General features: G+C 52.4%; 5 protein-coding genes and 1 pseudogene across 6 annotated transcripts; 1 reads left to right on the top strand and 5 right to left on the bottom strand.

The window, feature by feature from the left end:
* Positions 1 to 2,256: 2,256 nt before the first annotated feature.
* On the bottom strand, positions 2,257 to 10,368 carry TRIM11 (tripartite motif containing 11). Of its 2 annotated transcripts, XM_047082313.1 has the most exons (6): positions 9,857 to 10,368; positions 7,146 to 7,241; positions 6,709 to 6,939; positions 4,361 to 4,383; positions 4,172 to 4,272; positions 2,257 to 3,672 (listed from the first exon to the last, which is right to left on the bottom strand). In XM_047082313.1, the coding sequence occupies exons 1-6, from the start codon at positions 10,262 to 10,264 to the stop codon at positions 3,125 to 3,127; spliced, it is 1,407 nt and encodes a 468-aa protein (XP_046938269.1). In that variant the 5' UTR covers positions 10,265 to 10,368; the 3' UTR covers positions 2,257 to 3,124. The 2 variants fall into 2 exon arrangements, with proteins under 2 accessions (XP_046938269.1, XP_046938273.1); XM_047082317.1 differs by lacking the exon at positions 7,146 to 7,241.
* A 1,087-nt stretch (positions 10,369 to 11,455) lies between these two features.
* On the bottom strand, positions 11,456 to 18,221 carry TRIM17 (tripartite motif containing 17). Its single transcript, XM_047090693.1, has 7 exons — positions 18,197 to 18,221; positions 15,818 to 16,251; positions 15,019 to 15,114; positions 14,406 to 14,636; positions 12,434 to 12,460; positions 12,248 to 12,344; positions 11,456 to 12,003 (listed from the first exon to the last, which is right to left on the bottom strand). Exons 1-7 carry the CDS (start codon positions 18,219 to 18,221, stop codon positions 11,456 to 11,458), a joined length of 1,458 nt encoding a protein of 485 aa, XP_046946649.1.
* A 12,352-nt stretch (positions 18,222 to 30,573) lies between these two features.
* H3-4 (H3.4 histone, cluster member) lies at positions 30,574 to 30,971 on the bottom strand. Its single transcript, XM_053722162.1, is given in 2 exon segments — positions 30,574 to 30,830; positions 30,833 to 30,971. Coding segments are annotated over 2 exon segments (396 nt in total).
* A 21,849-nt stretch (positions 30,972 to 52,820) lies between these two features.
* Positions 52,821 to 53,213, bottom strand: LOC124519941 (histone H2A type 3). The gene has a single exon (XM_047090443.1). It carries the CDS (start codon positions 53,211 to 53,213, stop codon positions 52,821 to 52,823), a length of 393 nt encoding a protein of 130 aa, XP_046946399.1.
* Positions 53,214 to 53,519: 306 nt separating this feature from the next.
* On the top strand, positions 53,520 to 54,134 carry LOC124519855 (histone H2B type 3-B). The gene has a single exon (XM_047090346.1). The coding sequence runs from the start codon at positions 53,526 to 53,528 to the stop codon at positions 53,904 to 53,906; it is 381 nt and encodes a 126-aa protein (XP_046946302.1). The 5' UTR covers positions 53,520 to 53,525; the 3' UTR covers positions 53,907 to 54,134.
* A 4,501-nt stretch (positions 54,135 to 58,635) lies between these two features.
* The window catches only part of LOC124509271 (histone H2B type 1-F/J/L-like), a 3,702-nt pseudogene continuing 252 nt past the window's right edge, over positions 58,636 to 62,085 (bottom strand).

Here is a 62,085-nt window from a genome sequence, read left to right as displayed (position 1 = left end):
CAGGAATGTGTCCCGCAGGTGCAGGGAACAAGACGCTTGTCTGTTAAGACAGTCTTGTGGAGGCTTTCCTGACCAGGAGAGGTGCAGGAGGGGAAGGGCTTGCAGGGAATGACCAGCAGCCAGCACCAGCAGGGATGGTTTTAGTTCTTAATGTTCTTTTTACCTCCACGGAGCCATGCCCTGAGATTAGACCAGGCGCTCCCTTCCTGAATATTTTCTTCATTCCACGAATTACAACCCACAATGCCTGTTTCTCTTCTCTATCTGCTTTCTCTGCTGTCTCCCCGTTGGACGGCTGAGTCACCAGGGAGCAAGGCGTCTGGGAACTTTAGGAAGTGGTAGGCTCTGTGCTGGGTTATTGTGGAAGCCTCTGGATTGGCTGAGCACACGGGGTGCGCATCCTGGTTCTCTGCTCCCAGCCTTGAGTTATCCGCCTCCAGAGCACTCATCACTCTGAGGGGATGAGGGGGCTGAGAAAACCAGAGGAGGGGCTCACACCCGCTGCTGCCAGTGTAGGACATCATGCACTGGTCATCACCCCCCCCCCCACACACCCGCACAAGGGCATCAGCCCCACAGGCAGGAGCTGGCATGTTGCTGTGGTCTGTCCACCATCTAGAACAGTGAATGGCGCCCTCAGGCCGCTGGAGTCAAGCAGGGAGACCAGGTGGAAAGGTGAGTGTGTGAATTTAGGGTGTGTGCTTGTGAATGGGCATCACTGAAGCTTGCTCTCTTTTCGCCTGAAGGGTACCAGAATACACCACCTGAAAATATCCCACTTTGGCATTAGGATTATTTTGAGATGGAGGCAGATGAGAAGAGCTCTGTACCCTTCCTTTATGTCCCTAAAAGCGGGACTCAAATGTAGGTGTCCATCTGTCCTCCATGCCAGGAAGGACTACCGGTCACAGGAGAGAGCTCTAGACAGTCAGCCTGAATGTGGCAAGGCGGGAGAGCGATCCACATGATCCCACTAACTAGCCTTTTCAGTTTACCTTCCCGTGGCACCTTGAAGCTTGATGCCACTTCCTGTGTCCTGTGACGTCTGCACGAAGTCATACTTTCAAACTGTTTTTTTTTTTAAATGTTTATTATTTTTTAGATGTAGAGAGACTCAAGAGTGTGAGCAGGGGAGGGACAGAGAGAGAGGGAGACACAGAATCTGAAGCAGGGTCTAGGCTCTGAGCTGTCAGCACAGAACCCGATGCGGGGCTCGGACTCATGGATTGAGAGATCATGACCTGAGGTGAAGTGGGACGCTTAATCGACTGAGCCACCAGCCACCCCTAAACTACCTTTCTAAGCTGCTGGTCTGAGTTACTCATTTTCCATAGTATCTCCTATCAGTCTCTGTGTCGAAAACACAGTGAAGCCGTCAGAGGGGCAGAGGAAAAATGAGGTCTCCACCCTTACACCAGCACCCAGTGCCCTCCTAAAGCCATGGCCAGAGCATCTGTCCTGGTGTCCTGGGTGTGGCTTGGTGCTTGTCCACTCTCCTGCCCATGAGGCTGTCCTGCTGCCGGCTGCATTCCCGACGGCCACTGTTCCAAGTCCCAAACCATAGGGCCAATCTTGCTGCAGGTGGGAGCACCCAGTATTCCCTGATCCTCAAGCAGGAGTGACGCAACAGGAAGTCACTTGGGAAGAGGTAGGAAACACTGCCAGACCCCCGCTATACTGAGAAAATACTCGCCCATTGGTATGTAATGTGAGGGAGCTGTCCAGGATGTTCAAAGTGGTATAAATTTATAACAATAGCCAAGGAGCACCTGGTGGGGGGGGGGGGGCTTAGGCCGCTAAGCACACGACTCTTGATGGTGGCTCAGGTCATGATCTCGTGGTTTGTGGGATCGAGCCCATATAAGGCTCTGTGCTCACAGCGTGGGCCTCCTTGGGATTCTCTCGCTCTGCCCTTCCCCCACTTGTGCACGCACACTTGCTCTCAAAATAAACATAAAAAGAAAAGTAACAATAGCAAAAAGTCAAAAAATGGGAGAATGCATAACCAAATAAATGGAGCACTTAGCTACTGTGCACTTTCTGGGTATCTGGAAAAACAAAACAAAACAAGAAAAATGTTCCTGAGGCAGGTGCATGAGATGAACGCACAGGAGAACGCGGCTGGAAGTCTGCTGTGCCCATGGGGGTGACTTGTGCCCCTGACTTCGCCCTTGGGGGTCCCGCCTATGTGTCACCCTCCCGGGGCCATCCCCCTCACTGGTGCATTTCCTCACCTCCACAACTGCAGACAGCAGATTACAGACAACAGTTAATTTATTTGCTGACACATCGGTCCTTACAATAAATAAAATCTAGGGTACAAAGAATTTGCAGCACACCTTTAAGCAGGGTGACCAAGAGTCTGAACAAAGCAAAGACAAATCCCAGACTGTTAGCAGGAAAGGGAGGGGGCTCTCTGAGCCTAGCCTTCCCCAGGCAGGGCAGGGATGCCTATGGACCGGGTACACAGAGTTCTGGGATCAGCGAGAGGGTGACTGTCTAGCTGGTGGTTCTCAGCCCAGGGGAGACCATGGGCTCCTATGCCTGCTCACCTCGGGGGCCCTAACCTCTGCTGCACCTGACCGGGAGCCAGGGAAGGGCATTTTCCGGAAGACCCAAGTGGTCTGCATTTGGGGGAGGGGCATGGTCACTCGGCCCCCTGACCTGCACTCCCAGCTTCCTCTGGCCACCTCCGCATACCACCCAGTACCTGGCTGTTCCGAAGCCCATTCTGCCCTGCCCTGTAGTGGATGGGACCTGGACACAGGGTGGCAGGCTTGGAGTGCCCTCCTGCCGGCAGCTCCGGGGCCGTCGGGGGCTCAGGCTTCAGCCGGAGAATGTCTCACAGGCTGTGGTGCCTCTCCCCAGACCTCTGTAGGGCTCCGAAACCAGAGACTGGGGATGTCTCAGCGCCCTGTGGCCCCCAGGAAAGAACGCAGCTGGCCCCGCACATGCCAGCGCACGCTTGCAGGAGCGAGCGCACTTCAGTTCCGCTGTGCGCACATCTGTGCACGGCACCGTGTGCATCTCCCTGGCTCAGAGGACAGCACTACCCACCCAGGGTCCTGTGTAGCCAGAAGTCCCCAATCCCGGAGCCAGGGTGAGGAGCCACGAGGCTCCCCCGTCACTGGGGAGCCAGCACGTCCCCGGGCCCACCTTTCAGCCTGCAGATGGTCATGGGCGTGGGGCTGCTGGACAGAGGTGAGAAAAGGGCCCGCAGGGTCCCCGAGAAGGGGGTCTCAGGGAAGGCATACAAGAGGGAGCCATCAGTGGCGCTGTAGAAGGACAGGTGCCCGGCCTCATAGTCCAGAAAGATGCCCACGCGCCGCGGCGGGTTGCGCAGTGGGGCGAAGGCACGCTCAGATGAGTTGTAGTAGCTGCCCAGGAACACCAGGATCCAGAAGCCATTGCCGGCAAACAGCTCACCCTTCTCCTTGCGGTTGGCTGTCTCCCTGCAGACGCCCAGCGCCCAGCTGGCCCGCTCCCCCACCTCCACCTCCCAGTAATGACGACCCGACGTGAGGGCCTCCCGGCCCAGCACGCAGGGCCCGGGGTCGAAGCGCTCAGGACTGTCGGGCAGCGCCTGCCGCAGGTCCCCCCGCCGCACGCTCCTCCTGTCCTCTGACAGGACCAGCTCAGGGTTGGCAGTGTCAGGATCCAGGGTCACATCCCCTGCAGATGGAGTGGAGGTCACTGGAGGAGCAAGTGGGCAGCCCTGCCTGTGCGCCCCTGTGGACCTCTGTGGGGGCTGGCTGTGCACTGGCCACGCCCCATGTTGCCTCTCTCCCTGAAAGCTATCACCTAACCACCTGCCATTGCAATTCGGAATGTTCCAGAAGGAGGTCCAGGCTCCCTCACGATGCACCCTCCTTCAGAGGACCTGTGAAACCCCAAGGGTTTCCTGCAGCAAGGGAGGAGTGTCCAGCCTACTCGCGTCCTGGACTCCCCACAGCTGGGGTCCGTGCGGGTGGACCTGTCCACCCCGGCGGTGGTCTGACCTCTGCTCTTCCTACACGCCCAGGCCAGCAGCCAGACCGGCCCTCCCTTAGCTGCTGTCTGGTGCCTGAACCTTCCAGGTCTCTGTGAACTGGTCCGCCACAGGAACAGACCCACCCTGCATGCCTGCAGGAGCTCAGGACCAGTGCGTCCTCTGGGCCACAAGGGTACCCACCTCGGAACTTCCGCAGGGCCTCCACCAGCCCCGGGACCCTGCACACCGTCCTCATCTCCATGGGCACCACCTCAGGCGGCTGCAGCTTCACGTCCTGGACCCTGGAGGGGGCAGAGCATGCGTCACCCCCCATGGCAGCCCTGCCCTGCACCCTGCCCACCTTCCCCGGGGAGAGGCCGGGGCTCCTACCTGCGCAAGGTGTCCCTGATGTCCTGTGGGAGAGACACACGCCAGTCAGCGCCTGTCCCCTGACCCTGGGCCCCCCCACGCCCCGGCCACCAGTGTCCCCCAAGACCCAGCTCTGCCCCCCGTCTCACACTCACTCACACACTCATACACCAGTGATCAGGAACCAGTGGTGGGCTGTCCCAAGTGCAGCTTGGACATGGGGAGCCTGGAAAGACCCTGGGCTCAGCCACCATGCAGACCTGGCCTCACACCCCCCATGTGCTTAGAGGATGCAGGGCACTGGCTACTTCCTTGCCCACCCAGAGCCCCCAGCACCCCTGGGTGGCGGGACACGTGGGCGGGGTCCTGGCCTCCAGGGCTCAAGGGTACCTGGCTGTCTGCTGCCTGCCCTCCCACAGGTCCCAGACTCACACCCACCTTCCAGGTGAGGCCTCTCCACTTGGACATTCCTCTCTCCCATAATGACACACACAAGCATTGTACTCAGCATGAGGGATTGACTGTGTCCCTTGAATCCAAATGTTGGAGGCCTAACCCCCAGGGCCTCAGAACGGGGCTGGATTTGGAGATGGGGACTTTACAGAGGTGGTTTGAGTAAAAGGAGGTCACTAGGGTGGACCCTGATCCCACATGACTGGGGTCTTTATCAGAAGAGGGGACTGGGGCACAGACAAGGGACAACCATGTGAAGATACAGGGAGGAGACAAGGAACCTGGTGTGGGTAGCATGCAAAGCAGAAACAGCCTGTCCTTGGTAGTTTTGCTGGGTGGGCAGCCCACCCAGGGGGCATTGGGGAATGACGGGGGCAGTTGTGGTTGTCACAAGGCCTGAGGCGAGAGCAAGGCCCTACCTACCCTGAGGGTCATGTGGAGGGCCCTGAGCTCCAGGAAAGGGGCTGGCCTCCATGCAGACCACATGGCCCCTTGGAGACACATATATCCCTTTAGGAAAAGGCTCTGAGCGGACCGAGGATGGCTACAGGGTGAGCCTGGCGGGGGAAGCTGGGACCCCCAGACTCTGTCACACAGCTGGGACTCATAGGTGTGGGTTCCTGGAAGTCACCCAAACCCTCACTTCCTCTGTCCATGAGGGTGCACATCCCCACCCACCCAGGTGCCAGAACCCATGCAGCAGTCCTCCGCCTAACACTGAGGTCCGAGGGTGCAGGTGCACCTGACCTCGCTCCCTCACACCAGTACACAGGGTACTGCTGGGGTCTGCTCTCCTGCCCCTCCACAAGGCAGACCCCACCCTACCCCTAGCACAGGCAAGGGGGGCTCTGGGGCTGGGGGGTGATAGGAGAAGGGACAGGGGTCTTCCCTCTAGCTAGCCAGCCAGCTAAAGATCCAGGCCAGGAGATGTGAGCAGGCTGGGGGAGGCAGTGGAGGGCAGGTGGGGGAACAGGCAGGGGGCACTGGGGGGCAGGTGGCCACTTTCAGGAGTGCAGCAGGCCAGTCAAGACCACCCACCCACCCACAGCCTCCAGTGAACCCAGTGCCCGCGCCACTAGAGCCTCCAGTGAACCCACTGGGACATCTCACATTGTCCCAAATCACGTTTCATACAGACCTGGGGTTATCATCTCATGTCTGGGGCTGACCCCTCCTCTTTCCAGAACTTGGGGTGTCCCTGCCTTCTCCACCCTGGTTCACTTCCCCTGACCTCCTTGGCTGGCGGCTCAGACTCTGCCTCACTGACCACAGCCTACTTCTGCCTGAAACCCCGCGAGATACTTGGTCTTGGGTTCTTCCTCTTTCCCAGGCTTGAAACTGCCTGGTGTCTCAGCAGGGTGGAAGGACCAAGTTCAGACCCCAGGAGGGCAGCCAGGAGCCTCTGCCTGGTCAGTGAGACGCAGGAGGGTCACCACCCGTGGGAGACGCCCAGGGCTACACACACAGCGTCCTCACTCCCACCCTCTGCTAAGAGCCAGGCAGAGTCTCAGGGCCCCACAGGGCTGGCGCAGGAATCCTATAGGACTCCTGCCGGCACTTCGCAGTCCAGGGGACCAGAACCTCTGGAGCTAGCCTGGTGACCCACAGACCCCAGATGCCACCTGTCACACGGTCCAATAGGGCTACAGGACAGGCACTGGAGCAGTTCCGGGAGAAGTTCCAGATCCGCACCCACTCCGCAGGACCCGCAGCCACAAGTGGATCGCCGGTCCCAGCTACCCCCCCACCCCACCCTCACCTCTCACAGGTGGGTGACACCTGGGTGAGCTGAGCGCGCAGACTGCCCCATGAGCCCATCCCTGCCCAGAGCCCCCACACAGGCACCCCCAGGGCACAGCGCTGCCCATCCCTTCTCAGAGCCAGCACGCGCACACCTGGAGCGCAGCGTGCCTCACCTGCAGCAGCCCCAGCGCAGGCAGCTGGCAGCGCCCCTCCAGCTCCGCGATGAGCTCGGCCAGCTGCGCGCTCTGCTGACCCAGGCGGGCAGCGCTCTCCCGCAGCGGGGGCAGGACCTCCAGCTCCTCCTCCTCCAGCCTCTGCAGCAGCCGCTGCTCCTCCTCTGCCAGCAGCCGGCGCAGCCTCTCGAACTCTGCCAGCACGTTCTGCCGCTGGCTCTCCACCATCTTCTGCAGGGTGAACAGGGCAGCTGAGGGCCCAGGGACCTCATCCATCCCCCACCTGGGGCCCCCACGTCCTGTCCAGTCCCCAGCCTCACCCTCCTGGGTGGGTTACATGCAGGGAGCCTTCCTCATACACAGCACGAGGCAGGCGCCGGCTTGCCTGCCGCCCCCACCCCCCGACCTTGGGCACCTCAGGGCACCGCGCCACCTGCCTGCCACAAGGCACAGGTCTCCTCGGCCTGGGCCTGGAACAGCAGCGCGTCCTCCATTTGCTTCCGCAGATGCTCTAGGGACTTCTCCAGCTTACCCTACGGGAAGGTAAGGCCAGTGTGACCCTGGCTGGGTGGGCCCCATCCCCGTTCCAGTCAACCCGGCCAGGCATGACACATGGGACAGCCTCAAATTAACCTACGAGTCCCCTCCCCCCCAGCACCGAGGCCCCTTGCCCTCCCCTCAGTCCCCTTTCCTTCTCCAGGCCTGCTCTGGGCTCCCTGCAGGCCCCACACCTCTCCACCTGACTGCGCTCTCCCTCCAACTTTTAGATGGACTGAGGCCCGGGGAGGTGGCACTTTGGGGGACCCAGCACCCCAGGGTGTGCAAATGCCAGGCACAGCCCTTTGGGGGCAGGTAAAGATGGTGTGTTGCGCACCCCTAGCACGAAGGGTAGCTACCTGCTAGTACAGGGAAGGAGGTCAGAAGGTGCCAGCCCAGAGGGAGCCACTTTGGCACAAGGACTCTCTGGAGATGTAGGAAGAGCCCTCTGCCCTCCTCCTTTCTGCCTCAAGGCAGAGCAGAAATTTCCCACAAGGGTGCCCTCCCTGTCTGTACCCAGAAGGGGACGGCACTCATCACAATGTCTGTCAGACAGGACTGTGCCTGAAGGGACTTTATGACTCAGATAACCCTGACCTATCACTTGTTCCCCCCATATATTCCCTAGTTCCTTTCCCACAACTTACTGACCCTACAAGCCCTAATTCCCTTTCTTTTGCCTAGCCACTTCTCCCCAGTTTATCAACACCCTTTGTTAAAATAGAACATAATCCCATATCTAAAAGGGTTTTTCATTTTGCCTCTGTGAAGCTCTTGTGCCATAGAACATTTAAAAGACTGATAAAATTATGGGGCCCCTGGGTGGCTCAGTCAGTTAAGCGTCACACTTCAGCTCAGGTCATGATCTCAAGGTTCACGAGTTTGAGCCCTGCATTGGGCTCCATGCTGACAGCTCAGAGCCTGGAGCCTGCTTTGGAATCTGTGTCTCCCTCTCTCTCTCCCCCTCCCTTGCTCACCCTCTGTCTCTTTCTCAAAAATAAATAAAACATTAAAAAAAATTTTTTAGACAGAGAGAGACAGAGCATGAGCAGGGGAGAGTCAGAGAGAGAGGGAGACACAGAATCCGAAGCAGGCTCCAGGCTCTGAGCAGTCAGCACAGAGCCCAACGTGGGGCTTGAACTCACCAACTGTGAGATCATGACCTGAGCTGAAGTTGGATGCTTAACCGACTGAGCCACCCAGGCGCCCCTAAAAAAAATTTTTCTTTAAAGACTAATAAAATTATGTTTTTTTTCACTTGTTACTCTGCCTTTGTTAGCTTAATTTGCAAGCCTCAGTCACTGAACCTAACAAGTTGGACATAAAGCTTTGCCCTCCCCTACGATAGGAAGGGGTTTAAGTGCTGCCCCAACAGGCGTTATCAGGCCAACCGAGAGGGGCCTCTGGAGAGCGGCATGGTCACTTTCTGCTCAGTGACAGAGCACATTTGCTGGACAGACAAAAGGGGTGGGGCATCCGCGTGTTGTGCCTCAAAGTGGAAGGCAAGACTTCAGGGGTTTCCGTCAGGACGAGCCCACAGATGCAGATCAGGATCCAAGTTTGTCCTGTTGGTTCTAGAACAGTGACAAACTGGCCAAGTACTGGTTCACGTGGCTACGCCACGTCCTTGGAGCAAGCCAGCAGACGCTCTGGGCCATGAAGCACAACGCACACCAATCCAAACGTTGGCAAGGTATCAGCTGTGTAGTCAATACCTGGGGCTCCAGGAGCAAACACTCCTGAGGCCCAGTGAGGACCGCACATGGGTGTCTGCCCCGAGCTCTCAGCAGTCGGGCGAGGGCTGGCCTGGATTTTGAGGAAATGCGTTTCCAGAACAAAGCGGGTGGATCTTGCCATGTCAGGTGGCACAAGTGGCTCCAAGCATCCCACTCAGAAAGCTTGACGGGCTGCGGGCACCCTGGCACCTGCCTCCCAGGGCAACGGCTGTGTCCCCACCCATCCCAACCCAGTGATTCCTCAAATCTCGTCTCCACCCCACAGCCCTGCCTCGCCCATGGCCCTCTGAGGGCTGAGCCCACTTCTGTCTACGCAGAGAACCTAAGGTTCTCTTCCTGCTTTCTCCTTCTCTGGGCTCCATTCCTGATTTTCAGGCCGGTGCCCCACTGGTGAATGCTGTCCTAGCCAGTAGGTCTGGGACAGGCTGCACACACACCCTGTGCCTCGTCCTTAGACCCTGGCCAGGAAGGTGCCAGCCTAGACCGGCTGTACAGGTACCCTGTGTCCCCTACTCGCTGGCCAGAAGGGTGCTGGTGTAGGCTTGCTGCACTCAGACCCTGTTTCCCCTAAACCCCAGCCAGGATGGTACCGGTCTGGGACTGGCTGCACACACACCCCCCCAAGAGGGTACCAGTCTCCATTGTTGCACGCGCACCCCTACAACGCGGCCAGGGTGCACCCCCAGCCAGGAGGATGCTGGTGTGGGCTTGCTGCACTCACATCCCGTGCTCCTTAGAACCCGGGCCAGGGTAACTGTGTGAAGCCGGCTGCGTGCACTCCCTGCACCCGAGCCAGGAGCACACCACCCCCGGGATCCCGCCCGGGCCGAGCCACCACCCCCGGGCCCCGACTCCAGCCGGGCCCCGCCGCGCACCTTGAGGTCGTCGGCCGCGTCCTGCAGTGGGCGCACGCGGTGCGTCCAGTGCTCCCCCGAGCGCTCGCAGGCGGCGCACAGCAGGCGCAGCTCTTCGCCGCAGAAGGCAGCCAGAGGCTCGCGGTGCGCGGCGCACACGCCCTGCGGGACGGGCGACGGCGGGTGCAGGCGCCGCGCCATCTCGGCCATCTTGGCGAGCGGGCGGTTGGGCCGCAGGTTCCTCTGCGGGGACAGCTCGCGGCACTCGGGGCAGGCGTACGGGCCTTCGGGCTGGCCCCAGCAGCGCCGGATGCACTCGCGGCAGAAGTTGTGGCCACAGTCGGTCATCACGGGGTCGGTGAAGTAGTCAAGGCAGATGGCGCAGGTGGCCTCCTCCTGGAGGTTGGTGGACAGGTCGGGGGCGGCCATGGCGCCGGTCGGGCGGAGATGGGCGGCGCTTTCCGCCGGCTCGGGCGGTGTGGGCTCCGTCACCGAGACTCCGGGTAGCACTCGGAGACGCGGGGGCTCCAGGGACGCGCGGAGGAAGAGGCGCCGCGGCGGAAGCAGGAAGCAGCTGGGTTTTTTTTTTTTTTTTTTTTTTTTGGAACAACCCGCTTTAGCTCCGGATTGGCTGAGGCCGGCCACGCGGCCCGCGGGCCCAACCGAATTGGAGGCTGCATGCCAGCTGACCTTGTGGCGTAGCCTCCGCTGTCTGCGCGCGCGCGCGTGCGCTCCAGGCTGTGGGTCACCTCTCCCTGGCGTCCCGGGAAGGACCGGTTGCAGGACCCGGGCCGGCGGGCGCCTCACACGTTCACTGGGTTCCCCGCACAGCACAGCTACTTCGAGGACAAGAGGAACCTGAGGCCGCGGCGGCGAGCCCCAAGCCGTCTCCCGTGCGCCCCTGCGCCGGGCACGATCAGGATCAGTGCAGGAAGGGGCTCGGCCTGTAGGCACTCTGGCCTTAAGGTAGACATACACCGACTGGGATTCTGGGTGCTCGGCCTGGCGTAGGGCGGTTAATGCGCCTGAAACTGCGGGGGCGGGGCCAGAAAGGACTCTCCTCCCACCACCACCACCACCGCCCCCCCCCCCCCCCGTGACCCGTGATCCCTGCAGGTACACCTTCAAGGCTGGACTGCTCTGAGGGTTTCAGCGATGCAGTTTGAAAAGTGTCATCTTCCCATGGTCCCCCCCTTCCCCATGACACCCGCGAAAGGTGCGTGCAAACGTGGAAGTTTTGGAAGACAAGGTGGGCCCTGCTCTGCGAGTCACAAGCAGCCCATGCGCAGGCAATATCCCTGCTTGGGCGTGTGTCGAAGTGGGGGCTAAACACCAGCATCCCACGCTGCACCGGGCACGGGAGGTCCCCACTTAGAATCGGCCCACTGTGAAACCCAGCGGTTTTCAAAGCCTCCTTTATGACGCATGTGTGAATACAGTCTCTTGATATTTAAAGGCTTTAATCGCGATTACACTTCAGCTTTGAGAGCAGCCAGCCAGTGGCTCACAAGCGCTCCACCACCTTAGATATGTCTGGCAGGTGGCCTGCACTGAGTGGAGCCACCTCACCTTCTGGAGAAACCAGGGATGCCCGCGCCCCCCTTCCCCCGGCCTGTGCCCCTATCCCTTCACCCACAGCGTCACTGTAGAGATGACCATCTGGCCTGATTTGGGGGCCCCCAGGCAGAAGAAGGGCTTCAGGGGGCCGGAGAATTGCAGCTGGGCGTAGGTGTGCATGTGGGACCCGTCCTTCAGGTTGTAGAAGGACACCTCCCCCGCCTCGAAGTCCAGGAAGACCCCCATGTGGCTGGGGGGCTCGGCCAGCGTGACAGGGGTTGGGGCAAATGTGCCGGGTGTGTACTTCTTCCCTTTGCACAGCTGCACCACCCAGAACCCATTTTTGGGGCACTTGGGGACCCTGTCCCTCCGGCTCACATTGTCCCTGCACACGCCCAGGGCCCAGAGAGCGTCACCGGTGAGGTTCATGCCCACCTCCCAATAGTGCCTGCCCGAGGAGAAGGTCTCCCATCCCACGACGCAGGGGTAGGCCAGGAACCGGTCCTTGCTGTGGAGCGCGCCCACCAGTGGCGTGCTCAGGTAGCGCCTCTGGCGGCTCTCATACAAGAGGAGGTAGGGGTAGGCGGTGGCGGGGTCCGGCACCACATCCTCTGCAGATGGAGGGAAGGGGGCAGCGAATCATCCGTGCTCTCCCTAACCAGGCTCCAGGGCTGAGTCCAGCTGTACACCTGGGCCACTGGGGTCCCTCCCCCAACTGTCCATATTGGTGGTGCTAAGGACCTGGGAGCTGGGGGGCCATTTGGGCACCTCACCGTGTGTCCCCATAGGAACAGAAAGGGCACAGAGTGTGAATGTCCCATAAAGGACAGTCCCCCCGGCTGGGCTCCTGCTTACCTTGGAAACTCTTCAGCACCTCTATCTGCCCAGGGACCCTGCAGACTGTCCTCAGCACAGTTGGGGTGGCCTCTGGGTACTGTACACTCAGGCTGTTCTCCTCCAGTGGACACAGGGTCATTGTCCCCTCTGACCCCACGCGGAGCCCTCCCTGCGCCCATCAGTGCCTCCCCTGCAGCTGGCCACGTACCTGCTCAGGAGCTCCTTCATGTCCTGCAAGACACAGAAGGAGGGAGATTGGCAAAGCTTCGTGAGGAATCTGGGGCGTTGTGCCTGCATTTCTGGTCTGTAGTGCTAGAAAGGCTAAGATGTTTTCCCACAGCCCTGTGCCCACTTTCCAGAGCGTAACCCGGTCTTGGCTGCACACAGGAATCCTACGCGCTGGCCTGGCCAGGCCTCCGGTTCTCCCCACATAATGCCTGAGGACATGGAAGCTGTGCCAGTGAACCCATGGGTGGAATTGGGGGCACAGGGCAGGTGACCATCAATGTGCCTTTTGTAGTTCAGCATCACTGTGAGTGACAAAAAGGTCCACATGTTAGTTTGTAGATAGGTTGCTTTTTAATAGAAGACAAAACGTTCCTCTGAGCTACGTAGCCTGAGCTACCATATAACCTGTCATCTAGAACAGGCCCCTTCCTGGGGACAAAACCCACAGAGGTCAGGACAACAGACAAAAACCTGGGCCTGAGCCAGGCAAACGGGATGGATGCATGGATTCCCTGCATGTGGCATTTGCTTCTCTTGTGGAAACATGCACACAGGAGTGTGTGCAATCTTATCTGTCGCCGTGGATTCCGTCCCTCCACATAGTTGGTGAATCACCCACTTGTTGGCCAACATAACCCCCTGCTTTCAGGGCCTCGGTGGACCGGTCTGTCCTTGGAAGGCCAGCTGTGGCCTCTCGTGACTGCCATCCTGGGGTGCAATCACATGACTCCCTCCTGCCTGTGAAGTCGTGGGTGTCTATCTGGGCCAGTGTGTCTGTGCCCCACATCACCTCACTAATGACAGCCGCCCCCAGGCCACCTCCCTGGGCTAGGAAGGGAGGGGACACACATCTGCAGGACGAGAGCCTGTTATGGGCTGACTGGGCTTCAGATTCACACACTGGAGCCCCAGCCTGCAGGACCTCAGAGGGGGACTGTATTGGTGATTGGGTCTTTAAAGAGCCGATTTACGGTAAAGTGAGGTCACTAGGGTTGGACCCTAATTCCCTAACACTGGTGTCCTTGCAAGAAAAGGAGTTTAGGACACAGACAGGCAGAGAGGGACGACCCTGCGAGGACTCAGGGAGAAGATGGCCACGTATACGTCAGGGAGAGAGGCCTGGGGAGTAACCAGCCCTGCCTGTGCCTGGATCCCAGACTTCCTGCCTCCAGGACCAGGAGACACAGTCCACTGTGTGAACCACCTCCTGTGGTCTTTGTGAGGCAGCCTGAGCTGAGACAGAGCCTTCCCCTGTGTGTACTAGTTACTGCAGTCACCACCTGACCACACCTGGGCATGAGTCCCCCCCCACCTGGGCATGAGTCCCCCCAACCCAGATAGGTGAGCAGGGGTGCTGAGGTCTCACCTACCCCCCAGGTGAGCAGGTCTACTGAGGTCTCCCCTCCCCCAGGTGAGCAGGGGTGCTAGGTCTCCCCTCCCCCCCAGATGAGCAGCTGTATTGAGGTCTCCCCACCCCGCAATATGAGCAGTGGTGCTGAGGTCTCCCCTCCCCCAGGATCAGGTATCCTGGGGACTCCCCTCCCCCAAGGAGCAGGGGTGCTGAAGTCTCCACTCCCCCAGGTGAGCAGGGTTGCTGAGGTCTCCCCTCCTCCCCAGGTGAGCAGGGGTCCTGAGGTCTCCCCCCCAAGTGAGCAGGGGTCCTGGGGTCTCCCCTCCCCCAGGTGAGCAGGTGTACTGAGGACTCTCCCCCATCCCCCAGGGAGCAGGTATACTGAGGACTCCCTCCCAGGGAGCAGGTGCACTGAGGACTCGCCACACCCCCAGGTGAGCAGGTGTACTGAGGACTCTCCCCCACCCCCACCCCCCAGGGAGCAGGTGTATTGAGGACTCCTTCCCAGGGAGCAGGTGCACTGAGGACTCGCTACACCCCTAGGGAGCAGGTGTACTGAGGACTCTCCTCCCCCCAGAGAGCAGGGCGCCCCCTCACCTGCAACATCTGCAGTGGGCTGTGCTGGTTCTTGTCCTCCAGCTGGAGCAGCAGCATCTCCAGGGAGAGGCCCTGCCGCTCCAGGGTGGCAGAGCTCTCCCGCAGCCTGGCTCCCACCTCCTCGTCCTCAGTCTTCAGGGCCTGGAGCAGGCGCTGTTCCTCCTCCAGGAGGAAGAGGCCCATCTTCTCAAACTCCACCAGGATGTGCCGCCTCTGCTCCTTCACCTTCTCCTGCAGGAGCCAGCGGTGGGGGAGGGGGGATTGCGGGTGTGAGGGACCCCGGACCCGTGTCCACTCCCTTTCCCCGCCAGCCAGATGGGAGGGCAGCTCCCAGGACGCTGTAACCCCCCAGGGTCCTGGTGACCCACAGAGAAGAAGCTAGCCTAGCAGGGGAGGGAGCCCCTCTGTGGGGGTCACCTGCTGAGCCCCAAGCAGCGGCACCCAAGCGTCCCTGCATCTCCAAGGCGGCCGGCCTGGGCTGGGCGTGTGTTCTGGATCCTGATTCTAGCGGGAATCCTGAGCTCCAGGTATGTGTTCGCATCCACACAGCTCTTGTGTGGCCTGTCCGAACCCACTGGGCTCCTGTGTGTGCACCCCGTCCCCGGGCACCTGCCTGCCACTCAGCCAAGGTCTGTCTCTCCCTGGCCTGCAGCCTCCCAGTCTTCATCATCTCCTCCCGAAGGTGCCCCATGTCGGCCTGCAGCTTCAGCTGTGAGACACATGGACCGCAGAGTGTGGGGTCAGAGGCCCTTATGCCCTGGCATCTGCCCAGTGCCCCCACTCCAGAGAAGGACGTGAGGGGGTCCTGGGGAAGAACACATGGCACCCGAGACATGTGCCTTGGGCAGGAGGGTTATTATGAGCTGGAGCCAATCAAGGATCAGCACTGCAGAAATAGACCTTCCCGGGGCTCCCCTTAACTGAGTAAAGGCCAGAGGAAGAGGAAGGCCAGGGGTCTCATCCCAGGAAGGTTTATGGCCCTACAGGAAGGTGGCGAGCTGGTGCCCCGATGCATGTGCACTAACAACCCTTCTCTTCCGTGAGTTTCCCTATATTTGCTTTCTGCTGTGCTTGGCACATGTCTCCAAGCCCACATGCTGAATATGAACCCCCAGCGCGGAGTGAGGAGGTGGGGCTCCTGGGGGGCAATCAGGTCACGAGGGTGGCGCCCCCAGGAATGGGATTAGTGTGATCATACAACAGACCCCACAGAGCTCCCCACCCAGCGAGGACAGGGAACCAGGATGAGGGCTTATCAGCCCATGGTGCTGGAGCCCTAACTGCACGGACCTGGGGCAGGGCCTCCAACAGTGTGGACTCCAGGCCACCAGCTTTGTGGACGTTTGGGCTGTGCATTATGGGGGCTCTTGTCCTGCCTACTACATGTGCACCAGGACGTCCCTGTGACCCACCTTGTACTCTTGCACGGCCTCCTCGACCAGGACCACCCTGTGGGTCCTGTGTTCCCGGGCCTCCTTGCAGACGACACAGATGGGGATCTGGTCGTCCTCACAGAAGAGCTTCAGCAACTCCTGGTGCTCTGCACACAGGTCCCTGCTCTGGAAGCCCGGGTGCTGCCGCGCCATCTCAGCCACTTTGGTCAGCAGGCGGTTGGGCCGCAAGTTCCTTTGGGGGGATAGCTCCCGGCACTCGGGACATGGGAAGGAGCCCTTCCGCTTCCTCCCCCCTTTCCTGCCTTTGGCCTTCTCCCAGGCCAGCCGGATGCACTCGCGGCAGAAGTTGTGGCCGCAGGAGGTCATCACCGGGTCCGTGAAGTAGTCAAGGCAGATGGAGCACGTGGCCTCCTCCTGCAGCTTTCTGGCAAGTTCCAAGGCATCCATGCTTCCTGGGCAGGGAGTGGAGTGTCCCTCACATGCTCCTTGATCCTCTCCACACCAAACCCTTGTCTGTGGCCAGCCCCACCCACTGTAGGGAGAATCTTGCTAGGTTGCATTAGAGCGTCCCCCCAACCCCCCACCCCCCACATGATGTCTGATCTGGCTCCTCACCTCCCACTGACCTGTCTACAGCAAGAATCCTGTTCGGCCAGTTTGGCAAGAATCTCCCTCTCAGAGATTTTTCATCACTAACCCTCACTTCCCCTGAACCGCCATAAATCCCCACTGGTCCACCCTATACTGAGTTGAGCCAGTTCTTTGCTGGGATCTCTCATCCCCTGTTACAGTAATCCTGAACAAAGTCTGTTTTTACTGTCCTGACTACGCGTCAGCTCTGGTGTTCTGCCACATGGTGCAGTGCAGAAAAGACACCTGGTGTGCGTGAGTGCATGCACAGACATGCACACACACAAGAGCAAACACACACACGTGCACATATGCACACACACGAGAGCGCACCCATGCACACACGCGCACATATACACACATACACATGCACAGAACATACACACACGCACACATGTATACACATACACACAAATACACATGCATGTTTGCACACATACGTGCACAAATGAACACAAAAACATACACATGTGCACACACATACACACATGCACATGTGCACACAAGCAGACATGCACATACACACGCAATGCAAACACATGCACACACATGTACATACATGAGAGCACACACGCACATGCGCACATATGCACACATACACGAGAGCACACATGTTCAGAGAACATATATGCACACACGTGTGCACGCATGCACAGAACACACAGCACACATGCACACACAAACGCGCACAAATACACATGTACGCACACATGCGCGCACATGCATGCACACACGCACACAAATACACACATGTACATGCGCGCAGATGCACACATGCACACACAGAGACATACACACGCATGCACACACATGCACACATACAGTCTCACAAGCACACACACAAATACACACATGCACACACATGAGAACACACACATACACACGGTCACACACGCACACACATGGTCACACACGCAAGACATACGTGCACACACACGAGAGCATACATATGCACACACAGTGCACACATGCACACAAATACACATGCACGCACACACGTATATGCACACAGTCACTCATGCACACACATACATGCACACGTACATGCAAATATGCACGCACACACGACAGCACACCCACATACGGCCACACACATACATGCACACATGTACGTACATACGAGAGCACATACACGCACACACATGCACACACACACGAGAGCACACGCACAGATATACATGCACACGCATGAGAGCACACACATACACACTCGCACACATAATCTCACAAGCACACACATACATGCACACACAGTCACACACGCACACACGTACATGCATACATGCATGCACACATGAGAGCACACACATACACACATGCACACACATGGTCACACTGGGTGTGGCTGTACCCCTGACCCTATGCCAGGGAGGTCCAAAGCCCCCTCTGCAGGTCACAGGGTGTTATTCGAGCCCTGTTGGGGGATTGGAACATCATTTCTGGACTTTACTATCCCAGCTCCTTTCTCTGCAGTCATCTGCAGTGAGCACGGCTGGATGCCTCAGGCCTCCCACGTCCCAGACCCTGGTTCAATTTATCTGGAGCTGTCTCTGCAGACACTGTGAGGTCAGGGTGTCCCTCTGCTCTCTCCACCCTAAGGGGCACTGCTGCCCACCCAACAGAAACGCGGGCCAGCGGGGCAAGCTGGTGGGCTGGGGGTCTGGCTCAGGATGGAGGCGACACGCTCAAGGGCCCCAGGTCAGTGAGGATGGACAGGCCACCCTCCGGCCAAGAATGCTTTTCTGTAAAGGGGCAAAACCAGTTCACCCGTCTGGTCCCAGGCTGTAACCATCCTGGAAGCTGTGTCTGCTACAGGGGCAGCGCACGAAGTCCCCACCAGAGCCTCAGCGCACAAGGGGTGACGTGCCGCCTGCCCCCTCCCCGGAGGGACCGGTACTCACCACCGGGGAGGGGGCCACAAGCCGCGGTCGTCCTCAGCCACGCGCGCAAATAGCGCCCTGGAAAGCCTGCGTTTGCGCAGTGAAGACCATGGGGCGGTGGTCACAGAGGGCGTGGGGGCCCTGGGGGTGCTGGGCTTTGTGGCGTCAGCAGGGGCGGGGGCAAGGGCGGCTGGGGGGGGCTCTAGTTATCAGGTGGGGGCAGGGGATGGGGGCGGGAGGCTTTGTGGGGCGGGTTGTCAGCAGCCTGGGGATGGGGCGGGGGCCAGCGCAGAGTGGGTCAGGGGTGGGACGGAGGCAGTTTTGGCAACCCAGCCGGGAGGAGGGAAGAGGGATGACAGAGATTGCAGGGGCAAAGGCCAGTGGGGGGTAATCTTTCTGAGAGGTGTGGGAAAAGAGGGTTGCAGGCAGGGGGGAGGTGGGAAGGGGCAAGGGGTGGATCCACAATGGGGAAGAGATGAGAGCAGAAGACGGAGCAAGTCTGGGCTCCCCGCGGCGTGGAGGGGGGGGAGGTGCGGGAGGTGAAGGGATCGCTGGGTGCGGGTGGGGATGAAGTGGGGTCGCTGGAGGAGGCAGCAGGGCGGGCGACCCTCTCACAACAGCCCCACCTCTCCGGTGGTGACTTCGCTAGTGCTCAGAGCCGGGTCCAGGGGAGGGGGCGTCGTCCAGATCCCCGGTTAGGAAAGGAGGATCATATCGGACGGGCACTGGGAACGGTCGACCCCTTGGGGTCCGGCCCCCGCCCGGAGGTTGCTTCGGCGGGTAGCTGCCCCCAACCCGGACCTAGAGCTCGCTGGTGGCTGAGCACCCCCAAGTCCTAGGGTCTGGGGGACCCGACAGATGAGGAAATTGAGGCTGGGCCAGGGCAGGAGGGCGGGGAAAACAGGCATGTGGCTGTAGACGCACAGGACCAGGACAGGCTGGGCGCTCACCCTTTTTATGTGCGCCTGGGCCTGGGCGGTGCAAGAGGCTCCAGGTGGACAGCCTGATGCTGATTCTAATCCCCCCTCCCAGAGCCACGACCCCTCTGCTGCCCTTTCCATCAGCTGGGGCGTTCTGGGCGGAGGATGTCTTTCCCTTCAGGGAACAGAATCATGGAATGTTCAAACCTTGAGTAAAAAGGTGTCAGGAAGACCCACAGGAGAGCAACGAATCCCGTGCATAAAGTGCCCAGATGAGCCTTTTACCGTGTTTGATGTATCTGGCCTGTTGTTTTGTCTGCGGGGAGACAGAGCACAGGCAGGGGAGGGTCAGAAAGAGAGGGAGACACAGAATCTGAAGCAGGCTCCAGGCTCTGAGCTGTCAGCACCAGAGCCCAATGCGGGGCTCAAACCCACTAGCTGTGCAATCATGACCTGAGCCCAAGTCAGACGTTTAACTGACTGAAACACCCAGGCGCCCCAAACGTTGTGTTGTTTAAGCAAACCCCAGACATCACTGGATTCATCTTTTGCCTGCTCCAGACAATACCTGGAGGAGGACAGACAGAATGACAGGACAAAAAACTACCTTACTGTGTATCCTTGGGGAGCCAGAAAAGGTTAGAAGGGGTGTGAGTTTCATGCGCACCTTGGGAGGGGGACAGGTAGCCTCTGTGGGGAAAACAGGTTCCTTTAGGAAAGGCAAGTGGGTTTTGGGGGAGAACAGGAGATAAGCTTTGTCTCCACAGCGGCCAGTGGTCTTTCCGTCTCCTTGGGGATGGAGAGGTTTCCAGCAACCTCGTTCCCAGAACTTGCTGCTTTTAGTCAAACAAGAGAACCCCCAAGGCAGCTTTCTTTTGCATCTGTTGAATCTTAAGTGATTTTGTCTTAAAATAATGTGGCAGTTCTGGGGTCCGGAGTGGCCCCCACACTTCCCACACATCTCCAAAACTGGGTTTTTTACATAACCACCATCGACTGTCATTCCTGGGAACTCCTTGCCAAGGAAGGTTTGCTTTAGAGCTGAGCTTTGTAAGAGGGCTACACAGTGGGGACTCCCTCTGTCTTCTTCAGGGAGCTTTAATTCAAAAAAAAATTTTTAATGTTGATTTTTTTTTTTTTGAGAGAGAGAGAGAGAGAGCACTAGTTGGGGAGGGGCAGAGAGAGAGAGAGGGAGGCAGAGGATCTGAAACGGACTCCAGACTCTGAGCTGTCAGCACTGAGCCCGAGATGGGGCTCGAACTCAGGAACTGTGAGTTCATGACCTGAGTCGAAATCAGATACTTAACCAACTGAGCTACCCAGGGGCCCCTCCCCCGGGGAGCTTTACACAACTCTGTGCAGGGGCAGCTCGGAATCTCTGTGGAGGGATCTGGCACCACTATTTTTTTTTAACATTTATTTATTTTGGGGAGACAGAGATAGAGCACGAGCAGGGAAGGGGCAGGGGAGAGGGAGACACAGAATCCAAAGTGGGCTCCAGGCTCTGAGCTGTCAGCACAGAGCTTGACGCGGGTCTCAAACTCATGAACCGTGCGATCATGACCTAAGCCAAAGTTGGATGCTTAACTGACTGAGCCACCCAGGCGCCCCTGCACCACTATTTTTAAAGCTGTCAGAAAGCCTCTCACTGTCAGAAAAAATACAACAAAAAACAAGAGGTTTGGTTCTCTCTGTTGAAAATAAGAGACTTCCGGGGCGCCTGGGTGGCGCAGTCGGTTAAGCGTCCGACTTCAGCCAGGTCACGATCTCGCGGTCCGTGAGTTCGAGCCCCGCGTCGGGCTCTGTGCTGAGGGCTCAGAGCCTGGAGCCTGTTTCCGATTCTGTGTCTCCCTCTCTCTCTGCCCCTCCCCCGTTCATGCTCTGTCTCTCTCTGTCCCAAAAATAAATAAACGTTGAAAAAAAAATTAAAAAAAAAAAAAAGAAAATAAGAGACTTCCTTTCTCCTGGTGCTTTTGAAATGCATCCTTTCAATGTCTGAAGAAGGGACTGGGAACACGTGGTGGGTGGTCTGGTTGAATGTTCATTCGACAACAAAATTGTTTTCTTTCTTTGTTTGTTTCTTTGTTTCACTGGGTTGGGAGCAAATTTCATTATATTTCCCCAGCATTAACATGCTGCCACTGTTGTGAACCAGGTTGGTTTAGAGTATGATCTCATTTACCTAAAGATTTTGATGTTTGGTTTCTATCCACATTTGCCACTTTTAGTCAGAGGAACAGAAACACAAAATTAAAGTATGAAAGGAAATGTAAAGTTTCAAATGATGATTTTTGTGCATTTGTAGTGTTTAGTCTTTAGGGCTTCTGAGGTGTAGGGAAAGGAAATCTTTCTACCCTCTTATATTCTTAGCCCGAGGTCTGCAAATTAAACTGACAAAGACAGAATAACAGAAGAAAAGCCTATGAATTTGATTTAATGTTATTTTTTTATGTGCATGGGGCTTCATAGAAAAGAATTGAAAAACCCAGAGCAACAGACTTGGGGGTCTGTATGCAATTTTAACAAAGGGTGATATATTGTGCAGAACTGACAAAAGGGAGTTTGGGCTTCTTTGGATGTTAAATCATGAGAAGGTAAATATATGTGGGGGAAACCAACTAAAAAGGGTTATAGTAAGGTTTTTCTTATGCAGATTCATCTCCGTGCTGCCTCCATCTCTGGTAATAAGGTCATTCTCCGTTTCCTTCACAAGGGGGATTTATGCCCTGCTTTTAGGCAGATAGAGCAGAAGCCCATCCTGTGCTCAAAATAACCCTTATGCCAAAGTGGAATGTTCAGGGGTGACATATTTTGATTCCCTGACATATTTGATCTGAGATACACAGAGCTGGTTACTAGGTAAAGGTGGTAAAGGCATTTTATTCAGCAAGAATGGAAAGATGCTCTTTTCACTTCAACTGAGCTGAACTCTGAATGCAGCAGAGACAGCTGGAGATTTCTACCAGTGAGTGAGAGAGGGGCTCAGCCCTAACAGGCTACTATAGACAGGGTGGCTTATAAACAACATATTTTGCATAATTTTGGAGGCTGGAAAGTCTGAGATCAAGGTGCTGCTAGATTCAGTATCTGGTGAAAGCCTAATTCCTGGTTTGTGGGAAGTGTGTTCTTGTTGTGTCTTCACTGGTGGATGGGGCAACGGTGCTGCTGTCTGGAGTCTCTTTTATAAGGGCACAAATGTCACCAGTGGGGCTCCACCCTCAGGACCTCATCAGCTCCCAAAGACCCTGCTTCCAAAACCCACAACACTGGCAGTTACGTTTCAACATATGAATTTTGGAGAGACACAAACCTTTAGTTGGTGGCATTGGGCTTTCAATATTCTTACTCAGGCGGGTCAAGGATATACAAAAATGTCAGAAGTGGGGGGTGAGGGGGGTGCCTGGGTGGCTCAGTTAAGCATCTGACTTCAGCTCAGGTCACGATCTCGTGGTTCGTGGGTTTGATCCTCTCATCAGGCTCTGTGCTGACAGCCCAGAGCCTGCTCGGGATTCTCTTCCTCTCTCTCTGCTTCTCCCCCACTTGCGCTTTCTTTCCCTCTCAAAATAAATTTTAAAACCTAAAAAAAAAAAGATGGGGGGTGAGGAACTTACTCAGACATCAAGCGTCGGGGCAGGGTGAGATCTATCACCAGGCAGACTCAGCAGGATTCTTGCTATAGCTGGGCTCTGCTGGGATGGGCACAGAAGTCCACGGGTGAGGTCCCACAGGTGACTCGTGGAGAAGAGAACTCAAGGGGGCCTGGCTGGTTTGGTCAGCACTGAAGCATGAGCTGAACGCCCTCAGAGCTGTGATGTGGGATGTAGATGGGGAAGCTGGAGGGCCATTCCCCCTCCCCTCCCCCTCCTGACACAGCAGGACCCTTCCTGCAGGAACCCTCACAATGGGCATCTGGCTCCTGGTGAGTGACATGCTTTTCTGTCCTGTACCAGGAATCTGGGGGGAGCGGCCTTAGGTCAAGTGCCGGCAACCCTGCAGCTTCAAGGTGGGGTTCTGGCTTTTCCTTTGGAAACTGCACAGAGTCATCCTTGTCCTCTTCTACCTCGTGTAGTCCCTCAAATATCTGCAGGTCTCAATTTTGTGGCTCACCCTACCCCACCCCGTTCCCCCTGTCCCCTGCCTACCAGATTGTAGCCCCCTACCTGCATTGCTGTCACCATTTCTTGCAGACCCTGGTTTCCAAATTTCTTGCTAACATGATTGTTTTTATCTGCAGTTACACAGAACCGGCTGTATCTGTGAGGATTCTGTGGCAGAGGCACACAGTTCTGCATCCTGGAGGCTCACCACAGCAAGGGTTGTTTCTCACACTCACTATATGGGCACCAGGGACCTTGTAGGGGAGGAGGGAGATCTTTTCTCCTACCCTCTTAGCTTCTGTACCTGGGGTCTGTGAATTAAGGTGACAACAGCCAGAATAATAGAAAAGGCATACAGATTTTATCTTATGTTTGTAATGTTATGTGTATGGGCCCTCACAGAAAGGAAGCAAAAACACAAATTGGCTTATGGGTGACAGATTGTGGAGAAGTAACTAGACAAAGGAAAGGGGATTGGGGCTTCTGGAGGTGAATTGTAGGAGGGTGTCTGGGAAACTTGAGGGAGGAACCAATGATGGGTAAGCGTTGTTTACACAGACTCATCTCTGTCCCATCTCTGATGATAGGAGCTCACCCTGTCCTCTTTCTGGTACAGGAGAGGGGGCACCTTTGCCAATGGAAATTTCCTGACCAAATGGGGATTTTTGCTTTGCTTTTAAGTGGAATAGGTGGGAGGGCAGAGAGCTCCTCCTGTGTTTGCTGTTTCTCAATTGCCTTCAGCTAAAATCATCAGGATGCCAAGGTGGTGTATTTTGGGGTAGCATAGCCCCATTTCCCTCAGCCTCTCGGTGATCATACGGCAACACATCCTCAGTCAGGAGGCCAGTTCACAGCCTCTACCACGTGACGGGGGTCACCAGCTCTCAAAGCCAGTGACTCCAGAAAATGCGGGAAGGTTGCTCCTCTGGCTTAATGAGACCCCCAATGAATCTGAGCCATTGGGACCCGAGGCCCAGGGCTCTGCAGTGATGGCTGGCAGTGTCTGTTTGGGCCTCTGCTGCCTTAGCAGGTGGTGACAGCCTCCCCAGGACCATGTCTCAGCTCCTTCCCATATCCCAATCCAGGCAGCTGAGACCACGGGGGCTTTCCTGTTTTGGGGTCTGATGTTATCCTTTCCTGGGTGACCATCTTCTGTATGTGCCCTTCTGTCCACTGTGCACCCTCTGCCCCCCGGGTAGCACCTGTCTTTCTTCTTGGGGACGGGGCAGGGGACTGTCAGAGGGAGTTCCTGGTGGGGTCCATCAAACAGGGAGAAGCAGGAGGGCAGTGGACAAAGCCTAGAATCCAGGTCCCAGCTTCCTGGGCCAGCTTCACATGACGCTAAATGGCATGACCAACAGCCCCAGAGTCTCAGCTTTACCCACCAGTACAAGAGTAAGGCAAGTCTCTCTTGCCCCCAAATCTAGAAACCTCTGTCTAGTGGGAGGGAGAAAAACAACTAATTTGAGTGCTGATTTTAATTGTGATGATAGCATATCAGTCAGCTTGGGCTGCATAACAAATACCACAGCCTGGATGTGTATTGTCACACATACATTGTCTCCCAGGCCTGGAGGCAGGAAGTCTGGGACCCAGGTGGTGGCGGGGCTGGTTCGTCCCCAGGTGTCTCTCCCTGGTGTGTAGATGAGCCTGCTATGAAAAAATGGACTTCTGTGTGTTTCTTGTACTTCCTTTAAAAAAATTTTTTTTTAGCTTTTATTTATTTTTGAGAGAGAAAGAGACAGAGATAGAGACAAAGACAGAGTGTGAGCAGGGTAGGGGCAGAAAGAGGGAGACACAGAATCCGAAGCAGGCTCCAGTCTCTGAGCTGTCAGCACAGAGCCCGACACGGGGCTTGAACTCACAAACCAGGAGATCGTGACCTGAGCTGAAATCAGATGCTCAACCGACTGAGCCACCCAGGTACCCCTCCTCTGACACTTCTAATCACCACATATATGTAGGGGGGAGGGACGGGTTCTTTCCCTACACCCAGCAAGTCTGCGACAGCAGATGGGGGGGTCCTACAGCACAACTCAGTTAGGACACCATCTATGTGGACTCTGCTCTGGCCCTGTCCACATGGAGTCAGCATCAGACCCCACAGGCTCAGCCCCACAAGACCACCCCCACTTCAGACGCCAATCCCAAGTCCAGATGTCACCTGTGCTCTGACCCACAGGCGACAAATCAGAGTTTCCCATGGGCCCTCCTCGGGTTTGATGTTCTGGAGGGGCTCAGAGAACTCAGGGAAATGTTTCACTTGATAGATTCGTGGCTTATTACAGAAGAAATGAAAGCATATGAATCAGCAGCATGATCTGGATGGATCCCACCAGCAGGAGCTGCTGTCCCCATGGAGTGGAGAGAGCACGACCCTCCCACTATGTGGATGCATTCTTGTTCCCCAACCCAAAAGCCCTCTGAACCTTATCCTTCTAGGTTTTCATGGGGGCTTCATTGTACAGGCATGATTGATTAACCCATTGCCCATTGGTGATTGATTCCTTCTCCCCTCCCCAGAGGTCAGGAGGCGGCACTGAAGCCTCTAACCCTTTGGTCCCATGGTTGGGTCCCCCAGTCACTAGCCACCATCCCTGGGGGCTTTCCAAAGTCACTGCAACAACACAGATACAGGGGACTGTTATGGACATCATGACATCCATCACTCTCATTACAGAAAATTCCAAAGGTTTTGGGAGCTCTATGCCAGGCATGCAGAGGGAGACCAAATATGTCTCATTATCAATCACAGCATCACAGCCATCCTCTTCCCGTGTCCTCATACGGTCGCCCGTCTGTGCGTGTCTGTGTCCTATCCTGTTATAAGGACACTGGTCCTAGGGGATTAGGACCTACCATAGTGACCTCATTTTATCTTAACACCACTTTAAAGGCCCCATTTCCAAACACAGTCTCATTCTGAGGTCCTGGGAGTTGGACTGCAGCACAGGAATTTTGCAGGGTTTGGGGGTACATGCAATTCACCCCATAACAGGGAGTGGACACACTTGGGCATCCCCTTAGTGGGACTTTCTGATGTGATTTTCTGGGAACCCTCTGGTCTGGGAACAGACATTCTTATGCCCAGGGCTCGTGGCCCAGCTCAGGGTGGATATGCACACCTGAGTCAGGGACTCAAATGAAGGTATTATGTCCTTCAAAAACCGCAGGACAGGCTCAGTGGGATGGCTGGAGATCTCAGGCAGTGGGACTGGCAGATGACCAGGAGCCATCTGCTGGTTTGTAACCCCCCGGGGAGCTCCCCAGGTGCAATCTGGAATGGGTCCCTGGACTCGGAAGGCAGGGGGACATCCAAGAGAGAGGATGGCAGGAGGCAGCTGTGGTAAGCAAAGGGAACTTACACCCAAGGCTTGTCTTGGGGGCCAGCAAGACAAATAGATACCCACACAGGCCCACCAGATCTGAAACACTTGTAAAGGGGCCTTAACTGGACTCAGCCACGTATATCACATAGCTGTTTCAACACCACATCAGCATCTCAAGGCTCTATCTTGGAGCAGCCTCTGGGAGTGGGAAAGGCAAGTGGGAGCCACATTCTTAAGACAAGGGGTGGAAGTGAGGGGCCTCTGAATGCCTGGGGCCAGCTCTCGGGTCAATCAGTGGTCATGTGTTTTTTTTTTTTTTTTTATGTTCATTTCTTTTGAGAGAGAGAGTGCGTGCATGAGGGGCAGAGAGAGAAAGGGAGACAGAGAATCCCAAGCAGGCTCCACGACGCCAGTGTAGAGCCGAATATGGGGCTCGGACTCACGAATGGTGAGATCATGACCAGAGCCAAAATCAAGAGTCAGATGCTTAATCAGGTGCCACGGTGGTTGTGTCTTTTGATGTCATTCCCCAACATTGTTCTTTAAGAAGAGTCAGGGATGGGGGGCCCCTGATTCCTCCTGACTCCCTAGTCAGGAAGCCCAGCCTGCTCCCTACTCTGCCCCAGGCCCAGTGCAACCCCAGCTATTTATGTCCCATGTCCTTCTGGAGTGCCAGCCCCACAGGGCTGTCCTTGAATGCACCTGCTGTGCCCTCCTTTCCATGACGGCCTGTCATGGGGCTCCTGAGCCAGCACTCTTGTGTCCTCCACGGATTGCTGGAATCCACGTGGCCCATCCTCTTCTTTCAGTGTGGCACTTTTTGTGTGTATGTGTGTGCTGGCAATATTTCAGGCACTGAGGATCCCTCCTGCTCCCCCCCCCAAATTAGGGCATATATTCACAGCCCGTAAGGAGCATTACTAAGCAGTAAATGCACACATCGGAATACAGTATGCATGAGGTATGATGAATGAGAAAAGGAACATCGCTGGCCCACGGGATATGTCTGAACCACCATGTGCCCCGTCCTGCCCCCTCCCCACCATGAACCATCTCGATTTATCAGAGCCTAGCTTTTTCTCATCAATTCGAGCACGTGTGTGTGTTCTTGTCTCACAGGTGTCTGTCTGGGTAGTCCCACTCTGACCCTCAGCCAGCGATCCTGTCCAGGCCTACCTTCCTTCATTTAGTTTTACAACTTCTGTCCCTGAGGGGTACGTGGGTGGCTCAGTCTGTTAAGCATCTGACTTTGGCTTAGGTCATGATCTCATGGTTCCTGAGTTTGAGCCCCGCATCAGGATCTCTGCTGTCAGCACAGAGCCTGCTTCAGATCCTCTGTCCTCTCTCTCTGCCCCTCCCCCAATTGTGTTTTTTTCTTTCTCTCTCAATAAACATTAAAAAAATAAAATATTTAATCTGTATAAACCATTATAAAAAAATGGGGCACCTGGGTGGCTCAGTCGGTTGAGCATCCGACTTTGGCTCAGGTCATGATCTCACGGTTCCTGAGTTCAAGCCCTGCATCGGACTCTGTGCTGACAGCTCGGAGCCTGGAGCCTGCTTCAGATTCTGTGTCTCCCTCTCTCTACCCCTCCCCTGCTTATACTCTGTCTTTCAAAAGTAAATAAACATTAAAAAAATATTCATGAGGCACCTGGGTGTCTCAGTCAGTTAAGTGTCTGACATTAGCCCAAGTCATGGTCTCACAGTTCGTGAGTTCGAGGCCCACGTGGGGCTCTGTGCTGACAGCTTGGAGCCTGGAGCCTGCTTTGATTCTGTGTCTCACTCTCTCTCAAAAATAAATAAACATTAAAAACTTTGAAACAAATATTCATGCAATTGTGCACTTCAGATGACAGCACTCTCTCGATGTGCATATATATGTGTTTGCTGACGGATCCCAGCTACACCACAAGTGAGGCAACTCCTGGCACATCCTGCCCCTGTGCTGTCTCCCTTTCCCACTTTTCCCGTGGTCCTCTCTCTCGTGCCCTGCCATGCTTTGAGGGTGCCAGAACGTTCTCTGGAGAGCAAGGAGGCTGTGTCTCCCTTGGCAGTGGCTCTGCCCAGATGAGATCTCCCGAGGGTGGTTTTGTGCAGAGGGTTTGCTCAATGAGGAACCGCCGCCACTCTCCCCAACTCGCACCCCCCCACCCCTCCCACCCCCCCACCCCCCCCACCCCTGCTGCAGGGACACAACCACAGGTTCAGATAAGTGTGTGGGAAAGGCTTCCTTCACTATCCATTTATATGACTGTGAGGGATGTCAGTTACCTTCTTCCTTTATCATCACTTCTTTGTTTTTCTTTGCTCCTCACCTCTGGTCCTCGGGCAGAACATGCTCTGTCAGAGTCCGTTCTGGAACAGAACAGAATGACGTGGACCTGCCCCGCTCCCCCACCCCATGGTCTTCCATCATGATTTGTAGCCTATCCTGCCAAGGACACATATCTGCATGGTTTCCCATCATCTGGGTTTCCCCAGATGTAGCTAGTTGCCCAGCCCCAGGTCATATGGTAATGTGGGGAAGGGCATGGAGGGTTAGCTCTCCCGCATTGGAAAAACCCTTGCCAAGAAAAGGGACTTGTGAGCACAGTAAAGACACAGTGGCCAGACTTGGATCTACTTAGAAGGAGCCTAGCATTAAAGGTTAGCACTGATTTTCAAGCCAGAACATGGGCTTCCCTGAACACTGCAAGCTTGTGTACATCCTAAAACTTCAGGATTCTTCTCAACATTCAAAACACACTTCTGCATGTGCTACTTTCATTGAAGCTTTTGAATGAAGTCTAACGGATAACAAACTGGGTCTGAGGTTGAAAATTCACCCTTGCACACAGACAGCATTGGGTTGTCACGCAAACACGTTCACACCAAGTGTTTCTCCGTCTGAGCCTTCACTCAGCTAGGAGGACCTGGGAAGTGTAGGCTGGCCGTCTGCAGGTGACCAGCACTGGCCAGCGACTGGGTTTTACCAACTTTAAAAACAAATTTTATTTTACAGTTTGGTTTTGAAAGAGACGGTACATGAGTAGGCACGGGACAGACAGAGACACAGAATCTGAAGCAGTCTCCAGGCTCTGAGCTGTCAGCACAGAACTCGATGCGGGGCTCGAACTCACCAACTGTGAGATCATGACCTGAGCCCAGTTGGACATTTAACTGCCTGACCCACCCAGGAGCCCCTAGAGTTCTATCAACCTAAAATTTTAATTATGAACATGCTTGTGCGGTGCCTGGATGGCTCAGTCGGTTGGGCAGCCAACTTCAGTTCAGGTCATGATCTCTCGGTTGGGGAGTTCGAGCCCCACACCGGGCTCTCTGCTGTCAGCACAGAACCTGCTTTGGATCTTCTGCCCTCCCCTTTTTGCTACCCTCCCCCTCCCCCACTCACACTCTGGGTCAAAAAATAAACATTAGGGGAAACTGGGTGGCCCATTCGGTTAAGCAACTGACTTCCTCTCAGGTCATGATCTCGCGGGTGAGTTCGAACCCCTCATCAGGCTCTGTGCTGACAGCTTAAAGACTTGAAGCCCCTCCCCTGCTCATGCTGTCTCAATAATAAACGTTAAAAAAAATTTAAATAAAAAACATTAAAAAAAAACCAAACATGCCGGCACCCAGTGGGAAAAAGCCCTCCAACCGCATTCTCTAGGTAGACCTACTCTGGTGGGCTCCTCTCCACTCCACTCTTGGACTTATGGGTAACCACCCCGGTTGTTAGGGTTTTCATTTGGTTAAGCCCCCGCGTGAACCCTAGGGAACACAACCAGCTAACTGGAAGCTAAGGAAGCTGGAACCAGCCAGAAAGAACCCGATTGGCACAGCACCCTTTGTGGACTGGTGGTGGCTCTGAAAAGAGCCTTTAGGGGGAGAGCGACGACTCAGGGCTTGGCGGCCCACACATGCGCGTGGCGCTTAAGCGCGCTCCCCGCGAATGCGGCGCGCCAACTGTAGGTCCTTGGGCATGATGGTAACGCGCTTGGCGTGGATGGCGCACAGGTTGGTGTCCTCGAAGAACCCCACCATGTAGGCCTCGCACGCCTCCTGCAACGCCATGACGGCCGAGCTCTGGAAGAGCAGATCGGTCTTGAAGTCCTGCGCGATCTCGCACACCTCCCGCTGGAACGGCAGCTTGCGAATCAGCAGCTCGGTGGACTTCTGGTAGTGGCGGACACTGTGCCAGGCCGGTAACGGTGCGGCTTCTTGATGCCGCCGGTAGCCGGCGAGCTCTTGCAGGCCACTTTGGTGGCCAGGTGCTTGTGCGGGGCCTTGCCGCCCGTGGACTTGCGCGCTGTCTGCTTCCTGCGAGCCATGGCTTGCAGTGTTACAGAAAAAACCGAAGCCACTTGTCCCTATGGAAATCGTCAAAAACAAAAACAAAAACCAACCCAGTGTCAGCTTTTATAGAGGCCTCGGCCTTCCCATTGGCCGACCGCTGGTGGCGTGATGGTAAGCTGTGCTCTGATTGGCCCGCGGGACACTCCACTCGGCCGCCTGCCCCTTTATCTCCGCACCTCTGCGGCAAGACTGTTAGTAGCAAGGGGAGCTCTTGGTTCCCCGGAGGGTTTGTTCTTGCGCTTGCAGGCCAGGGGCTAGGGTCAGGGTAAGGGTCAAGGTCAGGTCATCTCGCCAAGGGCGTCGTTGTGGGCGTTGCCTCTCCCACACAGCTCCCTCCTTTCCCCCTCAACACTCCTCTTGGCTCCCAAATGCTCCAGGGCCCGAAGACCCTTCTAGAAGCCTTCATTCTGAGTTCAGCTTTTCCAGGGTGACCACATAGTTTTCCCTGCCAGCAGTTAAAGGGGTCCCCCACCCCTCGTGTCTGCCTGACTCTGACGCGAATCAGGGGTGCCCCTTTGCTGACCCGTGACACCATGGGGCACAACTTGTCCACATCCCCGTCCTTCCCTTCCCCCAGGGACAGTTGGCTGAACTGCCTGTCTCCATAGGCGGATCCAAACAAGGTGCCCATTTGCCCGGATGTGGTGAAGCGTCCGTGCTGCTCCGTGTCCTGATCCCTGGCCCCTCCTGGGAACCCGTCGGTCCAGGGCAAACCTTCCCTGACCCACTGTCCTGTCAGCTGCCCTGTCGTGTTCCTTTCATCCTATGGAAGGAGATCCCCCATTGCCCCACCCCAGTGACACTTGGGCACCCCGATGTGCCATCCTCAAATGCAACTTCCCTGCAAGGATTATTCTGAGCTAAAGGCACTTGAAAAACGGCAGACGTAAGAGGAGAGCTCGGATGCCTCTGTTTTCTTTCCTGAAAACAGGAGGTAATTCTCCTGTGTGTGAACATTGACCTGTACCTGGAGGAAAGAAGCGTTTGTATCATCACCCACCGGACCCCGCACTCACAGGCCTTACTGACGTAATTCTGATCTTCCTTCGGTGTGCCCACGTCTTTTTTTTTTTTTTTCTTTGTTTTACAGTTTGAGAGGGAGAGCATGAGCAGGGGGAAGGTCAGAGGGAGAGAGAGGATCCCAAGCAGGCTCCACACAATCACCGCACAGCCCCACTCGGGGCTCGAACCCACAAACTGAGAGCACCACCTGAGCCGAAATCAAGAGCGGGACACTCAACCGCCGGAGCCACTCAGGCGCCCCCACCCCTTGCATTTAAGTTACTTTCCCACAGTTGCCTCTGTTCAACCCAGTGTAAAAGCATTTAGGCTTTGCCCCTTCTGTAAGTCTTCATTCCCTTTTGAAGGGTTCTGTGTCACAATAAAACCTAAAAGCTTTCCTTTAATCTGTCTTTGGTTACAGAGTCCCTGCCAAGTCCTAAGATGAGTAGAGGCAAGAATTTTCCTCTCTCTCTCCCTCACTCTCTGCTCCTCCCATGCATCTCTCTCTCTCTCAAAATAAATAAAGTTGAAAAAAAAGAAAAAAGAATTTTTCCTGTCCTAATAGTCCTTTCCCCTGCCTTGTAATAATCCTTTCAGATAAAATCTCTCCTTACTAAATCTGCGTGTTTTTTTATTTGGTAATGATTGTCACACAGAATCCCCACTGCCATCCCTGAGTCAGGTTGGGTTGGCTGAGCACCAGGAAGAGGGACTAAGGGACACACCTAAGGTCTCCTGGTGTGTATGGTGTGGATCTGACGCAGTCTGACAGGGACTTGTTGGTTAATCTCCCAGAGCTGTCCCTATTTCAGGGCAGACAGAGTCCAGAGCTCTGGGTGTCCCAAGGGCTAAAGGGGACAATGGTGGGTGGATGCTGGATTTCTGGCACCAGCTGTGACTTGCACAGGAGCACCCAGGAAGGAGCCCTTTGGGGATCAACTCTGTCTACGTGGCTGAGGATGGAAACCCAGGCGGCACTTTGAGACTGTTTGGGTGCATGTCTAAGGCCTTCTCTTCTGACCACAAGAGCTTTAGTTTTATTTTTACCTTTTTTTTAATGTTTATTTATTTTTGAGAGAGAGAATGAGTGTGAGTGGGGGAGAGGCAGACACAGAATCTGAAGCAGGCTCCAGGCTCTGAGCTATCAGCACAGAGGCCAACATGGGGCTTGAACCCACAAACCGCACGATCATGACTAGAGTCAAAATCAAGAGTCGGACACCCAACCAACTGAGTCACCTTGTCGCTTCAGTTCTGTTTTTAGATTTATGTTTCTAGATTCCCAGGGGACTTGAGTCCATTCCCCGGACATGAGGCAGAATGTTACCTGGTTCCATGTGTCTGAACAAATACACACACAAAACATGGAATTGGGGGCTGCCTATTGTGCACCCTCCCCACCTGCAGTGGGATTTGAAACCATAATCTGCATTACATGTGTCAACGCAAATTGAGCAAACCTTTAAAAAAAATTTTCCCCCACCTATTTAAATTTTGAAGAGTGGAGAGTTTTATATGAGCTGCCTGGATACACCATCCTCACAAAGAAAAGCGTGTTCCAAGGAAGGAACATTTGGTTCAGGGTTACATTAGTATCATCATCATTATTATTCTTTATTTTTTACATAAAGAGTTACAGGTCATCACGATGAAGAACATTCCAGAAGGTTATAGACTTTATCTTATGTTTGTAGTATGTGCAAGGCTGTATGCCTTTAATCTTATGGGAACCAGGGAAGGTTTTTGTTTTTCTTTATGTTTGGAATGCTCCTTTTTCGTTATTTATATATATATATATATATATATATATATATACACACATATATATATGTATGTATATATATATACACATACATATGTGTGTATATATATATACACACATATATATATATATATTTAATGGAGCAGATATACAGAAATAGAGCCCATGCTTTGAGGTTCTGCTGAGTTTTTTTTTAATGCTTATTTATTGGGGCGCCTGGGTGGCGCAGTCGGTTAAGCGTCCGACTTCAGCCGGGTCACGATCTCGCGGTCCGTGAGTTCGAGCCCCGCGTCGGGCTCTGGGCTGATGGCTCGGAGCCTGGAGCCTGTTTCTGATTCTGTGTCTCCCTCTCTCTCTGCCCCTCCCCCGTTCATGCTCTGTCTCTCTCTGTCCCAAAAATAAATAAAAAACATTGAAAAAAAATTTTTTTAATGCTTATTTATTTATTTTTGAAAGAGAGAGAGAGAGAGAGAGAGCAAGAGAGAGGCAGAGAGAGAAGAAGAGAGAATCCCAAGCAGGCTCCATGCTGTCAACACAGAGCCTGACACGGGGCTCGAACTCATGAACCGTGAGATCATGATGTGAGCGGAAATCAAGGGCCGGACACAACCAACTGAGGCACCCAGGCACCCCTTGCCAAGTCTTTTTGACCTTGGTAAAGGCTAAAGTATAGCTTCCCTGGGAGCCTGAAGGCAGATCCCACAAACCAGAAAAGTCAAGAATTGGGGTGCCTGGGTGGCTCAGTCAGTTAAGTGACTCTTGATTTTGGCTCAGGTCATGATCTCATGGTTCATGGGGTCATGTTCTGTGTCGGGCTCTGCTCTGACAGCGCAAAGCCTGCTTGGGACTCTATCTCCCTCTCTCTCTGCCCATCACCTGCCCGTGCTCTCTCTCCCTCTCTCAAAAATAAACATTAAAAAATAAAAAAAAAAGAAAAGTTGAGAGTTTCCTTTATCACATGTTAAAGCTCTTTTTTAGGGGTACCTGGGTGGCTCAGTCGATTAAGCGTCCGACTTCAGCTCAGGGCATGATCTCACGGTTCCTGGGTTTGGGCCCCAAGTGGGGCTGACAGCTTGGAGCCAGGAGCCAGGAGCCTGCTTCGAATTCTGTGTCTCCTTCTTTGTCCCTCCCCCTCTCAATGCTCTGTCTCTCTCTCTCTCTCTCTCTCTCTCTCTCTCAAAAATAAACATTAAACAAATTAAAAACCAAACCAAACAAAACAAAAACCTCTTCGCAGTTGGTTCAGTTGACAAGTTTTCATGATCTCAGCAACTGACTTCCATGTGGTTCCTACTCCCTCAGAGGCACTGAGGCCCAGGGAAACACATCCCCTAAAAAAACTTCCTGAGAGATTTGGTCTCTCTGAAGAGCGCTTCAGATGCAAGCATTTCCTCCCAAATACTGGCTTGTCCAGGACACATACACTTTGTTATAGATCAGGTCTGTGCATACATTTGGTGCTGATCACTTTGATGGGGAGAACAAAGGGAAGAGAGATGTAGCTAACGTTAAGTGTCCCTACAACTTGCAGGCCACTCATTAATCCCTGAGGCATGCGGAGCATGACCTTCCTCAAGTAACTCATGGCTGCCTTCATGCTGATGTTTTAGTAGAGACTAAAACCAAACTTATCCTGACAACAGCCAGACCTCCAAGGTCCGGGAAACGTCAGTCTTAGCATACAGCAATTCCTTAGAAACTTGTATTATCTCTACTCAGCCTCCCTCCACAACCTTAAATATATATTATCAGTAACTCCTCACAATCCCAGGGCAACTCTTTCTGCCCAATGTGTCTGGTCCCTGTGCTATGATAACAGCATCTTTTTGCACCATAAAACGTCTCAAGAATTCATTCTTGACCATTGCGCTTGGCAACAAAGCACCGACTACCATCCAGTGCTGGAGGGGAACCCTCCCTAACCTGGAATGTTCTTCCCTTGCTCTCATCACTCATGGAATTTGCACACACAACTAAGGAAATATGGGGTTGTGTGTAGTGCTTTGTTGTAGATCCTTGGGGATTTTAGGTCACAGGGGGTTGACCGTGTGTGTCATCTCTCTCTCTCTCTCTCTCTCTTTCACACACACACATACACACACACACACACACACACACACACACAATGCCGTTCTCCAGCATAAAAACTCCCTATTCTCCCTTGCTCACGTGACAGCAAGCTGGGAACCATCTGGACTTTCAGGAGCTCAGTCTAAAGGCAGAGTGGGGTTCTTGCAGGGGCAGATGGTCCTGTAAACAGTGTGCGAAAGCCCCTCCAGAGCTGACAGCTACAGCGGACGCTAGGGTTCCCAGTTGTTGGGGGGACCCTGCTGATACCCCAGCTAGTACCCCATTTCTCTGGCCTCCTTTATAGGAAACTCCCATTGACCATGTCCAGGTCCTGCCTTCCCATTCTCTGGGCCTGAAGCACAGACAGCATTCAGTTTGAGTCGCCCAGAACCCCATGCAGTGCCAGGGGCATGGGGCTCGCCCCAGTCACTCACACCATCAGCCACCTCGCAGCATTCAAAGGATGCAGATGGCACCAAAGTGCTCCGAAACCATGCAATGCGCCTGGTTCTTCTCCAGCCCTAATGGGGTCCTCAGGACAGGGTCTTCTTCCCGTTTAGCCCATTTCATAAGAGGCTTGGTGTGGGGTTGTCTCCACTGCAGTGATTCCCCATGGACTCCACAGTAAGAAAGAATTCTGCCATGTGGCTAAATACATTTCCTAATCGTGCTTTGTAACTTTGGCCTCTTCGGGAGGTTTTCTTTTTCTGTTTAGTGTGAAGAGATAGCAAGAATTTAATTTTGTTTTTCTTTTTTTTGCCTCATGAACCCCTCTGGCAGTTTGGTGAAGCTGGGAATATTTTAAAACATTTTATTTTATTTTTACCTCTTTAATTTAGAGAGAGAGAGCAGGGGAGAAGGGCAGAAGGAGAGAGAAAATCAGAAGCAGGCTCCACGCTGAGCATGGAGCCCAATGTGGGGCTTGATCCCACAACCCTGGATAATGATCTGAGCCAAAGTCAAGAGCCAGACATTCACCTGACTGAGACACCCAGGCACTCCAAGATTTTATTTTTATGTAATTTCTACATCCAATGTGGGACTTGAACCCACAGCCTGGAGATCAAGAGTTGCACACTCCACCAACCCACCCAGCCAGGTGCCCCACTTTCTGCTTCTTAGAATCAGAAGAATGTAGAATTAGAATGTAGAATTTCATCTACAAACTTGCACACTTTTCTTCATCCCAATGTGCAAACACATCAAGGATATTTGTAGCTGTAAAATTTTTCAACAATATATTAATATTTATGTATATATTTATTGTGCTCTACTGGATGGATGTCCTTATTACATTCCCTGTTCCTTGTTTGTAATCGATTACTGAATGGGCACAGGGTTTATGTTTTTGTTTTTTTGTTTTTTGTTTTGTTTTTGTGTAACTGCACTCTGTCATTTCTGCATATCCGGTACCTTTTAAAAGTTTCTTCTTTGCCAAATACTGAGTGACAGTGGACATTCCAGGATAAAGGTAAATACTAATGGCAACAGTGGGCTTCTCTGATTTGTTTCCAGACCTAATGGCAGCCACACTAAAGTAATTCACCAGCAACATGATGCTGGACCTCCACTGATCCTAACTCACAGATTATTAATTTCAAAAAATGATAAAAGATTAGAGATGCATATAAGCATCTCTTATATGCATCTCTTTTCTCTTCAGACCTAACTGAGGTGACTTACGTTCTCTCCAATACTGAACGATTCTATGATTCCTCCAAGAAATTCAAATTTGTCGTTGTTGTTTTAGTGTTGTACCTAATATTTTAAGGTAGAATTTCTGAGGGCCCCTGGTGGCTCAGTTGGGTAAGTGTATGACTCTGGCTAAGGTCATGATCTTGGAGTTTGTGAGTCCTAGCCCCGCATCCATCAGGCTCTGTGCTGACAGCCTGGAGCCTGCTTTAGATTTTGTGTCTCCCTCTGTCTATGCCCCTCCCTACTCACACTCTATGTGTCTCTCAACAATAAATAAATATTAAAACATTTTTAAAAGGAAGAAAGAAAATTCTTATACTTTTAAGGTTTTTTTCCTGCCTGTTTTCTATTTCCTTGTACAAGATCTTTACAATTTTTTTTCAAATAACAAATAAAATCCTGAATTTATAGATCAATTTAAGGGAAAATCTTTTTTTTTTTTTCAAATTTAGTAGCCAAGGAAGTGGGATCTCCCTGTTTTATTTAAACCTCTATCCACCTCTCAATGAGGTTTATACTTTCATGAAAATAAATTCTACTTTTTCCAAGATTACCCTTGTTTATTTACCACAATGAGCAAAGTTTTCCCCATTCGATTTTTTACTGACTCATTTGGAGATAGGAAAGATAATTTTGTGTGTCGCTGAATCTCCCAGTGAGCCCTTTCAATTGTGTTTTAGTTGTTTCTGTGGGGGAACTGGCTCTCAAAGGTTCACATCCATCTGAACACCTGAAAAGGTTTCCAAAGCAGATGACTGGACCTCATCCCCTTTGTGACTCAGTGGGTCTGGGCTGAACCCCAGTTTGCATTCCTAACAAGTTCTCAAATGACCCAATGCTGGTTCAGGACCACACTCTGTACTGCTCTAGGATTTCCAGGCATTAAAAACTCAAACAAACAAAACCCACAAAAACACTCCCAAAACCCTCTTTCTCTACATTTTCTAATATTCCAGAATATAGTCCCTGACTTCTTTGATACTCGAGGAATGATAGATTTCACCTATACGTCTTGCTGGGCTTTGAGAGCTACGTGTTTTAGGACAATGAGGAATCATGAATTTACCATCAACATCACGGGTTATGTTTACAGATTTCCCCAGGTGGGAAAGTCTCCAACTCATGCCAGTAACCCATCCTGCGAGTGCCTGGCCGGAGCGGTATTCGGAAGGCTTCTGGGGATATCTGTGTTCTGACTGGCTGACATCCCCAGCAATTTTATCCAATCAGACAGCCGCACTGCCTCTGGCTATTTAAAAATGTTCTTTGATCCAATCACATGTTGCGTTTGCCCAATCCCTCATTTGCATATAATCCATATAAATAGTACCGGGGTGCCATCCACCTTCTCTAGGACCAGCGCCGTCTGCACTGGAAACGCATTTCTGCTCCTGGGAGGGAGTGACGGCGAGATGTGGCTGGTGTTAGAAGGATGGAAACGCCCAGATCCCCAGGCTCACTAGCTGCAAGGGGGCTGCTTTTTTTCTGCGGTAAATTCCAAGGCCCTCTCTGTTACCCAAACCTTCCCAGTGACTTTGAAAATAGACTTTATAAAAATAAATAAAAATAAAAATATTTCATATTGGTTTCCTATTGCTGCCGTATCAAATTACCTCCCAAAATAGCAGCTTAAAACAAAGCCTAGTTATTCTTTTGCGGTTCTGCCAGTGGAGGTCGAGGCTCAACCGGGTCCTCTGTGGAGGCTCAGGGGCTCACATCAAGGTGTCCGCAACCTTGCTTTCCTCCCTGGGGGCTCTGGATTATCGCCCCCAGGCTTCCTTTCCTAGCTGACTGCGTGTGGGCTCTTTTCGCCCACACCCTGCCCACAGTCCCGCTCTGGTGACCCAGGTGCCCCCAGCAGGGGCGGGTCACATCCCCCTCCTGTTTCCAATCTGTCCAACTTCCGTGCGGCGTCTTTCTTCCTCTCTGCCTTTAAGGCGCCTGTGATTATATGGGGGACATCCAGGATGATCCCCTTATCTTCAATCTGTAGCCTTAATGACAGCTGCAAAGTCCCTTTAGCCCTGTGACAGGTCCTGCAGGGGCGGGTGAGGGTGGGGGCTGCAGTCGGCCTACTGTAGACACCTATAAACAGATTTTCCCTTGGGACCTACTTAGTCGTCTATTATTCAAATCAGGGAGGTTATGTAGTAAAAATAAAGCTCATTCTTCCCTAGGTGGACTCATACGTGTAAGCAGGTTCACATCTCCACATGGACCTTCACAGATGGCTCAATCAAAGGGGATATAACAAAGCTGGAAGCCACCTTTTACTTCGTTTTCTTTTTCAGAAAAACGACCTGATGAAACTCAGGTGTGCCAGAGAGCCCTAACGTGGAAAAGAAGGCACTGTTAGGTCTGAGTTTTTGCAGGGTGGGAATATTTTTCTTGCTTGAGTGAACGAATAGGACAATCTGGGGGCATGCATGGGAAGTTGGAGCAAAGAGACATTAGGGTTACACATGGGTACAAAATGTATTCACAGCAGAATATGTCTACTCTCACTGGAAAGAAATGAGGGCAGTAATAAAAGTACATCCTCCCAGGATGTATGCTTAACACATGTGTGGCCATGGTTTTCATTATGACCTTATGATCAGGGTCATGATAAATAAGGTGACCTTAAAAAGTCTGTGGTTCAATGGCAATGAGAAAGAATGAAATATGGCCCTTTGTAGCAATGTGGATGGAACTGGAGAGTGTGATGCTAAGTGAAATAAGCCATACAGAGAAAGACAGATACCATATGTTTTCACTCTTATGTGGATCCTGAGAAACTTAACAGAAACCCATGGGGGAGGGGAAGGAAAAAAAAAAAAAAGAGGTTAGAGTGGGAGAGAGCCAAAGCATAAGAGACTCTTAAAAACTGAGAACAAACTGAGGGTTGATGGGGGGTGGGAGGGAGGGGAGGGTGGGTGATGGGTATTGAGGAGGGCACCTTTTGGGATGAGCACTGGGTGTTGTATGGAAACCAATTTGACAATAAATTTCATATATTGGAAAAAATGTAAAAAAAAAAAGTCTGTGGTTCAGACTCAAGAAAAACAAAAATACACTTGGCCCTTTAACAAGGCAGGGTTTAGGGTGCTGATCCCCTAAGCAGTTGAAAATTGATGTATAACTTTTGACTCCCCCAAAACCTAACTACTAAACAGCCTGCTGTTGATGGGAATCCTTACCAAAAACATTAACAGTCAATTAACATGCATTTTCTATGTTATATGTATTATATACAGTATTTGTATAATAAAGCTAGAGAAAAGAAAATGTTATTAATAAAATCATAAGGAAGAGAAAAAACATTTATAGTATTGTATTGTGTTTATATTAAAAAACAAATCTGTGTATCAGTGGACCTGCAGTTTAAACCTGTGTTGTTTTTAATTTATTTTTATTTATTTTTTATTGTTTGTTTATTTTTGAGAGAGAGACAGAACATGAGCAGAGAGGGGCAGAGAGGGAGACACAGAATCTGAAGCAGGTTCCAGGCTCTGAGCTGTCAGCACAGAGCCTGACGCAGGGCTCCAACTCACGGACTGCGAGATCATGACCTGAGCCAAAGTCGGATGCCTTAACCTACTGAGCCACCCAGGCACCCCATAAACCTGTGTTGTTTAAGGGTCAACTATAATGTGTTAAATAACTGTTTTTTTTCTTTATAAAACTGGAAAATTTCAAACACATACAAAGGTAGACAAAATAGTCAGGTGGACTAGATTTCAACAATTATCAGCTGAAGACCAATTTTGACTTTATACGTCTTTCCTTCTCTTGCTCAGATTCTTTTGAAAAATAAAATCCAAAATATTGTATAATTTCATGCGTAAATATTTCCCTGAGTTCCTATGCCATCCCAGTTGACTGAAAGAATTTTGTATGATATTTCAGGGATATAATTAATCACACTCATCATCCTGATGAGACAGGAAGATCCTGTCTTCCAGATGATAAGCAGTAATAAAACTTCTCAACAGTATCCTACACAGAGCTTATAAGCATTGATGAAGAACTGTTTCAACTTTTAATGTTTGTGGGCCCCAATCCTGGGGTCCCAGGGAAGCTATACTTTAACATTTACCATAGCCATAATGATTCGGCAAAACCTCAAAGTGTGGTGTCTATTTCTGTATGTCTGCTTTGTTAAAAAACAAAACAAAACAAAACAAAACAAAACACAACAAAAAGGAACACCTCCCTGGTTTTTAAAATTAAAGTCATACAGGAGCACCTGGGTGGCTTAGTTGATTAAGTGTCTGACCTCGGCTGAGGTCATGATCTCATGGCTCCTGGGTTCAAGTCCTGAGGCCGGCTCTATGCTGACAACTACTTTGGATTCTGTGTCTCCCTCTCTCTCTCTCTCTGCTCTTCCCCACTCATGCTCTGTCTCTCTGTCTCTCTCTCTCAAAAATAAATAAACACTTTTTAAAAAAGGTTAAAGTCACACAGCCTTGCACATACTAAAAATATAAGATAAAATCTGTGACTTTCTGGAGTGTGCTTCACCATGATGACTTATGACTCTTCATGTAAAAAAGCATATATAACCCTGTACCAAATGTCCCTTCCATGGACCACTCTCTTCCTTGTGAAGATTGTGTATCTAGGCAGCTGTCCCAATTTGGGCTCAAATAGAACTCTTTTCCTTTCTCTTTAAAATTTTAAAAAAGCGTTGTTCATTTGGTGTCGACCACGCGACTGTGTGCAGTAGCAAAGCAGTCTTATAAAACCATGAGCATGAGCTGAGCATTGAGCCAGAGTCCCTGTGTATTGATTTGCCAATGCTGACATAACAGATACCCCAGCCTGGGCAGCGTGAACAACACACATGTATTGTCTCCCAGGCCTGGAGGCAGGGAGTCTGGGATCCAGGCGGGGGTGGGGCTGGTCCCTCCCCAGGCCTCCTCTCCCTGGCGTATAGATGGCTGTTTCTCCCTGTGTCCTCACAAGGTCATCCCTCCTTGTGTGTGTGTGTGTGTGTGTGTGTGTGTGTGTGTCTTAATCTCTTTTCAAAAGGGCACCAGTCATGGGGCTCCTGGGTGGCTCAGTCGGTTAAGCATCCAACTCTAGATTTCAGCTCAGCTCATGATCTCCCGGTTTGTGGGTTCAAGCCCTGCTTCAGGCTCTGTGCTGATGGTGCGGGGCCTCCTTGGGATTCTCTCTCTCTCCCTCTCTCCCTGCCCCTTTCCTGCTCTCTTTCTCTCTCAAAACAAATAAAACAAAGGCACCAGGCATACTGGATTTGGACTCACCTTAGTGACCTCAGATTTCCTTTAAGCAGACCTATATTGTCAACTCTTTCCTGGGTCCCCAGCCTGCCCCATGGATTTCAGAGTCACCACTATCACAATTACGTGAGCCAATTCCTTAAAATAGATCTGTCTGTATATATCCTATAGCTTCTGTGTCTCTTAAGAATCCTGGATTATAAAACCTAGAATCAATGCTCTTTTGTCTTTCACCCCTACTAGTAAATAAGCCAAGATCTTTTCTGATCTTGTTATTATTATTAATATCCTGACTCACATGTTCCCTCTCTGGCATCGGGGAGCACTCTTCTCTGGGGCGTGTGGGTCTCTGGTGCAGGACAGGAGCACCTGGGTCGCTGCACCAGAAGCCCTTGCTCCAGAAATGGGGCGTGGTCCTCCCCCCCCACCACCTGCCGTCAACCAGGGGGAGCCCGTGGTGGGTCAGCTTCCTGGAGCTGCCCTAAGGAACTACCACAACCTGGGCGGCTTACAACAGGGGCTCCCCTACCCTCCTGGGCTTGGAGGCCAGAAGTCCAACATCAAGGTGTCACAGAGCCACGCTCCCTCTGGAGGCTCTAGGGGTGAGCCCTTCCTGTCTCTTCCAGCTCCTCGGGGCTCTCTTGGCTTGTGCCCACATGACCCCAATCTCTGCCTCCATGTTCACCTTTCTGCTTGTGTGTGTCCACACTCCCTCTGCCTTTCTCCTACCAGGAGACATGTTGGGAGGTGCCTGGGTGGCTCAGTCGGTTGAGCATCCGACTCTTGATTTTGGCTCAGGTCATGATCTCATGGTTCATGAGTTCGAGAGCCCCTCATCGGGCTCTGTGCTGACAGTGAGGAGCCTGCTTGGGATTCTCTCTCTCCCTCTCTCTGCCCCATTCCCTGCTCTCCCTCTCAAAAAATAAACTAAAGAAGAAGAAGAAGAAGAAGAAGAAGAAGAAGAAAGACATGTGACTACATTGAGGCCCAGGGTAATCTAGGGAAAGCCCCTCCTCTGGAGATCATTGATTTCCTCCCTTCTCCCACACAGGGTAATAATCGTGGATTCTTGATAAAGAGAATATTTGGCTGAGGGGCAGTTTTTTGGGCCTGCCACCCGTGGCCACACCCCAGGTCAGCAGAGCAGGGTGGCTGACTCCTGGGAGTGAGGCAGGGGTGGGGGGGAAGGTTACACATGGGGGAACATTCGCTGAACTCAAAGCAGCACAGGGAGATTTAGCACAGGGTAGACCCACCTGCTGTCATGATCGGAAACTAAGTAAACAGCACATTGGTGACTTTTCTTGAATCTGTATTGCTAAATGGAGCGAATCTGAGGACACAATGTACACGCGAAAGGCCACATAAAAAGTCATGTGGAAGAAAGGAAGGTTCTTTTTTTTTTTAAGTTTATTTATTTGAGAGAGACAGACAGTCGACTGAGGGAGGGACAGAGAGAGGGAGAGAGAGAAAATCCCAAGCAGGCTCCTCCCTGTCAGCACAGAGCCTAACTCAGGGCCCCACCTCATGAACCTTGAGATCATGCCTTGAGCAGGAAGCCAGAGTCAGATGCTTAATTGCTGGAGCGCCCCAAGGACAGTTCTTGTCATTGTTGGTGGTTTTGTGTCAGGGAAAACTGCATGGGTGGCAGGAAAACAATGGCAAAGTGGCAGTGGTCTCCTGGTAATGACGAACATGTCCTTTCCCTTGAATCAGTGGTCATGCACATGCGGACATGGCCTCCAGAACTGTGGGCATAGAACTATGTCTCCTTTGGGATGCCTGGGTGGCTCAGTCAGTTAAACGTTTGACTGTGGCTAAGGTCATGATCTCGCGGTTTGTGGTTTCGGGCCCCACATGGAGCTCTGTGCTGACAACTCAGAGCCTGGAGCCTGCTTTGGTTCTGTGTCTCCCTCTCTCTCTGCTCCTCCTGCATTCAGGGTGTGTGTCTCTCTCTCTCAAAAATAAACATAAAAAAAAAAAAGAAATATGTCTCCTTTGTTTCTACCCTGTGCTCACTTGGGTCGACCAGAGGTCTGGAAATTATAGAGGACCCCCCCAGTGATTACAGGACTCTGGAGATCAATCTGTCTTCATAGGAGGGACATGCACGTCACCATGAGAGGACAGTGAACAAGAGGAACAAGAATGGCCGAGTCAACATGCACACATATCATGGACCTGACAGAAGCAGCACTTACTACTGCCCTGCCCCCAGAGCCACTGTCAGGTGTGCATCCAGCTCCTGGACGTCATCTGTGTTATTAATTGTCATGAAGGGGTGCCTGAGTGGCTCAGGCGGTTGAGGGTCCGACTTCGGCTCAGGTCCTGATCTCACGGTTTGTGGGTTCGAGCCTCTTGCTGGGCTCGACAGCTCAGAGCCTGGAGCCTGCTACGGATTCTGTGTCTCCCTCTCTGCCCCTCCCCAGCTTGCACTCTGTTTCTCTCGCTGTCAAGAATAAATAAACATTTTAAAAACTGAAAAAAAAAAAGTTAAACGATGTAAGAAGATTGTGTTGACTTGTTATCGATTTTGGTATAAAGGAAAGCGTTGATACATAAGCGTATTTGGTTCTTAAAAATGTGTGCATCCACAACGTTCAGCTGTGCACATGCGCGGATTCCTCCCGGGAAGGAACCAGGAAAACAAAATGCGCGCGGAGCATAGGGGAGGAAGAGATAGATGCACAGGGGAAGCGGCGAAGGGACAGCTGACCTGCAGGGGGCGAGCTGGGGACGCTCCATTCCTGCGCGCACTGGCGCAAAGGCCTCCGCCAGCCGTCCGGACCCGCCGACCCAGGCATCCCTTTCGGGGAGAACGCATCTAGTCATTTGCATCCATGGAATGCGCGCCCCTTCGAGAAATCAGAGACCTCCAGTCTGCACAATGCGGTCAGCATCCGGGATTCGGAGCCCAGAGGAGCAGCGGCGAGGTGGTCAGCGTCCCAAGGCCACCAGGGCGAAATCGCCTCTAGGGCGGTTGGCCCCAGGGCTTTTGAAACGACCAACCGGGACACGTGCCCGAGCATAAACAGGGGCCTCAAAGGCTTCGGGTGTTCACCCAGAGACTAGGACCCGGAGCCTCCAAAGCCACTGTCAGCCTCGGCGCGCGCGCTCCAGCAGCAGTCCGCGACCGTCCCCTCCGCCCTCACGTGCAAGCAGCGCGGAATCCCCAGCTCCCTGCTCCCCTGCACCCCAGCATCCCGGTACCCCTGCATCCTTTGTGCCGTTGTATCCCCGCCCCTCTGCATCCCTGCCACCTGTCACCACCACCGCGGCTCCCCCGAGCCGCGCCACCCCCAGGAGTTCGCCAAGCCTCCCTATGGCGCGCTGCCTTCCAGGACCGAGGACTGCGAGCTCGAGCCTTGCCGCCGTGGCACCACCGGCGGGAGGCGCTAGGCCAGCCAGGGCACCACCCCGCGTGGCGCGTCCCCGGCACTCCCAGGGACGCCCAGCGCATGCGCCGCATCCTCTGGGAGCCGCCAGGAGATGGCGACCCCGGCTTCCAACGACACCATCAAGCCCACGTCCCTTTTTGTATTTCAGCAAAAACACTGGAGTCCTCTCTCCCCGATGGCCTCTGAAGAGGCCGCGCCTTTTAAGTCCTTTTGCAAACCGCTCTGTCGCATCTGGGAGCCTGCAGGAGGGTGGCCCTCATTCCTGAGGCCCTGATGTTCTTTTCTGGGTGACTTCCACCCACACCCGGAGTCGGCTCCTGCTCTGGGCAGTGCGCAGTCTCTGAATGGCTTCCGTGCAGTGACTGCTTTCAAGGGCTTTGTTCCCAGGGAGCTGGAGCTCTTTGGGCCACACACGTGGCGTACGCAGATGGCATTTCACAAGCAGGAAGACGGCCATGTGTCATACGCGGACGCCTGCGCGCCTGGTACACCTGTTTGGGGACCGCGACACCCAAGTGCACGGGTGTCCTCGGGAATCAGGGCAGACAGGGTTTCTCCTGCTCTCGGGGGGCTCTGAGAGTCGCCCACACTATCCAGTGCAGTGAGGGGAGGAAACACAGCGCTTCCATTTAAGTGGCCTGTCGCGCTCACCTGCCTGGGGGTAGCCTCCAACCACTGTGGAGGTACACTGGAGACTAACGTGCTCCCCAGTTCACTGCAGGGCTTAGTGCGGAAGAGCTCTCAGGCCTGTCAGAAACCTCAAACCAGGTGGTTTATTAAATCCATTTAAAAGATCCAGAAAAGAGGCGCCTGGGTGGCTCATTTGGTTGAGCGTTAGACTCTTGATTTCTGCTCAGGTCATGATTTCACATGATGACATGGTTAAGGAGTTCAAGCCCTGCTTCCGGCTCTGCGCAGAGTGTACAGAGCCTCAGAACCTGCTTGGGATTCTCTCTCTCCCTTTCTTTCTGCCCCTCCCCATCTCGCATGCTCTCTCTCTCTCTCTCTCCAAATAAATAAATAAACTTAAAAAAAAAAAAAAAACTCCCAGCAGAAGCAAGGTGGAAGACATGGGGTGAGCTGACAAACTTAGGACAGATGTCAGGGAGCCACAGGAAGTCCTGTGTCCTGTCACTCCCTGCTGCCTCAGCCTTCTCGCTGATGGTGGGGTCGCCAGGACAGCTGGGCTGATGCACACAGGTGTGGTCCCCCAGGGACAGGCTCACCTGTGGAGAGCCCCAGATGTAGCTGATTAAGACCTAATGGAAACCGAGTGCCTCAGGGGTCCCGATTGCTGAGTGTCTACTAGTATACTTGGTGATCATGAATATTTAGTGCCTCACGTTTAACTACCTTGTGTCGTGGTCCTCCGGTCTCTATTATCCTTAAGATCCACTTACTCTACTCACTTAAAAAAAAATTTTTTTTTAACATTTATTTATTTTTGAAAGACAGAGACAGGGCACAAGCAGGGGAGGGACAGAGAGAGAGAGAGGGAAACACAGAATCCGAAGCAGGCTCCAGGCTCTGAGCTGTCAGCACAGAGCCCAACACAAGGCTCAAACCCACGAACTGTGAGATCAGGGCCCAAGCCGAAGTCGGACACTCAACTGACTGAGCCACCCAGGCGTCCCTCTACTCACTTTTATCTACACTTACATCTTAGGAAATTCATCCATCTCTCCCCACCCTGCCCCCCCCCCCCCACTGCCACCTCTATTTCCTTGTCTTCTCCACCAGAATGGAAGATTCTACTGTAACAAAAAGTCACTCCAGGAGGTGGCAGCCAGGCTGAGAGAATTAGGATGCAGGGAACAGGGTGAATGGCAAAAGAGGGGCCTGGCCTGTCCACAAATCAAAGAGTGATTTTTTCAGCATGGAGTTCTGAGAGTTCTTTGCGTGGTCCAGATGACCACCTCATCTCAGAGCCCTTAAGTTACACTACAAAGACCCTTTCTCCAAATGAGATCACACTCACAAGTTCTGGACATTAGAATGGGGTCATATCTATTTTGGGGGAGGTGGCACTAGGGGTGGGACCCGGGACATGGAGACGAACTGCATCCCGAGACTCCCGGATTGCTGATGGTCTCCAACAGGGCATGTCTGCCTGGGGAAGACGAGGAGGTGCCGCCATGGGGGGTGAGGCAGAGTGCAGCCTGGCCACCAGGAAAGGATGGAACTCCCAATCAGGAGGTGATAGCCTGTGGCTCCTGGAAGACAGCTGCTGCGACGTTCGGGCCCCACTGATGCCCTGGCTTGAGAGCAGGAGGAGAGAGGAAGCCTCGTAGCTGAGCCACAGAACCCGTGGTGGATGGCAGTGTGGCTCTTGATGTTCCCAGCACCGTGGAGTGAGACTTGTTGTGAACCCCAGCATGGGGTATGAGTCACAGTGTGCAGGCTGAGCCTCAGGGGTCCAGGGGACTCTGTCCTCCAGGGATGGTGTAAGGAAGCCCAAATTAGCCTTGGAAAGAGACTGTATACAAGAAGAAACAAGGTACCCAGCCATGTGAAGGAGGCCACCTGGACCAATGTCTTCCCAGCTGACTCCACATTGACCTACCAGATTAACACCACCCCCCACCACTGACCCTTCCCCTGACCCCCTAGATAACCCCCTCAGATGATACCCTCCCAGCTGATCCCAAATTCCCACAATCTGGCCTTCAGCATGGTCACCAACCACCAGCTTTCCTGGGGAGCCCGGCTGTAACCACTGATTCTCAGACCAGCAGCTGGGACATTTTGGGCTGATCCATCATCTCACAGGAGAGAACGGGCAGATCAGGCCCCCAGAAGGGCTGCCGGGGGCTGTGACAAGCTGAGGACAGGGCAATGGGTAAGAGAGGGTGTCCTGAAGGGCAGCACTGGCCGGAGGGGAGGTCATGGGCTCCACTGTCTTGGGGAGGAGGGAAGCATCAGGACCTGGCCTCCCCAGAGACCTGTCCTCCCAGAATCCTGCCTGGGACCAAATTACTCATGAGGAAGGAAGTGGGCAGAGAGAAGGATGCACTTTTCAAGCTTTTGCTGGGGTGGGGGGAGGGGCATGAGGGAAAAGCAGACCCTTGGCGAGGCTTGGTGAGCAATGCATGGAAACTGCCCTTCCTGGGAACATGAGGGTAAATTCTGATGACCAGGTCTGGGAACTCCATGTGACAGAGCAGTGTGTGGGCAGAACAGCTCAGGGCAGCCCGGACCTGACAGCTCTCAAGCTGGGTGACCCAGTCCACCTCAAGGCCTGTACCCAATGCTCTTACTCAGGTTCTAAGCCAACACAGAAATTGAGGGGGTCCTTCATGATTGCTCACTTGGAAGATTCTTGAAAACGTCGGTAAAAAGACGAGAATGAATGGATGTGGGGCTGGGGCTGGGGCCAGACCCTTTGCCCAGGAGAGGGGCAAGTTGAATTATGGGACCTGGATGAGGTGAGTAGAGAATTCCAGAAGCTGGGAGCAGTTTACTGGCAGGGGGCGTGGGTGTTTCTGCATTCTTCCTGTGGGACCTTGTACATCTTTGGTTCACCTTTCTCAGTAAACTGCTCATACCACAGGGACATGAGGAGAATGACGGAGACGTTCTGAGGATGGGGAAAGGGAGCATGTGACTTGACGCAGTGAGCATGGAGAAGGTGTTGAAGCTCTGTAGAGGCTGGCAGTCTCCCCACCATCCTCCCCACTTCCCGAGAAGCCTCTGGCCACCACTAATCTGCTTCCCATCTCTGTGGCTCTGTCCATTCTGTTTCTGTAAAAAAAAAATTATTTTACATTTATTTATTTTTGAGAGACAGAGTGAGACAGAGCACGAGCAGAGGAGGGGCAGAGAGAGGAGACACAGAATCCAAAGCAGGCTCCAGGCTCTGAGCGAGTGTTTAGCACAGAGCCCGATGTGGGGCCCGAACCCATGAATTGTGAGATCATGACCTGAGGCAAAGTCAGACGATCAACTGACTAAGCCACCCAGGCGCCCCCGTTCTGTTTCTTATAAGTGCAGTCATACCCTGTGTGACCTTTCTCTCTCACAGAACATCATGTCTTTGAAGGTCATCCACGTGGTAGCATGTACCAGTGCTGCACTCCATTTTATGGCTGAATGCTGTTCCACTGTGTGGACAGAGCACATTTTGTTCATCCATTTGCTTGGGCTGTCTCCACCTTTGGGACATGAGGAATAATGCCACTGTAAATGTGCGTGTACAAGTAACTGAGTCCTTGTGTATACCTGGGAGTGCAATTGCTGGGCCATATGGCTCTTCCTTATTGAAGCGAGGGTCTGATGGGCTTTCTCCTGCATAGGCAGGCAGCTCTGGATATTGCATCACATTCCTGAACCAGATAACCCCCAAGAGACGATTAAACTTTAGACCAGAGCTGTCCACCTGACCTTTCCACGATGATGGAGCTTCTCCACCTGTGCTGTTCCATGCGTTGGCTGCTGGCCACACGTGGCTAGGGAGGCTAAGAAACTGCATCCTAGAATTTAATTTAATTTAATTCATTTAAAAAATTTTTTTAACGTTTTATTTATTTTGAGAGAGTGCACATGCGTGAGAGAGGGGCAGAGAGAGAGAGAGAGAAAGGAGGGAGAGAATCCCAAGCAGGCTCTATGCTGTCAGAGCAGAGCCTGTCTTGGGGCTCCATCTCATGAACTGTGAGATCACAACCTGAGCCGAAATCAAGAGTCTAAGGCTCAACCAACTGAGCCACCCAGGCACCCCTTGTATTTAATTTTAAATCATTGAAAATTGAATAGTCCTTTGGGCACCTGGGTGGTTCAGTCGGTTGAGTGTCCAACTTCAGCTCAGGCCATGATCTCACTGTGAGTTCGAGCTTTGCATCGGGCTCTGTGCTGGCAGCTTAGAGCCTGGAGCCTGTTTTGGATTCTGTGTCTCCCTTTCTCTCTGACCCTCCCTGGCTCACACTCTGTGTCTCTCTCTCAAAAATAAATAAACTTAAAAAAAAGATTGAATAGCTCTTGTTGCTTGATGTTATCTCCAGGGGACAGCTCAGCCTTAGAGATAACAGATGAAGGGCTGCTTCTGTGAGCACCACCCACCTCACTGCCTCCCTCTCAACGTCCCATTTAAGAAATTAAAAATTGGGAACTCCATGGATACGTGGCATACCTAACCTTGCTGGCCCTGAAAAAACATTTCCTAAATACCACTGAGGGGTTTGATGACATACAATGGCCTACATGAACATCAGTGCATAAACAAAAATTTATGCTACAATTGAACATAATGGATCCATCTCCAGAAGGCTCTATGGTCTCTTGGACAGTCCTTGCTTGTGTCACAGAAATGCTGCCCACTCAGCAATGTGGTCCACTACCTACCTCTGCTGCAGGAGACTCCTGTGTTTAGATGCACACCGTCAGAGCAGGGTTTGTAGATCCTTGGTGCGAATACTTTCACAGCACTAGGATATTTTCTCAAGACCAGCAGATGTGTGGTTAGCTCCAGATGGTGTCTAGGGAGCCCTGGTTTGAGTAGACCTAATTTTACTAAGTTTAATATAAATTATATAATATTCCTGAATTGTGTTACTGGCCTGCATTTATTGCGATAATAATAAAAAAATTAATGAAAATGGCAAAGATCTTGATACTAGGAATAACTAGCAGTTATCAAGCTGTGTGTGTGTGTGTTGTGCACATGCCAGACATTGTTTTAAAGGAATTATTATGAATTAACCACTTAATCCCTCTCCCCCATGAGGTGGGTGCTATTAACATTTTGACGACTTCGCCAGAACCCTTGGGAATGTCCAACTCCCCTTTATTACAGAGTGAGGAGCTCGTGTAAACAGTCATCTTCTGAAATATCCACTCATATATTACATAATCTAATCCTAACAACCTGGTTTTCCTGACCAAACTCAATGTACAAATTATTTTATTCTCTAACTTTAGTTATCAGGTTAAGGGACTCGAATTAATGTTTGACCAACCCAGACTGAACAATTTAAATCCTTTTGGTCATTCTACTTACAGTAAGATTTTCTTTAAAAAGTTTACACTTCGTTTAAAAACATAATTTTCTTTCTGAATGTTGTAAACGCCTCTAGAACAGACTCTTTACAAGACCTCAATCTCCAGATCATAATTCCCAACGACCTCATGTTTCCTAAAACTTTGCAATATCCACTCCCTCAAGCACCCATACGTTCTAGAATGTAAATCTTTAAGGGTTACCCATAAGAACCGCAAATAGCGGATTCTAACAACTAGACTTATTTTCAAAGGCAGGTGAATCTGTCCTGTTATCCAGGCCTGGGATAAGCAGACAGCCTGTACCTGGGTGTCTAAATGTGACCGAACGACACGTTGCAGAGTGCAAGGCAACTGGTCACCGATAACGACAGATACCTTCACGGTGAGCGGGTTAACTTAAGACCCCAGACGCAGTTTAGGAGTGAGATTCAAACGCAAAGGGCGGCTACGTGTCCGGTAGCATTCCCTGCGGCAAACACGGGAGGCCACGGTGCGCATACTCGCTCCCGGATTGTGCCTCGGGCCTGGCTCTCCGTGCGCCAGGAAGGACGCAGCCTTGGTAAGACAAAGCTGCGTGGTCAGTGTGGCTCTTTTCTTGAAACCGTGGGTGGCTCTGAAAAGAGCCTTTGGTGTCACAGGGCCCCCGGGGCACACGGCCGTTGCCGGCCCGCCTCCGCAGCCTCACTTGCCCTTGGCCTTGTGGTGGCTCTCCGTCTTCTTGGGCAGCAGCACGGCCTGGATGTTGGGCAGGACACCGCCCTGCGCGATGGTCACGCGGCCCAGCAGCTTGTTGAGCTCCTCGTCGTTGCGGATGGCCAGCTGCAGGTGGCGCGGGATGATACGCGTCTTCTTGTTGTCGCGGGCCGCGTTGCCCGCCAGCTCCAAGATTTCAGCAGTCAGGTACTCCAGCACCGCCGCCAGGTACACCGGCGCGCCGGCCCCGACCCGCTCGGAGTAGTTCCCTTTGCGGAGCAGCCGGTGCACGCGGCCTACGGGGAACTGCAACCCCGCGCGAGAAGAGCGCGACTTGGCCTTGGCACGCGCCTTACCGCCCTGTTTGCCTCGGCCGGACATTGCCAACTCTGGCGCGGAGAGAGAAGAAAGACGAGAAGACAGACCCAAAGTAACGAGGCCGCCAGCCCCCCTGAGCCCTTATATATGATCCGGAGGTAGTGGAGCTAACCTCATCTGATTGGATAGTAATGGAGACCAATCAGAAAAGGAGTCCATCATCCCCTAATTTGCATGCACCTTTTCCAGTGATTACGTTAGGCGGGGTTCGAACCTATCAGATACGAGGACCTCTGGATCCTTCATTTGCATACGGGACGTATAAATACAGTTGCTCGGGCCACACGTTCTTTTTGTTTGGAGAGACTTGCCATAATGCCTGATCCGTCTAAATCGGCACCCGCGCCCAAGAAGGGCTCCAAGAAGGCCGTCACCAAAGCGCAAAAGAAGGACGGCAAGAAGCGCAAGCGCAGCCGCAAGGAGAGCTACTCCATCTACGTGTACAAGGTGCTGAAGCAGGTGCACCCCGATACCGGCATCTCCTCCAAGGCCATGGGCATCATGAACTCGTTTGTCAACGACATCTTCGAGCGCATCGCCAGCGAGGCCTCCCGCCTGGCGCATTACAACAAGCGTTCTACCATCACGTCCCGCGAGGTGCAGACGGCCGTGCGCCTGCTGCTGCCGGGTGAACTGGCCAAGCACGCTGTGTCTGAGGGCACCAAGGCCGTCACCAAGTACACCAGCTCCAAGTGAGGCGCGCCGGGCGCCCTGGAACCCAAAGGCTCTTTTCAGAGCCACCCACATAATCGAAAAAGGGTTTCGAACACGGTGAAGGGTTGTCCTGTGAATCAGTTCCGTTCTGTGCACCTTAGTGGTTTCCTGGTTACTGGGTCCGTGTGTGTGTGTGTGTGTGTGCGCGCGCGCGCGCCCCATTGTGTGTGTGCGTGGAAGGCGAGAGTGTGTAACTGTTTCTTATGGAGGTCTGGGATGGTAACCGGCCTGGCGGTCAAGGATCCGTGTCCATCCTCCCCTCTGCGGAGGGCTGTTGATGCATCGCCCCGCTAAGTAGACACCTTGAGTTCTTCGTCCTTTGGTGGCTGCAAGGGTGCATCCCTGGCGCTTGCGCGCGTAGACTCCGAGACCCAGGCCTGTCTGCGCGCGGCGTGCGTCTGTGGGTGAAGGGCGCGGGTCACCTCTTTCAGGAGGTGCCAATCCCCCCCGCCCCAGTGTCTCTGATGCATGGGCTGGGAAGTGAGGTCTCCGGTGTTGCGCGGCCCCAGGCGGTGTCGCCTGCAGCTGCATCCTTCCCTCGACCAGACATCTTGATCCTGAAGCAGTGAACATTTCTGGGAGAATGTTGGCGTGACTGGACCTTACAAAGGCAAAACGTTTGAAACCGAAAGGGAAATGGAAGCGTCTGGTGCGCGCGAGCCACATGTAACAAGCCGATTTCTGCTGCGGGTAGCTTTAGCCTATGTGGGGATGGGGGAGATCAATTCAGGAGGAAAGTAATTCCCCTTTAATGTAATCCCCCCTTTTCTGGACAAATAGCTCCCTCTTTCAGCCACATCATTTTCTGTGAAGCATTAGTGACGCAGAATTACCTCTTTTTTCGAATTTATGGCATTTATTAAGGGAAGTGTCATCTTGGCTCAGGGAAAGCGCTTTGGCACGAAGAGCCTTTACTTGGAAAAGGACATCGCTTTGGCTTTTCTTCGTTGTAAATAGGGGATTCCTAACAAGCACTTCCTTGAGCCACTCTGAGATTTAGATGTACCGATTGGTCGTGTCATCCGCTCAGGCAAGGAACAAACATTTAATGAAAGGTATCAGTCATGTTTTGCAAATCATCTCCAGAGGAAGCTGGTAGAAGCCGGGCTGGGAGGGAGGGTCTGAGAACGTCACAGTCGAAGCTCCCTCCGCCCCAGCGTCTGGAAGCCCACCCACCCTGTTCCTTTTCCTGCGTGGGTCCAATCTAAAGGAATTTAAAATCTGACACGTTTTTCAGTTGGCATCTAAAATATTTTTATCCTTAGTTGTTATAGTTACAAGGGCGCAATTCCCAACGTAGGACGTTGTAAAAAAGCAAAATGGTCACAACAAAGAAATTAAAATAAAATTTTAAATAAAGTTCTTGAGCTTTGACACATTTTCAAATAATGCTCTTATAAAAATCTTTCTTACTGAAATATGGGTGACACGATCACATCAATCTTTTAAAGGTATCTATTGAAATAGCAATTCGATACTGTAATCAATTCTTAGAACACGTGATCAAATTCTTCGTTAACAGTGAGATAGTCTACATGATCCTTTTTTTCCTCCCTGAACTCACCCCCATTGTACTTCTTCCTGAGAATTTCATCCAAATGTAAGCTATATTTTTGAGTGTTTTTATCTATTACCTTTCATTACACACACACACACACACACACACACCCCAACGTAAATTGAAATTTAAAAATACTTGCAGGTGACAAAAAGTGTTTTAAAAGTCATCTGGGCAGTACACATTTATTGAAAACATAAGTTTTGATAGCTAGTTATCACAGATACATGATCGTAAGTAATTCTCAGTTAGAATTTTAGTGAAACCTACCTCATTTATTGGGATTGATGGTGGTTCCTATTGCCTCACTTTATGCATCAGTGGACATATAGAGTATTGTTATGCTTACAATGATAGCAGTGTGCATCATTTCATTTCCATTATTAGTGTGTATCCATAGATACACACTCTGAAATATTTACAAAAACAACACAACACAACTCATAGATACGGAAGTTTTGCCACAGTTATTTTACTCAATTCTTTCCCTGCTAGTTATGATCCCCAGATTTGAAAACAGTAATCTACGTCAAAATCAACACCTTTAATCTTCTCAAGAGCTGTCTGATTCTTCTCAGAAACTACAGAATCCAGTCCTACACTATGAAGCAGGGGCCTCCTGATTGGGTCTGAGCCCTCCTCTACCTATGGAAGGAAGGAGATTAGGCATCACGATCTTAATGAGCACTTCTGGTAACAGGAAACTAGTGTCCCAGATCCAGGTCATTCTCTGCTTTAATAATAAGCTTCAGACCTAGGTTTAATAAAATGCAACTTGTCTCCAGTAGTGTGGGACTGTGCTAGCAGTGAGAAACAACACAGTTTATTTAGTCCCTAAAATAAAATCAAGAAGCAGAATAAACATAATTCCCAAATACAGTTGCATGAAAATGTTTTGTTGTGGGTAATGCAAAATGTCGATTAATTTCTCAGTCCCTTCATTCCTCAGACACACAGAATTAGTGTGAAGTAAAAGGAGGAGAAGGAGGAGGAGGAGGAGGAGGGGAGGAGGCTGCCTCTATTTGCTGAACAGTGTGGAGGATGCTGAGGCAGCCCCAGGGGAAGAATGGGCCTGGTTGGGCCCTCTCCTACCACGGGAGTGAGAATCTATTAAGGATGATGCAGAGCAACAGAGTTCCTGCCCTTGAGAATTTATAATGAAGAAAATGGAGAGAATCTGAATACAGAGCCCAGTCAGTAATACTACTACAACAAAGAGAAATGTTATTTGCATGAAGTTAGAGGCTGAAGGAAGGGGTTCACTGAGTATTTAAAAATGCTTAGACTAGGGGCGCCTGGGTGGCGCAGTCGGTTAAGCGTCCGACTTCAGCCAGGTCATGATCTCGCGGTCCGTGAGTTCGAGCCCCGCGTCGGGCTCTGGGCTGATAGCTCAGAGCCTGGAGCCTGTTTCCGATTCTGTGTCTCCCTCTCTCTCTGCCCCTCCCCCGTTCATGCTCTGTCTCTCTCTGTCCCAAAAATAAATAAACATTGAAAAAAAAAATAAAAAAAAAATGCTTAGACTCACAGAGTAAGGAATCAACACAATGGAAGACTTCTCTAGGCCTGAAATACCAAAAGTACAGGCCAAAGAGTAAGGCTCTGGAAAGCACTGGAGGGATTTTGCAGGTATCCCCTGAGACGTATTTGAGAGGGGGCACCTGGGTGGCTGAGTTGGTTAAGCCTCTGACTCTCGACTTTGGCTCAGGTCATGATCTCACGGTGAGTTTGAGCCCCACATTGGGCTCTATGCTGGCAGCGTGGAGCCTGCTTAGGATTCTGTCTCCCTCTCTCTCTCTGCCCCTCCCCTGCTTACTCTCTATCTCCCTCTCAAGATAAATAAAAATAAACTTTAAAAATAAAATGCATTGAAAAGACTCTCTCCTCCCCTCATCTCAGCCAAAAATTTTAAGTCCAATTTGCTAATTACTATGGAGTAAACCAAAGATGGAGAGGGAAGGGCTATCTCTTTAATAAAAAAAGTACAAACGCAAAACAAAGAATTTAGTGTAGGAGGCTAAGATTTGATGAAAGCGTGACATCACCGGAGATGGACACCCCTAGGGGCCAGGAATCAGAAGGCCTCTGCCCACCTCTTGGGACTGAACTGGAAATCCAAATCCTGGGAAGTGTTTTGCTTTCAGATTGGGATGCTCTTGTGGTGGTTTTTGTAGTCTGGGGTATTTTTTAGAGCGAGAGAAGCCTGGGCAGCAGTCAAGCCTGCTGCTTCAGTTATAAATAAAGTGGGCAAATTAAATCCACCTTGCATATAGTTTACTTGTGTGTATCTGTTTAAAGTGCTCCATTCGTTTTGTCAAAAAGGCTCTATCACCATTTACAAGGCTTTCATTAAAAGTATATACCAAAAACAAACAAAAAACAAAACAACCAAAATAGGGGCGCCTGAGTGGCTCAGTCAGTTGGGCCTAGACTTTGACCTAGGTTATGATCTCATGGTTCTTGTGAGTTGGAGCCCTGAGTGGCCTGGGACTCAGAGCCTGGATCCTGCTTCAGATTCTGTGTCTCCCTCTCTCTCTCTGCCCCTCCTCTGCTCACGCTCTCTCTCTCAAAAGTAAACATTAAAAATTAAAAAAAACCCACATAAACTGATCTCCTAATATGAATGATTTTAGCAGAGTATGATGATGGAGGCCACTACCTGTGCACCCGCTGTTCTGATTTTTCAAACAGGAACTGTGGTGCCCACAAAAAGCTGCTTAAACTGAACACTGCTTTCATGTATTTGACAAGAGGCAAAGGAGGGAAGGACCAGCCCAAGCGTCACCGCCAAGACTGAGACCAACACCCAGGGCCTCATCGAACCCCACATCCGTCCAGCGCACGCAGACCTAATCCATTAAGAGACACGGGGGTGCTAGTAGGGAGGTTGGCCTGAGGCCTTCCTGGAGGTGACCGGGTCTCTGCCTAAAGCTAAGGCCGTGCCCTCTCTGGCTGCTGGCTGGGTAGATGCTGACTCAACGCGCCTCTGCAGGGTCTGCGCCTTTGAAGTCCAGTCTCGCTTTCCGTGGCGCATTGCAGCGCCCCCCAGAACCCTGCGGGAGCAGTACATCACAACCAGAGCGGCTGGCAGTCTCCTTTCTGAGCACAGAGGTGGCTCTGAAAATAGCCTTTGGGTTCCAGGGCGCCCGGCGCGCCTCACTTGGAGCTGGTGTACTTGGTGACGGCCTTGGTGCCCTCAGACACAGCGTGCTTGGCCAGTTCGCCCGGCAGCAGCAGGCGCACGGCGGTCTGCACCTCGCAGGACGTGATGGTCGAGGCAGGGGCCTCGCTGGCGATATGCTCGAAGATGTCGTTGACAAACGAGTTCATGATGCCCATGATCTTAGACGAGATGCCGGTGTTGGGGTGCACCTGCTTAAGCACCTTGTACATGTAGATGGAGTAGCTCTCCTTGCGGCTGCTCTTTCTTCTGCGCTTTGGTGACGGCCTTCTTGGAGCCCTTCTTGGGCGGAGTGGGAAGGATCCGGCTTGGCCGGGCAGCGCAGGGGTGGGGGTGGGGCAACGCGGCGGTGGGGACTCCGGGGCTCAGGCAGCGCGGGCACAGGGGCTCCAAGCGGGCGCGGATGCCCGGGTGGGGGCGGCGGGGGCGTCGCAGGGACGCGGGCTCGGGGCTGGCGGGGTACGCAGGAACGCCAGGAGGCGGCTAGAGTGGAGGTAGCTGGGGCGCGAGTGTGCGGGCGAAGGGGCAGGGGGCCGCGGACCGGGCACCGGAACCGGCGGTGCAGTCGCAGGAACCGAGATGAGTGCGCCGAGCGCAGGCAGCGCTATTTATTGTGTCCATATTCAAATGAAGCCTCCAAGTCGCGGGAATCTGATTGGACGGCAGGCTGTGAGCCTCTGGGACCGCTAGGAGTTTATGTAAATAGCAGATGCTGGCTCTTATTTCCTATTGGATGGCAATCCCACCAATCCGAAGACGCAGGTGCCTCGCGCTGGGAGTCAGGTTGAGCATCTTTGTTCAAACCAGGAGAGGAGGGGTCTTTGTGTGGTCACCGGTTCTGGATGGGGTAAATAATAATAATAAAAATAAACATAAACAATAACAACAACAATAATAAATAAGGAAATAAAAGTCGGTTTAACGCTGCATCTCCATCTTCTCCGGGCAAGGGGTAAACACGTTTCTGAGGCCCAAAGCTAGGGAGGACAAGCTGATGCTTATTCAGCAAAGGGGAATGGGAATAACTTAACTATTTATTTCCCATCATTCCCCCAACAAAAGGCCAATGTCAGAATTCAGGCGTAAATCCAAACGGCTGAACACTGAAAATCTGTGAAGGCACTCACATTGGAGGTGTAGCAACAGGGCAGACTTGCAAGTGGAAGGACTGATGAAGGGGCTTCCAGGGAAACAGTCCTTTGATTTCAATGCTGACTAATTTATTTTTGAAGTGATCGCTGCGTGCTAGGTACTCCGTATCTAGGGTCTCATCTTGTCTGTGAACGCATCAGAACACAGGCTTATAGAATTGTTACAGGCTAAACTGAGGCCTACCAAAAATATTAAGAATCTATTGAACAAAAGTTGCTTAGAATCAGGCAACATCCAATTTAACAGATAGAGAAGATTTCCATGGAGCCGTACAAAATGAAAGACTTGTATCGGCAGAACAGAGAGGGAACAAGAAGTCACAGGAAAGGAAAAATAGCATTATTGCGAGGTCACTTTCTTTTAGAGAATGGAAGAGGCCTATCAGACTGATTACCTCACTAGTGCTGATCAGTGTTGCGACCGGCGCAACAAACACCGAGATCAGGGTCCTGAGGGTAGGGGAATGTAAGGAAAAAAAGAGAGAAGAGAAGACAGTTTGGGAACAGGAGGGTCCCCTGGGCTGATGGCCCAAGTGACGGCTTTATTGTTGCTGTACACAATCTTTTATATCAAGACTCATAAGGGTCAGGCCATTCTAAGAATAAACAGGTTTCACATAATCGCTGCCAACCAAAACATTTAGTTCTGTGTTCCTTGTGAATTTTCTAAACGGGTCACAGCAAGACCTTGTTGACAAGATTGTTAGCAAAACACAGTTCCCATGTTTGTTTCTATTTGACTCGGGGTAGATAAAGGGGAGGTAACATTACTGCCAACACCCACAGACCACAGGCTTCAGGAATTAACTTTCTCAGCTTTGACAAGGCTTTCATATGCCCTTGAAATGGGGGAATGGGAGGGGGAACCACTGGGTTGGCTGAGTCAGCAGGGAACTGTTGCTCGACCCGGTCTCAGCCTGGCACCAGGGCCCGGCCTCCCACAATCAGGGGATTCCTGATTCACTGGAGCTTAATGCTCCACTTCTGGGACAGCTGACACTTGCAATAAATTCAGTCTTGGTTCCGTGACATGGCACTTAGCATGAGGCACTCCATTTTGGATATGTTGTCTTGTTTTCACCAGAAGTTATCAGTCCCTGAGTTGCCTCCCCCATTAAATTAACTCCTATAGACATGAGTTAAGGTCTCCTATATGTTAAATGCCAAGATGGAAATATAAGGTGTTAAGAATTTACTTACTTGAGCATCACACCTGGGAAGCTCAGAAATGCAGACTCTTGGGGTGCCTGGGTGGCTCAGTGGGTTGAGAGTCTGACTCTTGATTTGGGCTCAGGTCATGATTTCATGGTCTTGAGATTGAGACCTGTGTTGGGCCACACTGAGCATGGAACCTACTTGGGATTCTCTTCCAATCTTTGCTCCTACCCTGTGCAGTCTCTCTCTCTCTCTCTCTCTCTCTCTCTCAAAATAAATAAATAAACATAAGAAAAAATAGAAATGCAGAATCCTGGGCCCCATTTCAAAGGTATTGACTCAAAAGTTGTATTTTTTTCTTTTTTTATATTTTTTTTTTAATTTTTTTTTTTTTGTTGTTCAACGTTTATTTATTTTTGGGACAGAGAGAGACAGAGCATGAACGGGGGAGGGGCAGAGAGAGAGGGAGACACAGAATCGGAAACAGGCTCCATCCAGGCTCTGAGCTATCAGCCCAGAGCCCGACGCGGGGCTCGAACTCACGGACCGCGAGATCGTGACCTGGCTGAAGTCGGACGCTTAACCGACTGCGCCACCCAGGCGCCCCATCTTTTTATTATATTTTTTTAATGTTTATTTTTGACAGAGAGAGACAGACAGAGCATGAACGGGGGAGGGGCAGAGAGAGAGGGAGACACAGAATGGGAAACAGGCTCCAGGCTCTGAGCTGTCAGCACAGAGCCTGACGCGGGGCTCGAACTCACAAACTGCAAGATCATGACCTGAGCCGAGGTCGGATGCTCAACCGACTGAGCCACCCAGGCCCCACTTTTTTTTTTTTTAAGTTTATTTTTATTTATTTTGAGAGAGAGAGAGAGAGAGAGGGAGAGAGCAAGTGGGGAAGGGGCAGAGAGAAGAGGGAGACAGACTCCCAAGCAGGCTCCACACTGTCAGCACAGAGCCCGATGTGGGGTTCAATCTCAAGAACGGTGAGAGCATGACCTGAACTCAAGTCAAAAATTGGACTCTTGGGTACCTGAGTGGCTCAGTCAGTCAAGTGTCTGACTTTGGCTCCAGTCATGATCTCACAGTTTGTGGGTTTGAGCCCTGCACTGGGCT

Source organism: Lynx rufus, unplaced genomic scaffold (genome assembly GCF_022079265.1).
Source record: "Lynx rufus isolate CCGP_SWC_20201006 ecotype Redwood Valley unplaced genomic scaffold, mLynRuf1.p SCAF_1, whole genome shotgun sequence".
NCBI classification, from domain to species: Eukaryota; Metazoa; Chordata; class Mammalia; order Carnivora; family Felidae; genus Lynx; species Lynx rufus.
Note: the sequence above shows the minus strand (reverse complement) of the source record. Positions and strands in the feature narration are given on the sequence as shown.

Excerpts from the sequence above, each read along its gene's own strand:
- TRIM11 (XM_047082313.1), bottom strand. The coding sequence starts at position 10,264 with ATGGCCGCCCCCGACCTGTCCACCAACCTCCAGGAGGAGGCCACCTGC. Across the intron at positions 7,242-9,856 it reads ACGCGGCCGACGACCTCAAG|GGTAAGCTGGAGAAGTCCCT; the intron begins GTGCGCGGCGGG and ends ACCTTCCCGTAG. Across the intron at positions 6,940-7,145 it reads AGACCTGTGCCTTGTGGCAG|AAGATGGTGGAGAGCCAGCG; the intron begins GCAGGTGGCGCG and ends TTCACCCTGCAG.
- TRIM17 (XM_047090693.1), bottom strand. The coding sequence starts at position 18,221 with ATGGTTACAGCCTGGGACCAGACGG. Across the intron at positions 16,252-18,196 it reads TACAGCCTGGGACCAGACGG|GAAGCATGGATGCCTTGGAA; the intron begins GTGAACTGGTTT and ends CTCCCTGCCCAG. Across the intron at positions 12,461-14,405 it reads GCCCACTGCAGATGTTGCAG|GACATGAAGGAGCTCCTGAG; the intron begins GTGAGGGGGCGC and ends TGTGTCTTGCAG.
- LOC124519941 (XM_047090443.1), bottom strand. The coding sequence starts at position 53,213 with ATGTCCGGCCGAGGCAAACAGGGCGGTAAGGCGCGTGCCAAGGCCAAG.
- LOC124519855 (XM_047090346.1), top strand. The coding sequence starts at position 53,526 with ATGCCTGATCCGTCTAAATCGGCACCCGCGCCCAAGAAGGGCTCCAAG.